At 36.2% G+C, this 65,999-nt stretch overlaps 2 protein-coding genes and 2 pseudogenes across 2 annotated transcripts; 3 read left to right on the top strand and 1 right to left on the bottom strand.

Moving 5' to 3' along the window:
* The first annotated feature begins 26,663 nt into the window (after positions 1-26,663).
* On the top strand, positions 26,664-40,420 carry LOC138331913 (uncharacterized). The gene is made up of 11 exons (XM_069279774.1): positions 26,664-26,824; positions 28,255-28,535; positions 30,516-30,720; positions 32,083-32,200; positions 33,251-34,276; positions 34,559-34,651; positions 35,242-35,334; positions 37,759-37,932; positions 38,163-38,248; positions 38,961-39,097; positions 39,520-40,420. Exons 1-11 carry the CDS (start codon positions 26,808-26,810, stop codon positions 39,570-39,572), a joined length of 2,283 nt encoding a protein of 760 aa, XP_069135875.1. The 5' UTR covers positions 26,664-26,807; the 3' UTR covers positions 39,573-40,420.
* A 10,949-nt stretch (positions 40,421-51,369) lies between these two features.
* LOC138330675 (neuropeptide receptor 15-like) lies at positions 51,370-52,575 on the bottom strand. The gene has a single exon (XM_069278218.1). The coding sequence runs from the start codon at positions 52,573-52,575 to the stop codon at positions 51,370-51,372; it is 1,206 nt and encodes a 401-aa protein (XP_069134319.1).
* A 1,004-nt stretch (positions 52,576-53,579) lies between these two features.
* LOC138330674 (uncharacterized) lies at positions 53,580-55,387 on the top strand (annotated as a pseudogene).
* A 5-nt stretch (positions 55,388-55,392) lies between these two features.
* On the top strand, positions 55,393-56,587 carry LOC138330922 (uncharacterized; annotated as a pseudogene).
* The last annotated feature ends 9,412 nt before the right edge of the window (positions 56,588-65,999 follow it).

The raw sequence follows: 65,999 nt of genomic DNA, 5'->3' as shown, positions 1-65,999 counted from the left end.
ATAAGATACTATTTTTATTTTAGATTTTACGAAATATTATTATAGAATTTGGTGTGTCTCGACCAGTGGAGAGAACCTAGAGTCTACCTCACAGGGGCGAACACTCAACCGATTACCAAAAATGAGGCGGTGTCAAGGAAAAAGAAAGTTAGTAAACAACGAGAGTAAAGATTTTGTCCTAAATAAAGTCGCCTTTTACAATCATGCAATAGCGGCAGCGGGTACAATTCTAACGCCCTACCTTCAGTGCCCGAGGATGACACACCAGAAACCGATAAATGGCATTATAAGATAGATAATAAATATAATAAAATACATTGTATTAGCAATTGGATTGGATAACAGACAAAGCCTATAATTGTACAAATCCGTTCTAAAAACGTTCCTCACAGAGGCGAACGCTCAGAATGGTGACATTTCCCGTAACGAGAAAATACATAGTAAGTATTTTCTCGTTTGATTGGACACTATCAGGCTCTTTACGTGTCTGATATAAGGCGCTGCAGTTATTGGGTCATGGACGCCCAGATCTAGAGGTGGCGATGCCAACTAAGATTCCAACCATTGGGTGCATTATATGGCAAGAAGAGCTATAGGAATCTATGACAGTTTTGCATATTTACAAAAAATTAATTATGCTGCCTTCTTGTCTTATCAAAACTGCCTGCTGTATACATAAGTCTACACCAAAATACGATAGCGGTGTAGATAAAGGAAAGTTTCAGTAGTGGCGGGATGGCTAGATGGCTAGAAGGTCGTACTAATGAGCACACCACATCATGTCAGAGTGCAAAATGGTGCCCGGCACAGGATTATCGCATCTCTAGACGAAGGCAAAGATAGTTCAGGCAAATAACTGATGTCTTACACAACTTCTAGGTGTCAATCAAAGCGTAAATCAGAACAGAAAGCGATTGTGTTGCACATATAATATATAGTTTTGCGTATCAATGTTTTTTTTTCTCATGAAAGTATGTGCATGTAAAAGAAGAAGGCCTAATCATAAGGGAAATCTAAATAAAGATTAGCCGATGTTTTATTTATTATCTACGTGCTTGCATTTAGTTAGATGATGCATTACATGCATAAACAGTCTCAGGTAAGCACCATATTGATTTTTGGAATCTTCTGCTGCCATCATGATTTTCACCGAGTGTTGAGCGTTTTGGCGAAGTGTTTATATACATGTATCTAAAATTCTTCAGCTATGTTCTAACCAACATTAATATCTTAAACATCTTCTCTAAAATCGACTTTACTATAATAAGTGATCACTATTTTTTATTTAAACACATTTTATTGCCAAATGTGCAATGGGATTGGGCACAAGTTGTACAAATTATTTAAAGGGACATGAACCTAAATAAACCATGTAAATTTGAGTAAAATACATATTTAAGACGTGTCAGATACCTTACTAAGTAATATGTATCAATTATTGTGCAAATGTGTCAAATAAAATAATTATAATGGAAATTCCATCTTTCTGTATTTTGAACAGGCCCGGTCGAATTTTGTAACGATAGTACATGTATAGCGGTGTTGAACTTTAGTGACCTCCCACAATGCACTGCATATGTAAACAAAATGGTGGGTCAAAAACGTGGGTGAAGCGAACACAAACTAATTCCGATAGTAAACAGTGTACGTCAAGAGTCAGTAACGTGCGCGATTGGGAAAGTAGGTAATATAAATGGATCACTGAAATGCATGAGACGGGAGCAAATCCCCACTTTATACTTGCGTGATATACATATGTGCAGAAAGTCAGGAACCTCCCTTCGCGGTGCCCTGTTGAATGAAAAGTCTCGTTTGATTTTTGACTTATTAATGTGGAAAACTAATATTCCTTGCCATGTCAGCAAGTCTGTTGTTCATTATAACCTCGCTTTCGGCCAGCTTTCGTTTTGTGTTCATAAAATAGAATATGATGATCTATTTTTATCATTTTTGAGGAAGGTATTCCCCACGTTTTCCTGTCGTTTTAGATAACCAATCATTGTAATAAGATATTCAATAAACATCTGAAAACCATATCTAAGCATACAGAACAAATTATTTAAGGTCCATGTCCCTTTAAAGGCCGTTCTCAAAAAATTATAACATTTAGATAACATAGACAAGATGGCATTTACAATATAAGCAATACATAATATATAAAGGTGTATTTGAGACACAGAAAGAGGGAAAGATAGAAAGGGAAGATGGAGAGAGGGATAAGTTATACGACAAATAATTTGGCCTCAACACCAGATAAGTTGAACGTTTTTCAGAAGAATATTTGCTGGATGGAAATGACAAGAGGCTGCAATGTGAGAACATCATGACGAAATAATATTTTTCCTACTGCCAAGTATATTTGGCTATGGCCAAGTATATTTGGCTATGGAATCGTTTGAGGCCTTGATATTTCATATTGATTGTAGATTTCAGACACTAAAATGGGAATCTGTTTGAAAAATTTGACGCCAGAAGTGAATGAGCTGTTGGTTAAATCATATAACTTAAAAAAACCCACCAGTCATAAGCAAACCCAATCACACTCAATATTAGGGTCTGTTTCTCAAAGAGATTTGCGAAACAAATAGAAAATGTTGTTTGGAGGGTGCTTTATTATTATTATTATTTTTTTGCTTTTTTTTACATTTAATAAGCACATGTTCAGTAACATTTTCTGTATATATATTAAAATCCACTTCCGGCATGTGTTTTTACTCCGTTTTAAGTTTGATGGATTGGTTGATTTAGCGTCCCACTAGCAACCAGAGTCATTTAAAGACGTATAGGGTTTATACGTGAAGGAAACCGGAGTATCCGGAGTAAAACCAACGACCAATGATTAGTACCTGGTGCCCACATGGAATAAGAACTCGCGACACAAATGTGTCGGGCCATCTTCACTACCACGGCCACCGCAGCCCAGAGGAGGAAGGAAATGTGTCGGGCCATCTTCACTACCCGGCCACCGCAGCCCAGAGGTGGAGAGTTTGAGGAAATGTGTCGGGCCATCTTCACTACCGGCCACCGCAGCCGAGGTGGAGTTTGAGAAATGTCGGCCTTATAACGCACCCAGAGTGGAGTTTGAGGAAATGTGTCGGGCCACTTCACTACCGCCACCGCAGCCCAGAGGTGGAGAGTTTGAGGAAATGTGTCGGCCATCTTCACTACCCCGCCACCGCACCCAGAGTGGAGAGTTTGAGGAAATGTGTCGGGCCATCTTCACTACCCGGCCACCGCAGCCCAGAGGTGGAGAGTTTGAGGAAATGTGTCGGGCCATCTAACTACCCGGCCACCGCAGCCCAGAGGTGGAGAGTTTGAGGAAATATGTCGGGACATCTTAACTACTAGGCCACCGCAGCCAGGATGGAGTTTGGAAATGTGTCGGGCCATCTTACTACCCGGCCACCGCAGCCCAGAGGTGGAGAGTTTGAGGAAATGTGTCGGGCCATCTCACTACCCGGCCACCGCAGCCCAGAGGTGGAGAGTTTGAGGAAATGTGTCGGGCCATCTTAACTACACGGCCACCGCAGCCCAGAGGTGGAGAGTTTGAGGAAATATGTCGGGACATCTTAACTACTCGGCCACCGCAGCCCAGAGGTGGAGAGTTTGAGGAAATGTGTCGGGCCATCTTCACTACCCGGCCACCGCAGCCCAGAGGTGGAGAGTTTGAGGAAATGTGTCGGGCCATCTTCACTACCCGGCCACCGCAGCCCAGAGGTGGAGAGTTTGAGGAAATGTGTCGGGCCATCTTAACTACCCGGCCACCGCAGCCCAGAGGTGGAGAGTTTGAGGAAATGTGTCGGGCCATCTTAACTACCCGGCCACCGCAGCCCAGAGGTGGAGAGTTTGAGGAAATGTGTCGGGCCATCTCACTACCCGGCCACCGCAGCCAGAGGTGGAGAGTTTGAGGAAATGTGTCGGGCCATCTTACTACCCGGCCACCGCAGCCCAGAGGTGGAGAGTTTGAGGAAATGTGTCGGGCCATCTTAACTACCCGGCCACCGCAGCCCAGAGGTGGAGAGTTTGAGGAAATGTGTCGGGCCATCTTAACTACACGGCCACCGCAGCCCAGAGGTGGAGAGTTTGAGGAAATGTGTCGGGCCATCTTAACTTCCCTGGCCACCGCAGCACAGAGGTGGAGAGTTTGAGGAAATGTGTCGGGCCATCTTCACTACCCGGCCACCGCAGCCCAGAGGTGGAGAGTTTGAGGAAATGTGTCGGGCCATCTTCACTACCCGGCCACCGCAGCTCAGAGGTGGAGAGTTTGAGGAAATGTGTCGGGCCATCTTAACTATCCGGCCACCGCGGCTCAGAGGTGGAGAGTTTGAGGAAATGTGTCGGGCCATCTTAACTACACGGCCATCGCAGCCCAGAGGTGGAGAGTTTGAGGAAATGTGTCGGGCCATCTTAACTACACGGCCACCGCAGCCCAGAGGTGGACAGTTTGAGGAAATGTGTCGGGCCATCTTAACTACACGGCCATCGCAGCCCAGAGGTGGAGAGTTTGAGGAAATGTGTCGGGCCATCTTAACTACACGGCCATCGCGGCCCAGAGGTGGAGAGTTTGAGGAAAATGTGTCGGGCCATCTTAACTACACGGCCATCGCAGCCCAGAGGTGGAGAGTTTGAGGAAATGTGTCGGGCCATCTTAACTACACGGCCATCGCAGCCCAGAGGTGGACAGTTTGAGGAAATGTGTCGGGCCATCTTAACTACACGGCCATCGCAGCCCAGAGGTGGAGATTTGAGGAAATGTGTCGGGCCATTTTAACTATCCGGCCACCGCGGCTCAGAGGTGGAGAGTTTGAGGAAATGTGTCGGGCCATCTTAACTACCCGGCCACCGCGGCTCAGAGGTGGAGAGTTTGAGGAAATGTGTCGGGCCATCTTAACTACACGGCCATCGCAGCCCAGAGGTGGACAGTTTGAGGAAATGTGTCGGGCCATCTTAACTACACGGCCATCGCAGCCCAGAGGTGGACAGTTTGAGGAAATGTGTCGGGCCATCTTAACTACACGGCCATCGCAGCCCAGAGGTGGAGAGTTTGAGGAAATGTGTCGGGCCATCTAAACTACCAGGCCACCGCAGCCCAGAGGTGGAGAGTTTGAGGAAATGTGTCGGGCTATCTGAACTACCTGGCCACCGCAGCCCAGAGGTGGAGAGTTTGAGGAAATGTGTCGGGCCATCTTAACTACACGGCCACCGCAGCCCAAGGGTGGAGAGTTTGAGGAAATGTGTCGGGACATCTTAACTACACGGCCATCGCAGCCTAGAGGTGGACAGTTTGAGGAAATGTGTCGGGCCATCTTAACTACACGGCCATCGCAGCCCAGAGGTGGAGAGTTTGAGGAAATGTGTCGGGCATCTTAACTACACGGCCACCGCAGCCCAGAGGTGGAGAGTTTGAGGAAATGTGTCGGGCCATCTTAACTACCCGGCCACCGCAGCCCAGAGGTGGAGAGTTTGAGGAAATGTGTCGGGCCATCTTAACTACCCGGCCACCGCAGCCCAGAGGTGGAGAGTTTGAGGAAATGTGTCGGGCCATCTTAACTACCCGGCCACCGCAGCCCAGAGGTGGAGAGTTTGAGGAAATGTGTCGGGCCATCTTAACTACACGGCCACCGCAGCCCAGAGGTGGAGAGTTTGAGGAAATGTGTCGGGCCATCTTCACTACCAGGCCACCGCAGCCCAGAGGTGGAGAGTTTGAGGAAATGTGTCGGGCTATCTGAACTACCTGGCCACCGCAGCCCAGAGGTGGAGAGTTTGAGGAAATGTGTCGGGCCATCTTAACTACACGGCCACCGCAGCCCAGAGGTGGAGAGTTTGAGGAAATGTGTCGGGCCATCTTCACTAACCCGGCCACCGCAGCCCAGAGGTGGAGAGTTTGAGGAAATGTGTCGGACCATCTTAACTACACGGCAACCGCGGCCCGGAGGTGGAGAGTTTGAGGAAATGTGTCGGGCCATCTTATAACTAACCGGCCACCGCAGCCCAGAGGTGGAGAATTTGAGGAAATGTTGGAAGCCATTTTATAATTTGTGAGTTTGTATTAGCGAAAGGTACGTGTAAATAGGTCTAGTACAGACTAACAGTTTTAATTATACTTTTTTACCAATAAATAAAAAGGACTTAATGCAGAAAATCAGATAGCTAAGCTCAGAAAAAAAGACAAAGAGAATATTATTTATCTCACATGTTTCTGTGTTTTTCTATGTTCCGTTTTTATTCCGCTTTTTGTATGTACTGTCATTCCGCATACCGCTTTTTAGTATGTTCCGTGTTCCGTCTATTTGCATATGCATTTTCTGATCATTATTGTTACACGATGGTGTTCCAAATAAGAAATATGAAGGTAATGTATCTTTCATGGTATACTACTATAGATAGTTGTTCCACCTATAAATGGAACAAGATTTCATTACGAAATGTCTGATTAATTTCTAAAAAATCGTTATTCAGAATACTTTTACCACGAATGTTTGTTCTACACTGAAATCTGAACAGATGCAACAGCTGTATGACAATGATTTATCAGGAAGATGAGGTCCGAATCCGGACAGATTCAAGTCCTTTTTTCGCAATTCGTTTTTGAATTACTTCAACAGACAATGCTTGTAACACACGGATCAACCGTCTGATTCAAGCGTTCTTGCTAAATGACTATCCTGCAAGATTGCGTGAATTACCTATGAAACTAACTGCTACACCTCAAGCGGCGTAGCAAAAAATTATATATAAAGGAAATTTTCAGATATTAATCGCCAATCAACTGTTTCTTTATTTTTTCACAAATGACGCTTAGCAAAACATAATTATTAAAAAGTTTTTATTTACAACATATAAACCATACCATGCAGCCATGGAATCCTATTAATGGAATTGTTGCTGGTGTCAAAAGTCAAATGACGCAACCTCAGAAAAAATGATGTACACGATACCAAATCTTGAAGGATTTCCACTTTTGCTGTACATTAAATGGTACTTATATGCATGAAACCTCATACTTAACCTTGCATGGGTCGCAGTAAGTGCCACGGGTCAATGTAATCTGTGCCTATCCCTTCATCTTCCCTAGTTAATGAGTATTTTGGTCGTTTAACATTAATTCACCACATTTTTGCGTTTATATCCCTAAGTGTGTAATTACTATTCGACTCCAGCTCAGACATGATTACCTGCCTTAATACCATTCCTCTCCGCTAATTAAGGTGCGCTGCTGATGCTGGTAAACGATGCGACTTTTGATCAGGTCCTTTGAATAACGTGCTCATCATGTAATACTCTGTTTCCCATTTCTTTATGCGGTTTGTTTTGTTTGGTTTCTCTTAACATTGCTGGTAGCTTCATCTGTGAGACACACAGGCAATATTTCTTCACGTAAATTTCACGTGAAAAAATTCACGTGTAATTCACGTGAATTAAAATATATTGCCTGTGTACCTCTCGATCCTTGTCAAGGGCTTCCCTTGACCCAGGTTTGGGGCATCGCCGGTGACCTAGGGTTGATTGCACTACACCACGTTACACTTACCACCCGTGGGACAGTTCGATCACAGAGTACCGCATCAATGAATTCACTCTAAAATAGAAATAGAAACCAATCAACAAAACAATTTTAAAATGAGAACTTTTCAGGTTTGGAGGGAGAATATTTATGGATATCAATGTTTTTATGACAGCTTCTGTGAATCGTATGCTAGATCTAATTTCATTGGCTAAAAAAAAATCGGCAGGAAAATCTTATGGTCAAGTACGCGAGAGGATGTTGGAAAGAAGGAACCATAGATTGGCCATAGTGAGGTATGCAGGAGAGACGCCCATTACCATTAACCCGAACTCAGAAGTCATGGTAGATGGAAGGACAGGGAAACATTTAGCTTACCGACCCGTTTGTGCTGTAATTCAGCCCACCGCTAATGCCCGCATCCCGAAAGATTTGGATATCACTCCATCACTAGTTCCCTACAGTTATGGAATGAGCGACAACGTGAAGGTACAAATCACCAACACATCGACTGCGACAGTCACCATTCAGCCTAGTGCTATATTTCGCGAAATGCAGCCTGTTACAGCGGAAGACTCTACACCTGAGATGACTCCCGAATCAGAGGTTGATGTACTAGATAGTATTGAAGTCTGCACTGAAGGTTTATCCCCTGATGAGGTTGCGAGAGGTAGACTTCTGTTGGAGCAGCACCGAGGTATATTTTCTACCTCAGTTACTGATCTTGGAAACGGGTCATTAGTGAAGCATAGGATTGAGTTGACGAATGACATACCATTTAAGCAAAGATGTCGACGCGTGCCCTCTTCTATGTTTGACGATATAAGGAATCATCTTCATCACTTACTAGCAGCTGGAGTGATTAACCGGTCTCACTCGTCATGGTCGTCGAACATAGTGCTCTAGTACGGAAAAAGAATGAAAAGCTCCGTCTCTGCGTAAACTACCGCCAACTCATCGACAGGACCGTGAAAGATACTTACGCATTGCCTCGTATAGATGAGACGTTGGACAACTTAGCAGGAAATAAATTCTTCTCTTCAGTCAACATGAAGTCAGGGTACCAACAAGTAGAGATCCATCCGGAGCATAAGGAGCGCACTGCCTTTACTGTCGGATCCTTGGGTTTCTATGAGTATACGCGGATGCACTTTGGCCTAGTCAATGCTCCAGCAACCTATCAGAGACTGATTGAAGAAGCGAAGAAGCTTTGATGGGCCTACATACCAAGTACTGCTATGTCTACATAGATGACGTGATTATATTCTCGAAGACGTTTGAAGAGCATCTTCACAGAGTTGACCTTGTATTCAACTGGATCATTGAGTGTGGGATGAAGCTTGCACCGGACAAATGTTCATTTTGTCGTCGAAAGGTCAAGTATGTAGGACATAGAATACCAGGGCATGTGACCAGGGCATGGAATAGAGCCAGATCCTGAGAAGGTGGAAAAGGTGACAACATGGCCACGTCATGAGAACTCAGATGATATCCGGAAGCTTCTTGGATTTGTCGGCTATTATCGCTGTTTTATAGAGAATTTCTCCAGGATAGCCCGGCCTCTCTCTATGTTAATGACGCCAACCCCAAAGAAGAAGGGTGCTAAGACCAAGAGTGGCGCTCCTATACCTTGGAAATGGGGAGAGGAACAGGAGGAAGCGTTTCATAAACTTCAAACTTGCCTGTCTGGACTTCCCATTGTGAGTTATCCCGATTTCAAGCAGCCATTTATCCTCCACACTGACGCCTCTGGATTTGGTTTAGGAGCTGTCCTCTATCAGCAACAAGAGAATCGAGAATTAAATCTGACCTTGACTTGTAGCCCGGGTAATGTCAATGAAGCGATCGCTTTCTCTCCGAAACATCTCATTGTTCCCTGTCCGGGGTCTCCGAAAAATATCAATATTTCCCTTCTGGACTGGATTTACATTACGTCAGGATGACATTGACATGTGTACAGTTAAATAATCAATACACATGTACATGTGTAGCGTAATTTGACTGTTACATGATGTTGTTTGACATTAACTATTGTAATTACATTTTTTTTATTTCACCGTTCATGACAGTTTGTATAATGCACAAGGTGTTTTGAGCTAATGGCTATAACATCGCGCTCACAATGTAGAACTGTTATGGATGAGAAGAACAAGAAAGTCATCGTTATAAAAGTTTTATACAAGTTTCATGCATCATTTTGTACATTTTGTTAAAGAAAGTGACGGGTCTGAGCTGCATTTCTCATGGAAGAACAGGCGCTAGCTAAGGATATTTAAAGAGCACAAATCTAATCCACTGCAGACTAGGTCATTGGTTCGCTTGACTGCATGTTTTATACATGTGCTCATTTCCTGTCTGGGTCACTATTACGCTTGTCTGTATCGCATTTCATTCAGGAAATGATCACCGGAAGTTCTGACAGATCTATCACCGGATGTAATCATTCTAAGTGTATCTCTGTTGCTTAAATTTCTTAAACTCGATAGCTTCAAAAAATCAGTGTTATGTTTACTTTTAATATGCATATAAAAAACATAATAGATAAAAATGTATTCAAACTCAATATCGATTTTAACAAAGACGATTTATCATTATGAACCACAACGAAAGCAATACCTACTAATTTCACTGTAAAGCTCGTCTTAATCATGTATAATGCACGTACCTAAAGCCAATCAATCGTGTATGTAACTCACCAAATTTTAAACGTGGAAAAAATGGTCGTTCACAAAAATGTTCATTTTTATAATTATAGTGTAAATATTGCTTTAACTAAACTTTGGTGAATAATTGAAACTTTTACATGATTTTGGTTAACTACTAAGAATTATCTTTATCCTAAACAAGAACATGTACTATGTATACAAGTATAGTGTAACTCGTCTATTTGTGGACGAACTAGCGATAGAATGAGAGACGTGACAATCCAATGTAAGTTCTATTATCGTATTTATGGCGGCTTTGTTACATAGTTAGGAACTCAGTTACGTGTATGACACTTGTTTTATGTATGACACTTAAATGTCCACTTCCCATGACATACTGGGTTACTGACCTAGGCAAGATGTGACTCGATAGACAATGGTTGGCCAGACGACCTGATTCTATTTGCATCACGGTCTCATGTGATTTCCGATGTTTGACGTCATACACATGTACACCCCATCTTTACTCCATTCACCTCACCCTCCGCCATGGATGGAAGGAGAGAAGGAGACAAATACAGTTTAATCCGTCCTAGCTACTGCAGTATTCGATTTGCATGTACATTTATATTGTTTTCGTCACATGAGGAGCTCGTCTGCGGAATTAGTCATTTGCCGAACTGGTCATTTGCGGTCGTGTCTTGGCAAGTTCCAATACTATAACACATATGAATAAAACATTTTCATGATACCGATTCCCATTAGTTCAGCTGTTTTGTCTGTTGTTTATACATGACTTACACATATCATCATCTACAGGCAACAATCTAAACTTATCATTGTGAACGAAAGTCTGTTGATAGAGGATCTGCAGCCTGGTATTTGATTTTCAAAGGTCTAACTTAAACATATAGATGGGCTTTAAATTTGAGATGCTTTGTTTCAAGCACAGAATGTGTTGATATATTAAAGAATTTTTTTCTCAAATGGTGAAAATAATTTATTTCTATTAAACCTTTTTTTTATTAAAACACGTCATATTGTAATATCAGAGTTACGATCTCCGTATATCAACAGTCTGCAACCCGGAAGTAGAATTACTTTTAGAACAGGAAGTAAAGTTGCTTGCAAATTAGATTTCGTGGTATAAAAATCGTTATAGCAAATTCGTTAGTATTAAATAAACATGCGACATGAAATACCATACCATGACAGCTGGTGAACGAACACGTGACATACAATGGCGCCCACCTAGATCAGTTATATAAACTACACACGATAAAAAGAAATTTCTGTTTCTTACGGTAAGCCGATTGGGCTCATTTTGTATAAGAATAAACTTGCGTAAACCACGCAAACTAATCGCGCTTATTAGAAATTTTTCTTTTTGCTTGAAACTTTTGGCGTTATTACGCAAGAATACTATATATAATTACATTTTTGAGACCTCGAAGCACATTTTGAAAGTTTGTCATCTACATGTATATACATGATGTGCCGGATGCTGAAGTTCACTTAAAATAAAAATAAATGTTGATTTTTTTTTTTAATCTGAAAACTGTTTCCATATTGTTAATTCCAATAGATTTAGATACCTCTTTATAGCTGATTTGCTTTTAATATCTTTCAGGTGTTAAGCTACAATATACTCCCGTACTCACGTGCATCCACATAATTTTTATGCTCATTTTAGAAAAGGTTCTGATTACCATTTTTATTTTTACATACAATTTATAAGAAGCACATTTTCTCTTTGCTTGTATCTATAAATCCCATGAGTATCTATACTTCCTAACAAATCCAATGATGTACAATGAGTTTTATTTAAACGTTCTCGTTACTGCTTATGACATTTTATTGTTGGAAATCCAAATATATAAGAAAAAAATTTCCACTTATCCATCCTTGGTCACGCGGATGTTGATGTATAGCATATGGACTCGGATCATTTTTTGAAACATCAGTTTGATATAAGTGTTGTCACGTCATAGTCGCATCGATATTCAACTTTTTAATTCCAATATCCAAAACATTGAGTTCATCAGGGTAGTGTCTTATGGCCATTCTTTTTCTTATCAACAAGCACCTCAAATAATCCTTTTGACATTTTAGAGGCCTTTGATTCGCTTAATGTGCATATATGTGTTATACTGCCCCGTTAAAATATAAAAAGACTTCCAATTATGTAAATTGGAGTGGTATAACATCATAAAACACAATATTAATTGTTTAAAAGTTTCTCGTAATAACGCCAAAAGTTTCGCGTAATAACGCCAAAAGTTTCGCGTAATAACGCAATGGTTTCTGGTAATAATGCGATTTTTTTTTCTACCAAAATGAGCCCAATTGGCTTTTGTAGTTTCTAAACATGATTGTTCGGCAAACCACGAGAACCCATTACCCCGCCAGCCAATATACCGTCGGTTGAACCCTTTGGTTTCAATGAATTATTAATAATCTAAAAATAAAAAAAAAGAATGACCTAGATACGATTTTCATTCCCTTCAATTCAACTTCGATTTCACATAAAAAGGTAAAGCTACTCAATCTAATTCAACTTCGATTTCAAATGAAAATGCATAGCGATTAAATTTTATTCAATATCGATTTCAAATGAAAGGATATAGCCATTCTATCCATTTCAACTTCGATTTCACATGTAAAATGTTATTGCAATTCGATCCAATTCAACATCGACCTCACATAAAAAGGTACAGCTATTCAATCTAATTCAACTTCGATCTCAAATAAAACGGTATTGCAATTCAATCAAATTCAACTTCGATCTCACTTAAAAAGGTGTTGCGATTAAATCCAATCAAACTCTTATTTCAAATGAAAGGATATAACCATTATATAGCATTCAACTTCGATTTTACATGGAAATATATAGTGATTGAATCAAATTCAACTTCGATTTCGCATCAAAAGGTAGCCATAAATGCTATCCAATTTAAGATCGATTTCTTATGAAAAGGTATAGTCATTCAATTCAATTCAACTTCGATTTCACATCAAATTGAATTAAGCGATTTAATTCAATGCAACTTCAATTTTGCATAAAAATGTATCGCCATTGGATCAAATTCAACTTCGATTTCACACAAAAAGGTATAGCCATTGAATCCAATTAAACTTCGATTTCGCTTGAAAAGGTACATTTGTGTAGCAATTGAATCCAATTCAACTTCGATTTCGCATGAAATGGAATACAATGTAGTATAGAACTGATACAAACATTAAATGTAGTATCACTGTAATACGATTTCCCGTCATGTGGTGGCGGTTTCCGAAACCAGACATACCCTACTGAAAGTGACATGATTGATATGATGTCGGAATCACAAATTAATTTCGAATTTTATCATAACTAAGATGAGGATAAAATGTAATTAACATTGATCTCGGAAGCACTACGATCAGAATAGACCGCCGACATTTCCAATTTACATACATGTATACAGTGTGACGGCCCATCGTTTGTTTTATTACAAGTCTGATGTCATCTATACATGCATACTAATTAAATGTAGCCTTAGGTCTGTGTTCAAAGGGATAAATAAGCGACAGAGTAGTTTGCGCATGGAACAGAAAACGGTACAGTATAGTCGATTTATCAATCTATTTGCTTAAATATGGAGCCTGTTCATTGCTGATTGATAGATATTCCCTGGGTATTTATATGCAAGTAATGTTTGCTATGGCGAACAAAGCTATGGGAATTTTTCAGGATTAATTAATTCTATTGGCTTACGCATTCAATGTTATAGTCCCGAAATGACGTAAAAACATAAAAACGGAAAGATATAACCATTGACTAATGTGTTGAAATCATACTTGTTATAAGTTACCGTACTCTGCTGTTACGGCTGTGTGTCAATGAAATGCCAATATTAGCAGAAAACATTTTCCAAAAGCCATATTATTTTTGGCTATTCTAATCACACGAAGGACATGCCCGGATGTTTTAAGGATCAATCAGCGTGGGTGTTCGGCGTACAAATTACTGGGTCTAAGATTGTAGAATTAACAAGATGCCAACAAACGGAGATTTACACCTCACACCTTCAGAGTGAAACGTAACTGGTATATTTCAATGTCAGGTTTGCATGTTGATGAAACGCATGTGCGATTTAATATAGAATTTAGGGATTAAATCTGCGCTTTAACCTTTGAAAGATATTGAGCGATAATGACGTATTCGGTCATCTTCGGGACCTCTCGGATTTGATGGATGTAAACATGAGCTAAATGTTCAGAAGGAGGCATAAATACTATATTATTAGTAATCTGTTTCAAGTACGTCAAATTAAATGAGGACAAAGGCCATTTCCGTACAGATTGGAAAACTCTTATCTAACATTGGTATTCATCATCGATACTCCAGGGGTTACTATCATCGACGTTATATCCACCCCTGGACTATCTCATAGTAAAACTGGAGGCAGTCCATGAGTAAAAAAAACTGACAAATCACAGGCCTGCATAGACTACGTTTGAAGAGTTGCCCAACTTCAAAGCCACACAGTCAACTACAATGCACCGTTACACAATTCCTGTTATGTGCATCAAAGGGTCAAATTCCCTGTGTCTTCCGTTACTTCCAGTTTGACTTTGAGAAGATAGTCCGGAGTGGATATAACGTCAGTGATGTTAACCCCTGTAGTATCGAGGATGAAAGTTGCAGTTCTCGAAAGGTAAACCGAGCAATGCATATCTACCATAGAGACCTAAGAAGACATTGACTTAAAAATTTGATATGTTGTTAAAACTAGCATATTGATTTATTTTATTTAGTTACCTGCATATGCAGGTAGAAAAATTAACGTTATACATAAACTATTACCAGGTGAGCGATTAGGCCCGTAATGGGAATAGCCATGGCGCAACGTCCGTCGTCATGACTATAAAAACTCATCGCAACCATTATATAGCATACGTCCTCTCTAATCTTAAACTTTGTAAAAATGTATATTGCTCATAAAGTTTCATAAATGATCACTTCATTTGAAATTAGATTTATAATGAAAGAAATGGAATGATCAATATAATTTAAAATATTTCATAGCAGTGCAAATTTACTTGTGAACAAAACTTTGTAAAATAATCTGCATCTCTTTCTGTGAGTTATATTATCACGATCGACAACTCTTAAATGTCACATGTTGATATAATCAATTATAACGGGCAAAATAGCAACTGAAGTACACGTAGTTCAAAATAACATTTTAATCATTGCGTGTGTTAATTAAAAGGTTTGAAACAAGTCTTCTTATATGTCATGTCATTTTGTTCGAATTTACTTGATCCCAGTGAATTCTAGTAGAGTCGTCCGTCAAATTCTCGTGACTAGCCAGCTCTACCAGTTACTATATATCGCGATTCTCACAAATATGGACACCTTCTTCAGATCATAGTTCGTTATGGCCAATATAGTTTGTATATTATTATCACGCAAAAGGAATTGCAATTACATACTAATTTGACATAATTTACTACATATTTGTTTAAACATGTCATTTATTGCATTTTGCGCAGTGAAATATAAGGTTTTACGGTGAACATAAAAGTGATCAACATGTACTGAACTCCAGTGAAAATTTTGATATTTTCACGCGCTTTTGACCAATTGGAATGCAGCATTGTAAGTGAAAATGTTAGTTTGATTGTTGCGTCAATAGTTTGAACGCAAAAAATGACGTCATTTTAATGTTTTGTGTAGAAATACAAAAATGTATGACATTATGTTCACAAAAATACGACGTAATAATCGCCAGTGCAAATAATTCTGTACAATACAATGCATGGCGGAATAATCTATACGGAAATACATGTAGCAGTGATGATCTTCTGAATATGGAAGTGAGAAAACAAATTTAAAATAAATTATGTAATAAAAAAAAATATTCCTTGTTTCTTGATGAATACAAGTTATATTTCATCGAGTGAGGTAAAAAAAAATCGTGAGTACAAAGCACGAGAGAAAACTATCAGTTTCCACCTCCCTCGATGAAATATACATTGTAACTTGTATTCATCAAGAAACAAGGAATATCTTCTATTTATTGATACTATGGCACTTAAATAGTCAAAAAAACCTTTAAAATGCTAATTTATCCATGCAAAGTGTGGTAAATAAATTGTGAAAAAAAAAGTGAAATATTTCGAGACATTTCCAATAACTTGACTTTTAACCCAGATTGTCATTGATAAAATGAGTTATTGCCCCTGCAACTAAAATTCTTAAAAAATGAACTGATACGATGTTAACTGATTTTGAATAGAGATGTAATTCTAAATGATAAGCTATTGTTAATTTTCTCATGTGTTATGATTGTTACGTAAATATAGAAAAACGACGAGATACTAACAGAGACAAAGATATCACATTTTCTTCATAATCAGTATAAGAAACGATGTAAACGTATAAAATATCAACGAAATACAATTATCAATTACTGACGACGGACGTTGCGCCATGGCTATTCCCATTACGGGCCTAATCGCTCACCTGGTAATAGTTAATGTATAACGTTAATTTTTCTACCTGCGATCGCAGGGGACAAATTCAAATATTTTGTTGTTCTTCCATTTAACTTCATGTATCATTTAATTCATCTAATTGCGGGACTACATACGTTTCACAGAAACGGAAAGGTCTTTATAAAGCTTTCAATGTGCGTGTATGTTTTCTCTATATATACATTTTAACCAAACGTCAAAAAAATGGATTCGGTTTCATTGCGATGTTTAGCGGGGCGAAAAGACGATAATGTCTTCATAACGATGAATTTAGGGAAGCAGTGAAATGATAACAGCCCCCATACATTATGTATTTGAGAGATTGCATATACATTGTACACCCGACTTCTATGTGTACATGATGTACATATATTCTTTTCTTAATTAAATGTTATCTTACTTGCTGTGGTACTCGTTGTGGTATTTTTTGTGGTACTTGCTGTGGTAATTTCTTTCTGTGGTACAGTGTACTCTCTGTGATGCAAGTGTACTTTCTGTGGTACTTGCTGTGGTACATGCATTTTATGTGGTACTTGCTGTGGTACTTGCTAAACGGTATTTTAATTCTTCACGGGGCGATACTAGCAGCCATTAGAAAGAGAGAAAAAGGAAAGAAAGAAAGAAAGAAAGAAAGAAAGAAAGAAAGAAAGAAAGAAAGAAAGAAAAAGAAAGAAAGAAAGAAAGAAAGAAAGAACATGTATTCTGTTCAATCATATATATATATATATATTGTCGGCTGTCTTATTCACATGTACTTGTCTGGTGTACTTATCAGTCTGTCAGATGATATATGTATAGAAAATGACAGAAAATACTTCTCTTGCCATTATAGAATTGTATCACATTCCGTTATAAGACAGTGTATGGAGTTTCGTTCCATTATCGACCAGAAACAATTGGACGATCGTGTGGGCAGTAAAGCCAAACGTAATTACCCCGTATGACGCAATGCTTGTATATAGAAAATAGATACCCAAGTCAATTTTGTAAATTGTTCCAGATATTGGAAAAAGTGGTTATTTTACAACGGGCATTCATGTTGATTGGTTGATGGGGCTTAACATCATTGTTCCGGTTGTAACCGAACGCACGGCATCAGGCTAAAGTTCAAGTTTTATTTACTTTGATTCTGATGACATACATATACATTATTACATAACATTCAACATTTATCTGATATTTTGTTGACTGTGTCTATTGTCTTTATAATTCAGTAACATTCCCACGTAACAATATTCAAATGACATCCATTACATGTCAAATTTTCATTATTTCTCACAATTCCATCATTTCTAAGGATGTAGTCGGATGGCAAACATATTGAACTACTGTGGGCGTTTTAGATTACAACCCTTCACCCCACTTTTTAGTGTATCATGCTAATTATGTCAACATATATTGTAAGTTCTCAGGTGCTTCTGAGGAAAATCGCCGTATCATAAACAGGAGCATATTTAAGATTTCAACTGAATCTTGTAATCATTAACATTCGTGTTACTGGGCATTTTAATGCATTATAAACTCAAATAAAAGCCGAGTTACATGTACACGTACCACTCTCTGTTTTACGTGTAAGATGAAATTAGAAATATATCTGTACACAATGTACATATTATAACCTAATATATAAATGAAAATTATTTTGAAACTTAATTAATGGCATTGACATGTTTCTAAATAAGCAAAGATTATTACTTGTAATGATAAAAGGCATCATTCACTTCAAGAATATTCTTTTATTTCCTTTTATACAAATAGAGAAAATCCATGGCTAAAAATAATGTTAGTGTATTCAGGGCGACAACAAAACGCCCCAAACGTCAGACAAAGAGCGATAACTCCCATAACATTAGTTGAACAGGTACTGATGATCCGAAATTAATTCATTGAATTGAATATTATCCTGCAAAATGCGTCTTATATTAATGGATTGAGACATGATTGATTTTTGTGGTCAATTCAAGTTTTGCTTTTGCTTTTCTATGGTTTGTGTATGTGTACAAATGTGTTCCGTTGCAACATGTACAATTTATGTACAGCAGAACGCTTGCTTTGTTTGAGTACCAGTCCAGCTGTCAGTCCATCAGAACCATAGAGAAATTGGAGGTTTCCTTTCAAACTTGTCGGACTTCTAGTTATGATTTATAGACATAAGCTTTAAATATTTGAGTAAAAAGTGAAATATGCATATAAGGCCTGACAAGGGGAATGTAACTGATGCAGAATCGTAAAGGTTTCATTTAATGGAACTGACTATCAGAATGGAAATATATGGTGATCATATACACTGTTAGTGCCAGACAAAGTTTCTTTGACCCCTGTCACCATGTCAATACTTGGGTAGAGGATATGACTTAAAATGGTAGACATATAAACTAAGAAAGCATGCGTTGACGGGAGTGACAAAGGGAAATAACTCCAATAAAAAAATGGCCTCCGCCAGCTGTGTCCAATTCGAATCTAAAGCTGACAATACATGCTAAAAAGATACTACGATATTGTTTTTTAAACCAACAGAAACAACTTGAACCTTACATAGTCAGTTTTAGCAGCTTACTTTGGATATTACAGACTATATATAACGACTGCCAAACTATTAAAATGGAAGGAAACAGAACACATTACTGGTCTCATTATTTCGTCACAGCTGATCAGTGATCTCGAAATTGAACTTGGTGTGATATTAATTAGTGTCAGCTACATATATACACGGGGCATCACGTGAGGAATCAATTTTGTATATTGACAAACCCTATGTGGTGTTCTTATCTTCTCTCTAATCCAGTGAGTGACGTGATGACACGTGATGTACAGTAAGCATGCAATCTCAGCTGTATTTGCATATTGCGTCTCTTTGCAAATTTCAGCCACAAACTCTTGATGCCATAATCGTAGAACGAATATTCCATATTTGCACATTACAGAGTTATCTGCCCTTGTGGGTAGGTATTGATTGTGAAGTCATGTGTTTGCGAGCGTAACGTCATACTTTTCGGAGAAAATGACGTGAATTGTGCTCACAAAATAATGACGTAACATTAGATACATATCCACAAGGGAGCTAACTCTGTGATATGCAAAGACGGAATACGTACCCGGCCTATTATACCTTTCGGCCCTTTTACCTGTCAATAGGGGTATGAACTCGAATGCATTGAATATCATGAATATGATATATATATAATTTGAGTTGAAAAGAAAGTTCCATGGGTCGATTTGATCCAATGATAAATTGTTTTTTTTTGTCTTCATCCGTAAGTATAAAGCTACCTTTTGTTAAAATACTGGAAGATATGTAACCAATTTTATATAAGATTAAAAATATATAATAGCGGTTTTGCCAAAAAAGTGGACAGAAGAAAAAGAAATGATTGGTGATTTCGTTATGGTAGCCACAATTGCATTTGGAATTTTCAATTAGATGATCATTAAATCTGTCCGAATTTAGATTACTGACTCTATGTCTTAGCCGACATAATGAAATATTTATAAATCTAGGTGAACAATAACTAAAAATTGTACTAACATCATTTTCAAAAGTGGTTAGTTTAATAAGTCTGTTTTTTGAAGATTGATATGGATTGTGAGTTAGTAGTATGTTGATCCAAATGATTCTATTAATATTTGTTCATCATATCTGGAAAGATCTATTTTGATAGCAGTTGGTGCGAGCAAAGGGTATATTAACAAAGCCATGGTACCGCAAATCATAATTATTGTTATATAAATTATTAATTAATACAGGGATCAATTATTTCATAAAAATAGTTTGGTGTCATGTGATTTATAATTATGTAGAATTGAATTAGACAGTGATTATCTCTTCTAGTTTTTATAGAATCAAATTTAGTTTTATAGTTACCATAACATTTCGTATTATTTTATCTATAACTTCTTTATAATTTTTTGAGGGTTAACATTTTGAATCAGTTTTCTAGCAAAACGTTAAATCTCTACATACATATTCTATACACATAAAAGATGTCTTCAAGTTGTACGATGTACATGTATAATAGTCAATCCAATCAGAATTATACTTTTATCATTTTAGTTTCATCTTCAGCTTAATGATTGTATTATTTTTAGTTTTACTCACACAGGAGATGTGAAATATATATACTGCTTATATATACTGTATATGAATTTATAATTATTAGCCGTTTGTTTCTGATTGTATCAGAAAAATTTGCTGAAGATTCAAATTAATTTGGAATATAGCTGAATGATGTCACTTGTTTATTGGACATCGTGACACTAATTTGATAAATGGTCATCCCAATCAACACTCCACTCCTCCGCCCTTCAGACCCCGCCCCCTACCTGTTTTTGCCAGTGGCAAACGCATCTGTTAATTATAAAATTTGAACGATATCACTCACGCGATCGCTTGTAAACCCGTGATGGCAGTACACATGACAATCAAACTAATTAAGAATAAAAAGTATATAGTGGAACGGATAACAAGTCTAATTTTAAATACATATAAAGCAGCCATTTCATACTCTACAAATGGGTTTGAATTAAGACACACGCGATCGTGTATCTGATTTTTGTGTCCTGTACATATATAACTCTCAATGTATCTATGATTAGTGATTTTGCGGTGTACTTATCTGTACATGTAGTGATTTCATTTTTCTTCTCACAAATGACAAAAAGACAAAAAAAGACTAAGGAGTCTTAACAGATTTATTTAACAAATGACAAAACAAGTTAATACCTGTATGGTACATTTTGTAGATCTAGATAGATTTAATTTTTTGTGTTTGATAAAGGAAATGTTGTAATCGAATTCCAAAGGTGTGAGGTGACACATTAAAATAGAATAGATCTGTGAACATAAGTAAGAATTCAACAAATTCAAAGTACAGATTATAAATTTCATCTATCTTTTCCTTATAAATCTAACAATTTAAATTTTTTGGTAGGAATTATGTCACTTCAACGAAATGTTTTCCATAAAATTAAGTTACAAAGTTCAAACAACTTACATGTACATACGTGCGATGTGAAATTATGATTCTTGACTAAAGAAATAAACTTTATGTTCTCATATAGTCACCGAGCATTCATTACATCAAACACATATTCATTGTAAATTACACAGTTTCAAAATATGAATTGTTTTTTCAAACATGTTTAACAACAACGCAACAATGTATGGAAGCATTAAAGTGCATAGTCGGGCAATGAAAACAAGTATAATTGCGTTCATTGGCCTTCCAAAAGTCCTTACATATCAAAATGACGATCAAATTGTGCTTACTTTGTCCAGTTTAGACCATTGAAATTATGGAGAGCCCCATATAAATTTAACACTGTTCTAAAAATAAATTCTGAAAGCGAGGCTGCATGGGAATGTCAACACGGATATAGGCAGCCGGGAGGACGTTTTAGGATTCCTTTACTATAAATTATTTTCTTCGTGTGCAGAGCGATTTTTGACAGGATATTTTATTTTTCTATTTCATAAGAAATTATACTGGATATATTAACACCATTTAAACCGACTTAAGCCTTCCTTTGCCCAACTATTCACTTTAAAAGAAATCTGTATTTAATCACATAAATCTAATTAGACTTGTGATTCCGCTCCATAACGATACGTTCCAACTTGTATTGGGGTGTATCGCAGACCATCGTTGTAGTGGAGCGGATTACAAGTCCAATTTTAATTAGATTGTCGAATTCATATAAAGCAGCCATTTTCATTCTCTACTAATAGGTTTTGAATAAGACCAACGCGCTCGTGTATTCTGATTTTTGACACGCGCTGTTTTGATAACTACGGGATGGACCGTACAGGTAATCGGAGATGTGATCATACAGGTGTCAAGAACAGTAGCCACGTCACAACGATACGCTGAGTAATTAACAAAAATCACTGAACATCACGGCCATTAATTAACGGTGACAATACCCCAATTATAGCTCAAAGGTAACTAGTCAAGTGAGGTGTGCTCAGCGTGGGGGTAATTACGGCCCCTTTCCCTGCCACTGGGCGTGGCTTGTGAGATCCTCATAAAAGAAGGGTGCGGCCCTTCAGCGGTCAGTCATTTCGACACTTCCTCAACATGAACACCCGAGCCAACCCGAACCGTTCCCGTACACGTCTTCTTGAAAGACTTTCTACAAGGCCAAGAAACCGGATCCATAGCGTCAAGAGAGAGTCTTTGTTAGGAGCCGAGCGTCACTTCCGCCGATCATGTGAACAGATTGTCCTGCTGAACAACCGTATAGAAGACCTACAGTTCCGGTACGACAAGGCTAAGAAGAACTGCAACGGTCCCTTCCGGTACAATCTGCGTCTGAAGCTGGCCGTCGTCGAGGGTCTGCGCAATGTTTACTATGACTACGCACGTGCTAAGGCCAAGATGGTGGCTGATCTTCGCCAGGAGCTTTTTGGACAGATCGTCCGTGTCGTTGAAGATAATGACGATGACTACTCGGACATGTCTATGAACGACGACTAGCGACGATATGGCATTTTGCCTCCTTTTCATCAAAAGGCCCTTTTTAGGGCCACTAAACTGCTCAAAAAGAGTCCAATGATCCTCGAAAATACGCTATAAGAATTCCACATATCTTAGCCCCATTATTTTAGTTTTACATGTTAATCGTAATTTATTTCACAAAGTCATTTAAAGATTGATTTTAAATGTCCTATGACTACTTACAGTACATATTATATATATTTATGCATTTCTATCGTCTATTATTTTTTGATAGCTATTTTGACATGAAAAACATATACTGTTTATTTTTGATATTTCGTATTTTGTGTTTTCTAGGAATAAGTTTCAATTAAAATGACGACATTTCCGTCCTATTTGTTTCGCAGTTTCTTTTTCTACAGTGTATAATGTCGTACTTTTTTCTTTCCGTCTATCAGAGTTATTCCCCTTCGTTCACTAAACTTTCATTATGCTTCTTTCACTTCACCAACCGCTTTAACAAAACAGTTACATGTATACGTATGCAAACGTACATACATATATATCATTGTACAAATAGGCGTATCCCAATAAACATGTCCCGTCTTTGACAGGTAACGACTTTTGTAATACTAAACCATGTTTGAAAATTCAAAGTGCTTTTGAGAGTATGGGTATCCTAATTGTTTGTAACTTAATTTGGTATAAATGTACTGATTACATTACAATTACGTGTGATGACGTCACAATAACAAATATGGCGTCATCTATGTTGTCTCGATTGAGTGACTTTCCTTTTAAGTTTAGATGTCACTGTGTCAATCCGCGTAGCGGATTCTCGTACGCGGATTCACACAAAAGTTTGCGAACAATTTTTTTCATAACCCGATAAAATTAAAAAAAAAATAGTGACATCAATACTTATAATTAATTTTATATTCTATTTGATAAAATGAAGTATGTTAAAATGTAACATTATAGTGGTTTTTCAAGGGATTTTTTTTCCGAATCAATACGCAACGTCAATGTCTCTATTTTGACGTCACGATAACGTCGGGGTTTCGCGCCATTCTCGGATTTTTTTCATAGTGGTATACAAAAAAATATTGGCCAATCAGAAAGCCAGATTTAGTATGAAAACAAAGCAAAATTAATTATATCAGAATGAATTGTCAGGCTGAAACTAATGCACACTACTTCAAATGTATGCGATCAAAACATCTGAATATACTGAATATTCATCTGTCCATCTCCATTAAATAAATTTAAAGAATTGCATCAAAATTTGAATATCTTTGAATTTCAGGGACAGAATTCATAAAGCTATCGAAAAGAAGGGTGAACACCTTAAACACATTCTTAAACTAAAAGTTATCAATTTTCTAAACAAATCGTTAAATCAGCAAAATGTGAGTTTCTCGTGAATTTCAATTCAAGTATTACGAAAAAAAGAAATTTTTCCAGGTTGTTATATAACGGTGTACAAAGCAGACCGTACCTTTCATATGATTTAAACGTCTAATTTGTCCGTCAATTGAAACACATTTTACAAAACGTCAAACTCGGTATATATTTTTAGGGACACCCTGTATATGAACAAAATAGACAGACAGATATAAAGGTATCTATATTTTTAGCCAGTTTCATGCCCGCGGAAGGGGTACACAGATCCAACATAAGTTCTGGGAAGATACCATGTATGTATACGACGAATGGTTATGAAACTTATTTCACATGTGGTAATTAGTTTCTGAATGTTACAACTTACATGTTTCATGAACTTTAGTTCGAGTGTGAAATAAATTCCATATCCAATAACACCGAACTTCATGTCTCTTCACGCATCAATACATACACGATCAATTGCGTACATGTATGTGTTTAAAAGTATTTTTAATTGTGCCGGTGAGCTCAATTTGAGAACTTTCTGTCAATTATTGAGTAGTTTGTTATTGTCGACGTTAAAAAAAACAACAACAAAAAAACAAACCAAAAACAAAAAAACCACTACAAGCGCTATACAAACACAGTCTGCTTAATTTACTGACGGAGTGTAAACAAAAGGAAGTAATTTTAACTATGATATATGTAGAATGGGTGACACACTGTCACCGGTCATCAACGCAAGTGGAAGGCAATTAACACAAATCGTAAAATAAAAAGTTCAAATAATTAAGCACATCTTTCAAAACAGATGTTTTTCTTGAAAAAAAAGATCAGTATGCATTACTGGAATTTTTAAACAATAACGAAACATCTGTGAAATAGGAATTCGCATACATGGGTGAATCGTATACATACAATAATAATGTAGTTTCGAAAAATAAACAATTGGTTATTTAATGCACAACAATATCCGTCAGTGGTTTCCCTTAGCTTTTCTCCGTCAGCTTGTGCTTACACATGACACGTTGACGTTATTCACTTTCTGCTGAAAATAAAATTCTTTTCTGCTCTGAAGATTATTTTGCTATTTATCTATCTGGGCAGTGACTGTTTGCGTTCAACTTTATATCGAAATAATATTTTAAATAATTTAATGTTTACACTACATAATTCACCTAACAATTCAAGATCTTGTTCACATTCTAGTCTACCAGAGTTACTTCCCTTCCTAAGTACATGTACAATCGCGACATGTCGGAGTAATTTCCGGCAATCGGTAATTATTTCCGAAAATTACCGGAAATTTCTCCGGGGTGATCCGATTGTCCTATATAGCTACATTTGTAATTACTGACAGATCATGGGTGAATGGAAGTAACTTAGATAGATCGGAACACCATTTCTTTCCTGTTATTCACTGCCATAAAGGGTGTCTGTGCTCATCTACAAATATAATATACAACATGTACATAAAAACACTTGATTGTGCTCATTATATAGCAAATAATTTCATTTTTTCTTTGTATCTTGGTTGTGCCTGTATATGTTGCCTGAAGTAGAGCCAGCAATGTATATATTTCAGTGAAATGGTTGTGTAAATATGTTATGATATAAACTGTGTGTATTAATTTGACGATTTAAACCAAAGTTTTACCATGGTTACGGTAATCGTTACGTACATTGTCTATTTGACCTTATGGATGTAAAATTAGAATTTATATAACGTTTATTTATATGGAATAGCAAAACTGACAGCATACAATAATTAAATGAATACATAAATAAATAAATGTGACATACATTGATAAATTGTCTATTTGAAACGGGTTGAGAATCAACATAATTTCAATCGTCAATTTGCAAATGCAAGGTGAAAACATGCATGGATGCCCCTGATTCGTCTATATTCAGTATAACAGTGTTTTTTTCATTGAAGTCTCAATACAAATGGAGATTTTTCTGATATGTAGATCGTGGGGACGAGGGCGGAGAGGTGACCATATCAAATAATGAAGGTATTGTTACCTGAGCGTTCAGGTGTGGCCTGAATCTATTTCACCTGTAATCAGTACCCGTACCATGTACAGGTAGCGATAAAGGTACGGAGGTACACAGGTATCCATTGTAATGCACAAGTCAGGTGAACCGTTATATATATACGTACAAGGGTAGAAACGTAAACAACATAAAGGACTAGTCTTTTGTTTACGTCGTGTATTTCACTTATATGTGTCGTTCAATTAGCAGTTAAAACAATCTAATCCAAATCAAATATGGCAGTGCTTTCTCCTTTTTATACGTGAGGACTCGCTAAAGATGGCGCCCACCCCGAGGTATGTACATAGATACATAATCACTAGTTTTGAAACAATTCACTTAATTTCAAACCCCTTCCTAATTATATATGACTAATTACTAATATCTTTCCGTCATGGCGGTGACACTTAGCTTATAGGCAGATATCTAGAATACCAATATCCGAGTAAAGGTCATTGTCGGTAATACTTGCTTGATAACGGAACTAAGATAAACTGAACTTATGTTTTGTTTTTCCTATTTGTTATTGATTTTTGGGGAAAAAAGTCAAGATAAGTTATGAAATATTTGTGAGCGAGACGTCCAATACCGTTGATTTCCAACTTCTAGGCGACAGCTCCATTTGATGCCGTAATTTACAAGTTATTTCCTTGTAAATGTCTAAATTCAATTTTCATGAATTTTTCGATTATATTTAATACAATATGTTTTGATGATTAATGTTACAATCTGTATGTCATAATGTGTAATTTTCCACCCGTGTACAACAATTACATATGCCGCCATTTTGTTTTAAATATGCCCTAAATAAAGTCACGTGGTGATGAAAGTCTCATGACTAAAATGATCATGACTTCAAATGCTCTATTTTGATTGATCAAAATGCGGAAAATCCAGGGAATCCCCTGTTGTTATTTATAGTGGGGTTACCGGATTTGCGATGTCAACTTGTGAACAGGTATTCATCATTTTCAGGATGATTTTATACAAATATTGACTTTTTGTATGCGGAAGGTGATATTTCCTGAAGCCCAAGTAGGAGGAAAATTTCCCCTTTCAAAGGTTTAACAATTCCTCGTATTTAAATACAAAAAAGGGGGGAAATTGTTATATGAAAGAATACAAACTTTGTTATTTGAAACAATTTTGAGGCACGGACAGCGCAATGCTTTAGTAAACAAAAACAATCTATGAAATCTTTATCCACATCCTCATTAAGTATTGTTACTACTTCTTCTTCACAATATGATCTTGGTTCATACAGCTACATTTAACATATCTCTAAAATATCTTTCCTTATCTTACCGGAGATTTAGATAGTAAATTAGTTATCTAAATATCTTATCTTACCATACTGTTGTCAGCAACGTCTGATTTGACTTTTGCCCGATGATCGGCAATGCTCTATTTTGATTGGTCAAAAAGTGGAAGAGACAGGGAAGTTAGGGAACTCACTGTATCTATTCATAGTCAGGTTACCGGATGTGCAATGTCAACCTCTAAACAGGTGTTCATTGGTCTCAGGTTGACATTGCATTTTGTCAAGACCTGTCCGAGCGGTCTAGACCAATCAGAAAAGTCATATAACAATTTATTTTGTCAACATCTGTCTTCTGTAGTGGTATAGACGAATGGGAAAAATGTAGTTGTATAGCAATTCTAATTGCCTACTGATTGTTTCTTTGTATATAATGAAGGATTACACTTTCTATTATTGACATTTCAGTAACAGCAGACCACATCCAAACAAGAACAGAAAAGTTCCCCTACGAGAGAAATTTGCATACGGTGCTGGCCATGTGCTCAATGATATGGTGACGTCGTTCTTGTTGAGCTTCATAGCGATTTACGTCACAGTTGGTTTGCGGATCAGTGTAACGTTTGCTGGATATATACTTTTCGTAATCTTGGTCACGGATGCGCTTTCCAGACCCGTTATAATTGTGTTGTCAAGGAAACTATTTATCTGTTGTTACGTCGGACGTCGTAAATCATGGCACATTCTAGGTACGTCAAAGACATTCGTCACAGCTAGCTGTAAAGTTCTATCATTTAAAGATGCAATACAAACTGACTTATATGGGCATAACTTTCCTATATTAACTTTTTATCCGTTATATTTTGTTTTTAAGAGCTATCTGTCTTGAAGGTACATTTGCACGTAGATAATAGATCTAGATATTGCGTAATGTTTGTGAGAGAAAATAACGTCTTTATCTCTGTGAACTATGACCTTTTACTCCCACACACCTCGCGTTCCTACCGGAAAGTCAATCGTAACGTCTCGGAGATTTCCAACAATCTTCGGAAGGTTTTGTCGGGGACATTTCCGAGATGTTGCGATTAACTGTAAAGTAATAAGAAAGACATACTTTTAGAAATAGTTAGAATTTAGATGCATTGGCATGCAAATGGATTTCACTGATTTAAGAGATTTGATTTGTATAATTTGTTCCCATTATGTCATTCAACTCTGTATATAGAGGTTACACAACGAGTGGTTGTTGGATATGAAATCTATTCCACACAAATGTGTTATCTTTTAAAAGTTACAAAAGACACGAGCGTTAGCGAGTGTCTTTTGTGACTTTTGAAAAATAACTTACGAGTATGGAATAAATTCCATATCCAACAATCATGAGTTGTGTGACCTGTTTCTATCATAATTATATCCGCTTTTAGCCGATAGAAATCCGCCGAAGTTAAGGTAACGCGTGTTTACCGAGATATGCAATTAAAATGTAGCGATTATTTGTGTTTGCATATTACAGAGTTATTTTCCCTTGCGGGCATGTATTGATTGAGACTTCATGTGTTTGCGAGTGTAACTTCATACTTTTTGCAGAAAACGACGTGAATACCTTTTGCAGAAAACGACGTGAATTGCGCTCACAAAATAATGACGTAACAATCGATACCTACCCGCAAGGGAGCTAACTCTGTAATGTGCAAAGACGGAATTTTCATCAGCAAAACGTAATATTCAAATGCATATTTTGATAAAGAATCCATTCGTATAAAATTCTTCTAATTGGAAGTAACTTAAGGATGAAATACTTTTCATTTGAAGTATCATGAAAGTAAATTTTTCGAAGTTACTTCAATAATATAACACTTAGTATCGGACTATACAAAAGCACGCACACAGTAGAACCGTGACGTTTACTTCCCGACAAATAATCACCAAGCCATTGTACATCTAATCAAGTTCAAGTCGTTTCAGAATCGGTTTTTTTAATCTACAGTGTACCATAATCACCAGTTAGATACTTTTCGACCAAAACGAGTTACAGATTTTTACACCACACATAAACACACAACTTTCTTGACACAACGACCACCAATCTCTCCTAGGGTTCAATGCGGTCCCCACATTCATGAAATTGTGGGGACCGCAATGCACCCTGGGAGAGATTGAACGACTAGGCTACGTCACATACTGTACGCTTTCCAATAACAGTCTTGATGTCAATCGCAACATAGCATGACGTCACTCGATTATTGATGGCATTTATAAATGATGACAAAATATATTGACACTTAGAAATAAGTAGTTCGGTCAAAGTTCACCGTGTCAGCTAATCAAAACGCGTACAGATTTTTGTTAATTGTTAATCAACAGCTACATCGTTTATTTGATACCATGAGAGTTGAATTACAGCGCCTATTGTGGTAGAAAGTAGGCAAAAGACTTACCAAATGATTACGATTAACTCCAAAACTCAACCTTGCTTTAAGGTACAACCAGGGTTTTCAGTACTAAGCACTCGATAACCGAACGATTGTGAAAATATTCTTTCTGGAGGCGTTTTCTTTCTGGAGGCGTTTTCTTCATGTCTGTCGTACTGATCCATGACATTTACGACATTTTTTCTTTATAGATTTGTGTCTTGAAACATTTGTCAATCAGGACGTTATATGAAAAAAATAAGTAAATTAATCTTTATTTGCAATATTTCATAATTAATGTATTGTACGCATTTGCAGGTTCTATTGTTGTAAGTGGGTGCATCATAATGATATTCGGCTTCCGGATTGTACCGGAAGTAGATGACTGGCCGCGGTTTCTGGTGTACGCCCCGATATTTATCTTATTGGCTTTCTTCTTTACGTGTGTACAAGTGTCCCATAAAGCTATTCTGCGTGAGATGACCGGTCTGACGTCAGAGAAAAACCTACTTAGCGCGTGGAGGTAAATATGCATACATACAGTATTCATAAGATGCTTATCCAACAAAACATTTGTTCTAGGTCAGATAACTTTTGAATAAGATATTTTCCTTTGGATTTGTTTCATTTCTTCAGGCAATTGCGTTTTGTAATGAGAGTAGTAAGGTAAGGGAGATTGCACATATGTCTTCCTATATACATAATGTAAAATGTATAGACAAAAGAAAGTAATTTTCTAAAGAAGAAATAGACTCTTGAAATATTTTTTTTATTCTATTAGAAATACAATTTTTAAACATTATCTATGTAGTTCTCAAATTAATGCATAAAACATAAACTGTAACATGAATTTTGAATTTATGAAAAGGCCAGGAAATGAAAGCTGTTAATTTTCATTTGTATCTTTTGACTCTGTGTGTAGCGTCTACGCCGACATTTAGTAGTAATGTATCAAGTTAGGTTACACTCTCCTAATTAAACATCATAGATTTATCATTTAAAATTATATATGTTTATCACTTAAAGATACTCCACCGCTGACAAATGGTATTTTTACTCTATCATAAACAGAAGCAGACGATTAAGTATTTTTCTTCAGTTACAAAAGTTACTAACTTTGCACCATTACTACCATTGAAAAGTTTGAGCTTCTAATTTCTCTTCAAGATAAAAATAATAAAAATAATTAATTACATCCCGAAAAAAATCCGTGGCGCTATGTTCTACATGGAATGAAGTTCTGATATATATACACGATTAAACACCAATTATTGTTCAAATGATAAGTATTATTTATGCTCTGTCGGCGGTGGAGCATCTTTAAATAAAACTTATTGCACCTAGTTCTGATTTATTGAAACAAAAATCAATGACTTTAGTCAACGTTTTCTACTTATGTAACTTGTGTCACCTACAAGTACGCTAGTTACAACATAGAAACGAAAATACTACAAACTATTACACACAGTACAATAGTACATACACTCATGCAAATTTTATATACTTTCTTAATAAAACACCAATTACTGACGTGACTGTAGGTAAAGCATACTACAGTATATGACCCCATTCCATCATCACGAAAAATACGAAATAAGCTTTTCCTTTCACTTTAAATAAATTATGAATACAAATTTAATCTTATGTCCCCTCACACTACTCACATCTATCATTTTGTGGAATGTTCGCCCCTGTGCGGAACTGTCTATTCCTTTGTTGAGGTGGGGATATTTGTAATATCTGCTCCAGCTAACGTTTATTATAGTGTGTGGGTCGATCTTTTTTCTCATTATGGTTTTGTCATATGTGACCGTAATGGCTGTATGTGCGAAGACATTTTGTGTATTTCTATGACATTGATCGTTAAGTTAGCTTTATCCTACAGGAGTATCAGTTCCTTAGCTGCCAACATTTCCGTTTTCGTGGTCGCCGCCATTGTTCTGGGTACTTCCGGTGACAGCACTACTTCCGACTTCACGACAGAGGACGCTGCCTCGTTCTCGGTAAGTAAAATGTCTGCCATTGTTTGTTCTAGCAACAGAAGATGGAATTAATACCGCTCTAATGACTTCACAATTCAATCTTAATCAACAAAGCCATTCACCTGTTAGAGAAAATCTTCCATTATTTACAGAAAAATATCTAAAGCAACAATTTTTCACATTTATTTCCAAAATAACACACCATGTCAATGATATTTCCCTAAATCCCATAGAAGATCTTCATTTGTATACAATACTGTTATAAGATATATGAGGGAGTAATAAGCGATACGCTACATTGATAATACCTTCCCTATTTTGTGACATTTATTACAAGGTTATGACCATTCCATTAGGTAAGCTATCAGAATTCACACTCCATTTAACAAAACTAACCAAGCATTCACCAGGGTAAGATACAATGTATATAATTGTATTCACTTTGGTTGGCTAAGTTTAAAATTAATTAGTAACTGTCATAGTTAAAACACACATATGTTTCAAAATATGTAAACAATAGATAATGTTTTTTTGGTGTGCTTTTGTAATACAAGTGTTTGGTGTGTTTTTTAAGCTTTCATATAGGGACTTATCTAGTCCGCTAAACCTGCCTATATTATTAGCCTTTATTTTATTGTTTTTGCCTATATATAAGGCAAGTTTAGGCAGGTTTAGCCTATATATAAGGCAAGTTTAGGCAGGTTTAGCGGACTAGGACTAACATTTTAATATTGCACTGACATTTTGTAAATGATTTATTTGTACAAAAAAAAAAAAAAAAAAAAAAAATGAATACTCTTCTTTTGAATTCTGGATGTCAATCGATACAACTCCGTAAATCTGTGATATATCGCTTTCTTAACTCCATAAATCCATGTTAACTCTATAACTTCTTTACTGGTTTGGTGTATTTTTATTTAAATGTTTAAACTTTAATTCTCGTATTCGAGGTATTCAGGGTTATCTCGTTGAATAAGAGATTTTTATAACATTTCAATGCTAAAGATTGTTCAATACAATAAACGATATTTTGAACATTTTCACTGTCCATTTATTTCACTTTACTTTCAGTTTATCTCCTACTTTATCCTGGTAACTGGTGGGTCTTGTTGTATTGCGTTCTATTTACTGGTACCCGAAAAAACACAATCGTGTGATGAAGCGAGGGACCAGTTCAACGGGTGCTGTTACAGGTCAAAGGCAGTTCTCCCATATGGCAGCACGAAAGCAAGTAACCTCCGAAGAGGCTCCAATGTGACAAATCTGGCCGTGAATAGCGGTAATTTATCAGAGAGGCGACTTTCTGGCAGTTCTGGATCCGGTCAGCCAACACCAGGCAAAACAACGAAAATCTCACCTGCTCTTCCTGCAATAAAATCTGAAGACAGTAGAGCAAAGTCCCCGAATAGTTTATCGAAAACGGGACACCTTATCATAAATGTTAAGAAACTGACCGACGGTAATAAAATAGAAGCAGCTATAAAAGGTCAAAGGTCAGATAATGTTCAAGAAAAGGCTAAAGGTCAGGGGAATTCTCAAATGTCAAAAGTTTCCGAAAAAGACGAAAAACCAAAGATTGATAATTCTTCAGGAAGAAATAATGTGCAAATTACAATTTCCAAGGATACGGAGAAATCACCAAAACAGGCGAGGAAAACGGATCTACAGACAACGGTTAAGCTTGCTGTCAATACATCAAGAGTAAAGTCTAATTTCAAAGCCAAACAATTTCTTAATCCCGGAGATATAAAATCTGGCAGCAGATCACCTTCACCCGGTGAGAGTGGACGGAAATCCAGTGAGGTCGGTACATCACAAAATGTATCACTTTGGTGTTGTATTTGTCCGAGGAAAATTGTCAAGGTCACAGAAAGGTCAAAGTCAAATGGAAAAGCTTCAGTCAAAATAAAAAGGAAAAAATCCACGGGTATGACTAAAAATGGCACTGGAAATCCAGAAAAATCAAAATTATTCTGTTGGTGCTGCAGACGACAGAAGGACAACCAGAAATCGCGCGGAAAAGATCAAAAGTCTGACAAAAATCGGATGTGCTGCCCGTGGTTCAAAGGAATGTGTAGAAAACCAAAGTTCTTTAAGGTAAGTAGTCATTCTAATACGGATTAATAGGAAAAGTTCGAAGGATAGTTTATCAACATGAGCATGGAATTGTTTTTAGGAAATCAAAACTTAAATTTACTTATTTGTCTGGTATGATCAAATTAATCACTTCGCCCAGTTTAACAGACATAAATATATGCATGATGAATGATGAGTTGGCCTACTCCTTCATACATATCAATGTGATTTAGAAGACAGAAATAAAAACACAACAACAAATACAAATGTTTACAGTATATTTCTGACGGTCTTCTGTTGCAGAGCGTAATCATTCATGCATGTTCCAAATTGGCATTCCTGATAGCCCAGGTTTACATGCCGCTCTACCTCACAGAGTCCTTGGATATGCATAAGGTAAAACAAACAAATCTAAAGTTACAGTTGTGTTTTACATCTTACAAATCTTATCTCGGGTTAAGATCCCTTTGTCTTACCCTCGAGGGGTGAATGATCACTTTTTCTACATATATTTGACTGTAGAACAATACAATCTATTACTGGTTGAAAATGTTACTAATTGAGTTGTGAAATAGAATGCCATGTACTGTACATGTAGGGCAGTTGCCAGGTACTGACCGGTGGTCGACGGTGTTTCTCTGGGTACTTCGGCTTTCCTCCACCAACAATCCCGTTATGTCCGTAAATGACCATGGCAAATATAAAGACTGGAGAATAAGTCATATGTCCTTAAATGACCATGGCTGTTAATAGGACGTTATACTTAAAAAACCACATATACCGATTGATTGAATAATTGTAAGAAGAAAAAAACCAAACATCACAAACACGAACTTAAACTTACATAAAATGTATTTATTTGACAATAGACACTCGGTCTTAAACAACTTATTTGTGTACACAGCAAACAATCGTAATCAATAAATATTAATTAGAAAATGTTTACATCATGTTTATTACCTTTGATGTTTATACTTATGTTATAGATATCTACGGCTTTAGTTCCTCTCGTCGTGTACCTGGCAGGGTTTGTCGCTACACTAGTTACCAGGAAAATAAACGCCAAATACGGAAGAAAAGTAAGTAGAATTTCTGTACAGCACGCTAATATAATCAGTTGATGACGTGCGGATTTTTACACTATGTGGCATCCCGAAAGTGTCAGTGTCTGACATGCTTCATTGACTACACATATATAGGGATAGGCATTGCCGTTACATACGGTGTATGTATTTATCCGACATATGACTTCATTAAGGATGCTATGCTACATTAAACGCAAGTGCATTCGTACTTTGTGATCTCTTTAAGTTAAATTTTTTAGAAAACCTAATCATTCAATCGTGTGAATGACAACATCATTTCCAAGCTGCTATTAATTAGTTAGTTCCTCTGATTAGTTTTGTTACACAACCAGTAAATGTTTTTGCGTGACGTTTCGGTGACTAGTGCGATGAGTACATTGACATCTTCTTCGTGTGTCTGATGAAGTTGACAGAGTACACATCGTATTCTTCATCGAAAGGTTACAAATATTTTTTAACGGTTGTGTAGCAATATCATTATATATTTACAGTTTGCACTGACATGGACTCAATAACCATGCTTTCTAGTATTATCATTATCAATGTATAATGTTAGCACAACACGCGCGGCGATTCTATTATTACGTGAACAGTCGACGGCGTAGCAACGTGGGGTCATGACCCCACTTTTGGCGGGAACATATAAATGACTCGATTCCAATCAGCTGTTCAATCGAATTCGTTGACGATGACGGGAGAGAAAAAAAATATGGATATTTTAATAAAAAATATGCAACTGCCGCGGGAAAAATGATATTCATTTACTTGAAAACTGTAAATATAAGGAATAGATGTTTATTTTGTTGAGGTTATGAGGGTATAATGAAGTTAACGTTTAGGAAATATCAACTGGGTCACAGTGATCTATATCGTCTAGTTTCTCCTTCTTGTTGTTGTTGTATATTTAGATTTACATGATAAAACATCCTATGCTGATATTTCACAACATAACTTCAGCCAAATAACGAATTTATTTCAACTTAAATCGAAAGAGAATGATATGCATTGGTCAGGAGAATAGATGTAGCCAATGCCAGCAATTTCCTATTTTTAGAAGACAATCGCTATCGAGCACGTCTGTGTATTAGGGATATTAGATCCAATTTATTAGTGTTATGCAATGATTACCGCAATAACATCATAAATAATATTACATAATACATTAATATTCTTCTTCTAAATCTCCATACCCCCATATAGACTGTTGAAGATGGATCTGAAAAGCTGTTTTCTTCCAAACATGAACAGATAATTTACATGAAATAGTGTTCCCTCCTATAACCAAACTTTATTCGGATTTCTAGCAGACGTTTGCTATAGAAACAAATAACCAGCAAAAGTAGTACATAATTATCAATTTTATATAAGTTTTTTTTATCTATTCTTATCATTTTGTTATCTTTAATTTTCTATCATTGTATTATATATTGCTGTCACTACTTATTTTCCCATCGATGGGTTATCGTATTATTGTATCTATTTTCTTATCATTGTATTATATTGCTGTCACTATTATTTCATCGTGGTATGTATTATTGTATTTTTTCTTATCTTGTATTATATATTGCTGTCACTGTACTTATTTTCTCGATGGTTATTTTTTGATATATTTCTTCATGTATATATGCTGTCACTGTACTTATTTTCCCATCGATGTATTATCTTATCATTATATTATCTTTTCTTATCATTCTATTATATATTGCTGTCATTGCATTATATTTTCTCATCGTTGGATTATCGTATTATTGTATTATCTTTCCCTAACCTAGTATTAAAGTTTCCTATCATCGTGATATCTTTTCTTATCAATGCATCATCATTGTATAATATTTTATTATCATTGTATTATATTTTATCATTATTCTATTATATTTTATTATTATTGTATTACATTTTAATTTTTTTCTTTCTATTTATCCCATTTGATTTGTTGTTCGCTATAAGATAATCTTTTGTTCATCACTTTCAAAATGATGTCATATGTTGCCTCCCAAAACTCAACCTCGTGATGTAATTAATTTTTCAATATAACAATGTTTTCATTTTGCTGTCAATTGTCTATTGTTCCGAAAGGTTGTCATTAATCTTTGCTCGTCACAATCAGTATTAATCCCGGAATCGCGGTTTAATTGTCATCATCCATACTTCATATATACGTTTGTACCCCCTTTCCTGAGGTTTACATTGTGACGTCACTATTTTGTGAGCATAATTCGTCGTCTCTTTTTCTCAAACACAAACACATGACGTCACATTCAAAACCTACCCTGAAGGGCAGCTAACCGTGTAATATGCATATTCAGAAAAAATGTTTGTGTCATTGAAAGAACGTTCACTATAGGTCATGTTGTTTATTATTAGAAAATCTAGTCATTATCGTTATATGAACATTGTATGTGATTATTTTGTCTTTAGCGGACATTCGCTATTGGGGAAGGCTGTGTATTAGGAGCCTCTGTCTGGCTGTTTTTCATCCCCGTCGAGAGTAGTGGTCAGGTGTATGCCACAGCCTGTCTACTGGGAGTGGGACTGTCCACTCTACAGGTGCGGTCAGTTTCCATGATGACCGACTTGACCGGATCTCCCGTTGTAGGTGATATTTATGCAAATAATTCGTTTATAGACTCTCAGAAGAAGAAAAATATTTTTAGCAAACAATTCGTCAGGAATATATTTGATCGACTTGCCTATTCTATTGACCAGAAAGTAAATCAAGGTACTTACATGTATAATTTTTGTCATATGTTTATTTTTTTCTGTAAATGTTCACATAACACGATGAAAACAGAATTGAAAATAAATCCTAATTGAATTTGTAGGATTCCGGAGCAGCATTGTTTGGTGTTAACGAGAAGGTTATTCAGGCTGTTGCCATCCTACTGGTCCAGTTACTTAGTCCCTGCAGGTAGGGTGTTTATTAAGTATGCGTCATGCGATTTTACAATTCAGGAAGGATACATGTTACGACGATGTTGAACATTTTTCTATGCTTCTGTAAACACTGTTATAAGAATGTAGTTATGTCTCAAATGATATTACATTAACATAGGTCATATTGAAAGAGAAATGCATTATTTTATCCTATATTCCTACCGAAATTCTTCTGAATGCATTGCAGATGATATTACGCAGCTTGAGAGATACATCATTTAATGCGATACATTTCGGACAGCAATACCCAAATGATTCAAAATAACTATTGGATCCTTTTAATGTAAAAGTAGAGCTTTTCATGCCATGAGCAGTTTAGCTTATTGTACTTTCTTAAAGGGGAGCTACAAAACTCACTGGTAACATTTAATTGCTCAAAAGGTGTCAATTTTATTAGCAATACGTCTCGTACAATGACCATAAGTTTATAAGTTTCATGTACAAACAAAGAAACCGCAAACACACTTACTATTTCTTCAATGCAGTTTGGGAAACAAAGGTGTGATTTTGTATATTTATCTAGCTTTAACGACGGTTTTATTTTACCGCTCATTTAATTTGAATATTTCTCAATGTCCCGTCGAGTTAGAGTTAATAGAATTCTACTGCATATGGGAACTGAGCAAAAAACTCCTCGCGTAAAACAATTGCAGTATCAACATAGATAGTCCGATTGTGTGTTTCAGACTTGATGCAGAGTCCGATGACTGTAAACTTTTCTACAGAAGTGTGATGCTATCCATGCCCGGTGGTACGACCTTCATCAGTTTTCTAGTACTATCTCTCGCCAAAATAGTCGGCATTGATGAGGAACAACAAAGTCGTAAGCATTGTCTTAGAGCTCACATCCTGTTTCTAATGTAAAGTACTGTAGTCTGGCTGTTCAATTGATTATAAAGCATTGTAGTCTGGCTGTTCCATCGATTGTAAAGCATTGTAGTCTGGCTGTTCCATCAATTGTAAAACATTTCCGATCATTGAAAAAAAAAAGAATTTCTGACCTGAGACAAAATAAAGAACAATTCTTCTGGTACTTTGCATTTGTATTGATAAGTTGTAAATCACATACACATATACACACTGCGTTATATCGAATTCCGTAATTTCTGTTTTGCTTATCTTATCCAAAAATCAGTTTTACCAATAATTTACCACTGCCTTGTCTTTATCTTTCCACAAAACGACAAAACAATTTATTTAACTTCATCCTATTTTATCATTCTTTTTCTTTTTCTTTTCTTTCAGTGGAAGTTTCAGACGGTAACGCCATTGAAATAAGCTCCAGTATCACCGTATAAAACAGAATTAATTTACCGTGACGCTCAAAAGAGGTCATAGATATTTGCCCTCATTAGTGGTGATTGATTGTGTTATTCATACCAGTTGGCACACATACTGTATTATTCACTTTTTGCGTGCGATTGTTTTTGTAGATTTAAAGTAATATTTCTTAGGCATCGAAAAGCCAGTTATTTCGTAAGTATATTTTCGCGATTCCGCGGGCTATTGCTATTGATCCATGCAAAATTGAGAACCGTTACTCTTAAAGCAACATAGTAAAAAGCCGCATATATTTCTCGGAGAAATTGTGGCAGCGTGATTGATTGAGTATGGCAATTACCACCCTCGATATTTCAGGGGTTACTATCAGTGATGTTATTATTCACCCATGCTTTATTTTGTTACATATGCACATATGTTATGAATGAAATAAATAAAAAAAACTTGAAATCTTGAAACATTTTAAAACTAGAGGCAACAAAGTCAACACAGGTAATTTGATCTTTTGATGTGCACTAAAATAATCGGTACACTGTATTTGACTGTATTGATTTAAAGTTGGGCGTCGCTCTCTCTGTATTTTTCTCTGTTCAAAGAAAGTCTCTGCAGGCCTGTGATTGGTCAGTTTGTTTCTCCTGAACTGCCTCCAGTGTTAATATGACAGGGGATGGTATTACGTCTATGATAGTAACACATGGAGTATCGAGGATGACCAATTACCAACAATTTGATGAATGAAAGTTGAGTTCCTAATGATAATGTGGTATAGGCGTGTCTGCCTAACATGGCTGTAACACTGTTTAAATAAATATATATATGTATACTAACATCGTATGTTCCTTAAGACCAAACCAGAGGAGTGACATCCACCAAAAAGTAATTCAATCAAAGATAATAGATACCTGGTACAGGTTTTCAGAAATCCCTTGATGATTAACACAAAATGAGTGTTTCGCGGTACCATAATTATTGATGCAATCCAGCTGATTGAACATTGCAGTAAGCTTTCTAGTGTGAGGAAAGGAAAAGAGGCTACGTCATATAGGCATTGTCATAGCTGTTGGAGAAGACAACAAAAGGTCCAGGTATGGATGCATATGTTTAAGCATTATACCTAATTCTGGTTAGTGTTATGATCCTATAACACAAAAGAGGACTGCAGACAAATCGAATAATGCACTTTGATTAACATATCTATGTTTATTCTTTCGGTCGTAAGATGTCTGTCCCTCAATTATAGATTCGCGGCGAATGTCCTTATCACCATGACATATAAATGACAATATTACAATGGCCCTTACCGATGAAGCAATGTTACAATGATATTTAAGTTAATTGCATTTGAGTGTTAAAAAGAAGTCAGTGTCCTTTATTTAAAAAGAAACTCAACGTTTTTTTATTTACCATCTATTTAGCAATTGCACACGTTTTGAAAAGGCACGTGTCTGCTGGACCTTGTATTTATTACATCCACACTAAATCAATTTACCTAATCACGAGAAATTTCTTTTAAAGAAATTTCTACAAATTAATTCTAGTTTATAAAAATCGATATATACTCGTACTCAGATTCCAATGTTAAGTTATCATACTGCATATTTGCAGAATTATGACGACCGAAGGGTATCTTGCGAGTCTAGACCATTAATTAACTCACGAATAAAAACGTATCCCCGTTTCTCATTAACTGTTTTATCTCTTTTATTTGTTCACCTGTTACTTGTTATAGCGTTCATCTTACATAAGATCGTTCAAGTGTCAATCTCATTGCAAGAGAAGCATTCTTTTGTAAGCTTTTCTCATTAGCGCCGATCTCATTGCCATGAAAGTGATAGCTTGAAATGATGTGATCATTAATCTTGAAGTTGTAAAAAACTTTTAATTACGTAATTAATACGTTTACCGGTTCGTGAGCAACGATAAATGGTTTCGCACTCTTAATGCATTTATATATATGTATTAAGCTTGCTTACATCAAGGTGCAGAGCTTATTATCTATAAAATATATTATTAAACGTTAACATTGTGACTGAAAGATATCTATTACATGTTTTTTACATACAGGAGGTAGTATGGTATCGGTTGAAAGTTGGAATTAATGAAACGTAAGTTAAAAATGAATTTCGATATTAAAGGACCTTATTTTAGGTTTTTATCAGATAATCCTCGTGATATCTAGTGATTTCGTCCGTGTAATGTTTTTGCATATGTCATTAGTGTAGTATAATCTAGAGCTTTTTTCATAGAATAGAAATTTAATGTGACGCTAGACTGAAATAATAAAATATCGTCAAAAATGACGTGACGTCAGGATTATGAAGACGGCGGGACAAAATGGCGGCTTCCGCTGAATTTTCGGAATACATTTTGACGTGAGATTCTTTGAAATGTAGGTTTTTGTAGTTATGTAATAAAAGTATCCTAAATTTGTGTTAATTTAATATGTGATTTTATGAAATTCGTCTCGAAGTCTTAATTTGTGTTCGATAAGGCTCGCAAAACTAAAAACTTCTTAGACTCGTTTCATAAAATCTCATATGATATGCACACTAATTTAAGATCATATATGAATCTATTGGTATTCTGTGATTCATTAGTGTAATACTACTTAAACGTTTCTCTAGCTGTACTGTTTTGTTTGATGTACAGAGACCACAGTCAGAGAGTGTTACAGAAATGTAAATGTGCACTTCACATGTTGAAAACAAGAGCCAAGAAATTAGAGGAGGAATGTCTGAATGGCCATCCTCTCGTTTCATAAAATATCATAAAACAATTATCACTCATGTAAGATCCTATATATATCTGAAATTTTAAAAAATGGATTTAATAATTATGTGAACGATTCGCTGTCAACTGTTTTTAATACAATCAAGGATATTAATGAAAAACTAATGCTTTCCTATGACTTGATATCTAATCACGTATCAGGGTCTGGGAAAACTTATGCTTCACTGTTACTGGATATCTAATCACGTATCAGGGTCTGGGAAAACTAGCGCTACACTGTGACTGGATATCTAATCAGGTATCAGGGACTGGGAAAATTAATGCTTCACTGTTACTGGATATCTAATCACGTATCAGGGTCTGGGAAAACTAGTGCTACACTGTGACTGGATATCTAATCACGTATCAGGGTCTGGGAAAACTAGTGCTTCACTGTGACTGGATATCTAATCACGTATCAGGGTCTGGGAAAACTAGTGCTTCACTGTGACTGGATATCTAATCACGTATCAGGGTCTGGGAAAACTAGTGCTTCATTGTGCTGGATATCTAATCACGTATCAGGGTCTGGAAAAACTAGTGCTTCATTGTGACTGGATATCTAATCACGTATCAGGGTCTGGGAAAACTAGTGCTTCACTATGGCTGGATATCTAATCACGTATCAGGGTCTGGGAAAACTAGTGCTTCACTGTGGCTGGATATCTAATCACGTATCAGGGTCTGGGAAAACTAGTGCTTCATGTGACTGGATATCTAATCACGTATCAGGGTCTGGGAAAACTAGTGCTTCACTTTGCTGGATATCTAATCACGTATCAGGGTCTGGGAAAACTAGTGCTTCACTATGGGGATATCTAATCACGTATCAGGGTCTGGGAAAACTAGTGCTTCACTGTGCTGGATATCTAATCACGTATCAGGGTCTGGGAAAAACTAGTGCTTCACTATGGCTGATATCTAATCACGTATCAGGGTCTGGGAAAACTAGTGCTTCACTTGCTGGATATCTAATCACGTATCAGGGTCTGGGAAAAACTAGTGCTTCACTTGTGACTGGATATCTAATCACGTATCAGGGTCTGGGAAAACTAGTGCTTCACTGTGACTTGGATATCTAATCACGTATCAGGGTCTGGGAAAAACTAGTGCTTCACTATGGCTGGATATCTAATCACGTATCAGGGTCTGGGAAAACTAGTGCTTCACTATGGCTGGATATCTAATCACGTATCAGGGTCTGGAAAAACTAGTGTTTCACTGTGACTGGATATCTAATCACGTATCAGGGTCTGGGAAAACTAGTGCTTCACTATGGCTGGATATCTAATCACGTATCAGGGTCTGGGAAAACTAGTGCTTCACTATGACTGAATATCTAATCACGTATCAGGGTCTGGGGAAAACTACTAGTGCTTCACTATGGCTGGATATCTAATCACGTATCAGGGTCTGGGAAAACTAGTGCTTCACTATGACTGGATATCTAATCACGTATCAGGGTCTGGGAAAACTAGTGCTTCACTATGGCTGGATATCTAATCACGTATCAGGGTCTGGGAAAACTAGTGCTTCACTGTGACTGGATATCTAATCACGTATCAGGGTCTGGGAAAACTAGTGCTTCACTGTGGCTGGATATCTAATCACGTATCAGGGTCTGGGAAAACTAGTGCTTCACTATGGCTGGATATCTAATCACGTATCAGGGTCTGGGAAAACTAGTGCTTCACTATGGCTGGATATCTAATCACGTATCAGGGTCTGGGAAAACTAGTGCTTCACTGTGACTGGATATCTAATCACGTATCAGGGTCTGGGAAAACTAGTGCTTCACTATGGCTGGATATCTAATCACGTATCAGGGTCTGGGAAAACTAGTGCTTCACTGTGACTGGATATCTAATCACGTATCAGGGTCTGGGAAAACTAGTGCTTCACTATGACTGGATATCTAATCACGTATCAGGGTCTGGGAAAACTAGTGCTTCACTATCTGTGACTGGATATCTAATCACGTATCAGGGTCTGGGAAAACTAGTGCTTCACTGTGACTGGATATCTAATCACGTATCAGGGTCTGGAAAAACTAGTGCTTCACTATGGCTGGATATCTAATCACGTATCAGGGTCTGGGAAAACTAGTGCTTCACTGTGACTGGATATCTAATCACGTATCAGGGTCTGGGAAAACTAGTGCTTCACTGTGACTGGATATCTAATCACGTATCAGGGTCTTGGAAAACTAGTGCAACTACTGTGACTGGATATCTAATCACATATCAGGGTCTGGGAAAACTAGTGCTACACTGTGACTGGATATCTAATCACGTATCAGGGTCTGGGAAAACTAGTGCTTCACTATGGCTGGATATCTAATCACGTATCAGGGTTCTGGAAAAACTATTGTTCATTATTACTGGATATCTAATCACGTATCAGGGTTTGGGAAAACTAGTGCTTCATTGTGACTGGATATCTAATCACGTATCAGGGTCTGGGAAAACTAGTTCTTCACCGTTACTGGATATCTAATCACGTATCAGGGTCAGGGAAAACTAGTGCTACACTTTGACTAGATATCTAATCACATATCAGGGTCTGGGAAAACTAGTGCTTCACTGTGACTGGATATCTAATCACGTATCAGGGTCTGGGAAAACTAGTGCTTCACTGTGACTGAATATCTAATCACGTATCAGGGTCTGGGAAAGCTAGTGCTTCACTGTGACTTGATATCTAATCATGTATCAGGGTCTAGGAAAACTAATGCTTCACTGTGACTCGATATCTAATTACGTATCATGGTCTGGGAAAACTAGTGCTTCACTATGGCTGGATATCTAATCACGTATCAGGGTCTTGGAAAACTAGTGCTACACTGTGGCTGGATATCTAATCACGTATCAGGGTCTGGGAAAACTAGTGCTTCCCTATGACTTGATATCTAATCACGTATCAGGGTCTGGGAAAACTAATGCTTCACTGTTACTGGATATCTAATCACGTATCAGTGTCTGGGAAAACTAGCGCTACACTGTGACTGGATATCTAATCACGTATCAGGATCTGGAAAAACTAGTGCTTCACTAGGCTGGATATCCAATCAGGTATCGGGGTCTGGGAAAACTAGTGCTCACAATTGTTGTAGGTTGACTTTGACAATCTCAAGATTATCATGAGAGAACATATTTTACCTTTGTTACTTATTTCTGCTTTTTCTGTGCTAGCTTGAAGTCTGTAATTATGATGATACCATAACACTACATCAACAATCTGGATAGGATTCGAAAGTCACCTTTGTTTTTTAGCCATTTTGTCATGTATTGTACATATGCAAATTCGTCAGAAACCCTAATTATTGATCATCGATTTATCATGTTCACCTTACGTCCAACATCCTCGATACTCCAGGGGTTCCGATCACTTACGATCTCTACACCCCTGGACTATCTCATCGTAAAACTGGAGGCAACAGAACAGAACAGGTAATTTAGTCCTTTGATGTACATCAAAAGAACCGTATAACGGTACACTGTGGTTGACTATGTGACTTTGAAGTTGGGCGTCGCTCTCTCTGTAGTCTTCAAAGGAAATCTTTGCTGGTCTGTGATTGGTCAAATATTTTCAGCTGAGCTGCCTTCAATTTCACCATGAGATAGTCCAGGGGTGTAGAGATCGTAAGTGATCGGAACCCCTGGAGTATCGAGGATGTACGTCCAACATATTTTCAGTAATTACTTTGTATTTATCAGCATATATCAGTTTGTGTGGCCACGATCCGAAAGAGTGATGACGCAAACAGAACCCTGTTATCCTCCATGGAAAATAAAGAAGTTATTGATCCTTCCTTTAAATCTGTAATGTAATTATCTATTCTGCGAACAAATTTGATATATTACTTTATATCAATGAGATCTCGGATGAGTTCAACAATCCGTCAATATTTGCAAGAGTTACGAGACTTTAAAATAGCCAAAACAAATAATTCCATAAATACATGGTTTCCGCTCGATAACTATTATATTTATTGTCCGATTTCAACCAAATTTGGTGTATTGCTTTATATCAATGAGATCTTAAATGGGTTCGATAAAGGTCAAATCCATCAAATTAATTTTTTTTAAATCAAGAGTTACGGGGCTTGATAACTTCACATAATTATTAACAGAATTTTCAACTGTAAATAACTATTTTTCGTGATGCTGTGCAGGCGACACATCCACTTCCGTGGAATTCTTGTCCTAGGTAAAAGAAGGTTCATACTATAAAAAACCGCGCCAATTCATATGACGCTATACCGGAACCTGCAGAGGTTGTTATGAATTCCAGAATGGTTTCCGATACGCTACGACATTCCACTTGGATATTTTTTTTCAATAGGTGAAAATTGTCTACATATAATATTCAATGTTTAAAATCATTAAATAAATTAAATGAAAATTGTCGTAAATGGGAATGGGTTTTCAAACACCGGAAGTAACGTTCGTCGCAATAAATAATAAGAAGGGACCCGTCCGGACCAAAATTTCGGAATTCAAAAAAAATCGCATATGGATTTTCTTAGAACACAAAATTTAGGGAAAATCATAAAAAACAAACAGATATAAAACAGATATAATATCACAAAAACATTGTAAAAAAATAGTCAAATATGATCCATTTTAGCATTGGATGAAATGGGGAAAGGGTTGCGAGTTACAAACTTCAAGCTTACAAAATTTTGAAAATTTGATCGAGGAACCCGTGTTTTTATACGGTATTTGAAAAAATACATTACCTTTGGTACATCATATACAAATATTGTGAAATTGGCATGGGTTTTCCTTTTCATTTTGGCCTATTCATTGATTTTTAAGGGGCGAAAATATAGCAAAACATGATAATTACATATAGAAACGGTTCTGGGAAATAACGAAAATTCATTAGCATTTGTAAAAATACGAGAGTTTTGTATATTGTTCTTTCGTTAGAAATCTAGGAAAAAACTCAACAGGGTAAGACTATATTTACTCTAATATTACAGAAAACATAATTTTATGAATTTTTCTATTTTCGGTCATCAAATTTGCAAGGATGGCATATTTCAAGCTCAAATCTCTCAAAAAGTAGTTCGAGAACACCCATTTTTCTTTACAGATTTGACATTTGCATGAAGAATGCAAAACAATAAGACCTATGGAGCTACCTTAACATGAGTTTAAAATCAGGGCCCAGTCTCACAAATATTCTTTAAACGTTAAGGAAATCTTTCATATGAACGCATTACAGAATTTCGAGTTTTCTTTGTAACTGATATAATGGTTTTTTTCTATGAATGAGTTAAGGATGGAAATTCCCTATAGTTACAGGATATTGGTAGGCCTTGGTGTCCATATATCATTGCGCCATCATCATACCATATAAATTATCTTTCAAAACGAACGTCAAGGAACGTATAGCAAAATTTTATTTACAAAAAGTTTAACCGTTTTATATTTCTTTGGAAACAATATGATTCTCCCTATTCTTATGAAAATGCATAAAATGTATTTTTCATAATCTTATGAATTTAACGAAAACCTACCAACTATGTTTATAATTTCTTAAGAACATAAACAATTCAACAAGTAAGAACACTGCATTCTGCCTAACGGAATGTTGTTTTTAAAAGAAATAATACAGATAGGTATAAATATTTTTTTTTTTAATTTTTCATTAAGTCGTACAGATTGAATTTTAAAATTTTAGACATATAATTATTTAGAGCACTAGATAGTTGTATTGCTGCTGTATTAAAATATAAAAAATGGCAAATTCAGAGTAATGTAATATATTGATGCGTTTTTGGTATGAAGTGTTTGTGTAGATTCAACCTCAGGGACGTTATATCATGACTTAAAAATATCAGTAATATCGATGTAAAGTGGATAATCAACCACTTGGCCTCTATTTGGAGCTCTATTTATATACTACAAGTGTATTGTATAGAATTCGAACTTGAAAGACTAAAATATTAAAAAGATTATAATTACAGCTAAAGAGTCAATATTGAAACTTGAACATGAGTATCACATGCATTTCACGTGAAGCAATATTGACTCTTTAGCTATGTATGTTTCATTTCGTGATCATGCAAAACATATTGAAATACTGACAATTTGTTTTAAAACCAAGATGGGCTATTTCAGAAAGTCGCAAATACTGTCATGTGAATTTCACGTAAAGAATTATTATATATGAGATGCTTATAATTTTAAATCAGTCATTATTATTATTTCTTTATTTGCCATCATATTGAAGATTATATAATAACAAAGCGTAATACATTAAGATAGCAAAATACAGGTACAAATTACATAACATTTACTGAGGATGTAATAAATCCATCCTCAGTTAATCAGATACTACTACTACTAATTAATAATTAATAAATCAAATTATACAATTAATAGTAAAGGATACCCAAACACAAACTCAAAGAAATATAATACATCTAATATGATAATTTGGAAAAGAGCAGTTTCATGTAACTATGCTAATGTATATGATTATATTACATTTACTAAGTTTCTATACTATCGTTCGTAATATAGTAATATCTTATTTATATAATATAAAGAACACTCACTTTACATCATTCTATCAGAAGAATCCAACTGGAAGTGTAGGATTCCTCCAAGAAGTATATGAATAATGTTATAATCTGATAAAGATTGGAGGAAAATGCTTAATTCTGGATAAAAATCCGTACAAATAATGTAATATAATTCATTTCTAAGACTTTCAGTTTTAGAGCAGTGTAGAGCTATATGTGTTATAAGGTCGTTGTGAAAATACAACAAAAATGATGCAACTCATAGATATCTGTTTTTCTTAAGTTAACACATAGCTTAACCATATTAGTTATCATTCTAAGATGTTCAGGAAAGACCAATCGACTATAATTACGTTATGAATGAGCATAAATCGAGTAAAATCTGTATCGCTTTCTTTTAAACATGGTAATTTCTTCTTAGTTATAGAGAGCGGTATAAACAATGGACTTCCATTGTGAACGATTTGGAAAAACGGCATCAGAAATCAATTGCAATAGATAGTTAAACAAATCATATTTAGAAAGTATTCTTTATCAGATATGAACCCATGCTGACAAGAATTATTCAAAAGGTACATAAATAACCGTTTCAGAAATATATTATGAGATAGGTACTTACTATTCATTCTACACAGACGACCAAGAAATAAAAGCTTTTTAATATCAATGTATTCTTCTATGGATGTTAATCCAATTAGGGAGTTGGCCATATTAGTTCTAGTTCTCATATTATGACCCTGAACAGATTTTGCAATAATCCTTTCTAATTTAATTAATTCTGTTCTAGTTGCCATAATTCACACCCATATAGAGCTGATGGAAATACTTTACATTTAATAGCCTTAGCAACAGTAAGAGGAGTAAGGGTCTTTGGATGAAGTTCAGACTTAATAAGTGCAATCGTTCCACTCTTAAGTTTTTTTTATATGCAATATAATTTCTTTCTAAAGAACAAAATTTAAGATGAAAGACCACGCCAGCATGCGTTATACTGAAAGAGTAGAAAGAGTTTACTATAAAGACAAATGTCTTTTCCTAGAAACTGTTTTCTGTTGTAATTATGAAACATAAATTGAATTTATTAGCGCGGATATGAATAAACGCAATTCGTTGGTTAAATACCAGAAATATCCATTCACAAAATAAAGCGCTGTATATAAATTAGCGCGAAAAGTGTAAAATTAAAGATACCACTAAAATAAGTACATTTACAGTAATTTTATAATGTTCCGAATAACTCACAAACCTACGTTATTTCTTCACATATCACTATTAAAAGTAATGTCAATAAAAAATGAGATCACATGGAGTTGATTTCAATGTGTTATTTATACAGTAGTTATTTGTCCTTGTGCAATTATTATTTTCTTACTTAGAAATCACATATTGAATTGTTAAAAACCCGCAACAATTTTTTATCATTTTTATTATTATTATATATATATTAAATATTTCATTATAATAAGCTATTCCTGAGCGAAAGTGCTACTAGCCGTAATTGTGTTTATGAGGATAGCTACGTAAAAAAAAAGCAGGTAAACTGTTAAGTATTATGCAACCTTAATATTTGTGCAGAACTAAAATACTTCTCAGAATATCACTTAATTGGAAATATGAATATAACACGATATTTAGTATAAAGAAAGGACGTCAATGTTGTGTGGTGACTACAGGCGACAGCGGGGAAGAGGGATGTTGAAATCGGCAGCGGGGAAGAGGGAGGGTAAAACCGAAAGCGGGGAAGAGAGAGGGTAAAATCTACAGCGGGGAAAAGGGAGGGTAAAATCGACAGCGGGGAAGAGGGAGGTGAAATCGGCAGCGGGAAAGAGAGAGGGTCAAATCGGCAGCGGGGAAGAGGGAGGGTGAAATCGGCAGCGGGAAAGAGGGAGGGTGAAATCGGCAGCGGGAAAGAGGGAGGGTGAAATCGGCAGCGGGAAAGAGGGAGGGTGAAATCGGCAGCGGGAAAGAGGGAGGGTGAAATCGGCAGCGGGAAAGAAGGGTGGGTGAAATCGGCAGCGGGAAAGAGGGAGGGTGAAATCGGCAGCGGGAAAGAGGGAGGGTGAAACCGGCAGCGGGAAAGAGGGAGGGTAAAATCGACAACGGAAAGAAGGGTGGGTAAAATCGACAGCGGGGAGAAATGAGTGTAAAATCGACACCTTATATAAGTATATGAACGTAAACGTTATGCATTATACTATTTAATCATTGAAGTGACAATCCAAGCAATCGATGTGAACATTCATAGTCAAATTAGAGGAATAAATATCATAAATAACAGCGTTTACACTATTTTTCATAAAACAATGTTTAAAAAGAACAAACACAATAAATCATATATATATATATACATACTTACAGATTTGACTGTGTAATTTGTTGATCCTACATATTAATCTTGGATACGAATTAAGTACATAAACTTATACGAGTTTTGATAACAAATTATTGATGTCAATTTTAGACTGTCGAACTAGATCTTCAGAAACAAAATCAGTATTTCAGTAATGTTACATATGCACCTCGTGTTTGATTTCCGTCGCCGTCAGATTGGTCATAGAGGACGTAGAGCCGGGTCTTTTATAGAGGGAAGTTGTAGAGGTGGCCGTGGAATTGTTAACACCGTATCTCTTCTTCTCAAGCTTTCTTCCGCAGATCAAATACAGTTGTCGGCGGTATGCACGATTCATGGTGATGTAGATCACAAAATTGGAACAAGAGTTGATCGTTTCCGACATCAACCCAATCAAACTTATCAGACTGTAAATATTAGAGCTGTATTTATAGTAGGAGCTTTTAGGGTCGAAAAGAACCATCAGGCGCGAAATCGTGGATGGCATGAGGCAGACGATGAAGACACATGTAATAGTCAGAAGCGTCTTTGTAATCTGTGTCTCATCTTTAGACGGTTGTTTTACCGTACTAAAGCTCTTGTTTCTCCATTTAGCTCGCATGCATGCCACGGTGATGATAATTGCATTACAGACGATAATCAGACCCATCGGCACAAACCTTAACAGGGTCTCAGAGATGAGGTAGTAAACCTCAAACAGTTGCTTCTGTCTTCCGATAAAACCCAGAGCAATGGTCTTGGTTATATTGCCGTCTGGGAGTGTCTCCTCCTTCACTTCATACAGCCAAAGTTTTGGGCTGGTAAGGGTAGCTACAGCTACAGGTATCACTATCACCAAGGTCAGCATTAGTTTCTTGGTGCAGATTTGCTTCACTTTCAGTGGAAGTGTTACAGCAACCAAGCGTTCTAGGGAAACGAGCGGAACCAACCAGTTAGAAATCCTCCCCGGCAGTGAACTGAGATACACAGAGAAGGGGATGATTAACGTCATCGAGACTTCCTGTGCTTTTTCTGGTTGGAACATTCTGATACTCAGACTCACAACGTTGATGATAGTTGATGCAATGAAAGCAAGATCCGCGATTGCAATGGCAATGAGCACAATGGTTGTAGATCGGATCGGTTTGTGACGAATCAAAATCATCAGGGCCAGGATATTGCCGACGATCCCTAAAACACACAACGGCGGAGTTATCCCACATACTATCGTTTTTCTGAAGATGTCCATCAATGTTTTGTCAATGACGAAATAACTACTTCTGCTGGATCCGCTTTCCATACTGATGGATGTTGTAGTGTCATAAATTTCTAAACCTGATGTGTTTTCCGTACAATTGCTGGGTTCAGGAAAAACTGACGTCATCATTACTGTGGACACATTGAGATGTTAGGATGAATTTTTGCAGAATATTTGTGAACAGTTCGTACGGTTTTCGCTTTATATACGTCTGAAAGTCACGTGATATTGTTTACAAGAAACCGTCTAATCATAGCTTTGAAGAAATATTGATTACGCGCTGTGGCTGCTACAGTTGGTATGTACCGTATTTGTAGATTAGTGCAGATTAATCTAATTTATTAGAAATCCATTACAGGTAAGTAGCAACATAGATATAAGCATCTGTTACAATGAAGAGAAAATTAATACCGTGATGACTGTGTGTACCGTAAATTGGGATATTTTGGATGTGGTCATATTTTTGCTTATTTGGCGATCACGTTACATAAAAATACACTTAAGGTACACAGGTAAAAGTGCATACACGTTTTACGTACGTTATAAAACGCATGTAAAACGTATGTTGAGGACCAGCATGTAAAACTTACGTACAAAAAATATGTAAAACGTAAACGTATGTAAAACGGATGTAAAACTTACGTACAAAAAATATGTAAAACGTAAACGTATGTAAAACGGATGTTTCAAAACATGTGTTATACATACGTTTCATCCTATTACAAAATCCACCTTTTTTGTTTTTATGTACATTTACATGGTCTTTGAAGTTGCACTTTATATCTTCATTTTCCAAATAAAGTTTAATTCCATTCTATTTGTATTTTCGGTTCCTGCCAATGACTGATATTTTTTCATACATAGTTTGTTGAATTTACAAACAAGTGACTACAAATTGATAAATTTCATAATCTTGGGATGATTTTATGTTTCGTACATCAATTTGTCCTTAACGTCACTTCATCACTTACATTTTTAATAAAGGCTAAAATCTTTCCCAAAGTCGTGCCCATTGAATGTTCAATTGTTTTCAAATTCTGGCTCAGTGAGTCCAGAAATCAATTTAGGTTGTGTTTGCAGAAACTTCGGGTGTTTACACAGAATCTCAGAATAACATTTGAACGTATTCTATGGGTAAATCCAGTAAGGGCTATTATCCGCCCTACGGTTTTGTGTTTATTTATTAACAATAGTCAGAAAAGCAAATATATAATGTAGAAAGTTGGAGTTCCATATGATTTGATGATATAGTTTTTTTGTAGTCATATCGTTTTTATCTACGATCTTATGCTGTTTGAAGTTGGAAGAAAATGCCGATTTGGGTGATTTTTTACCTAATTCCGATCTCAAAACGATATTTTCGTATTGGCCGCATGCTTGGAGCATCTTCCCACTTTGAGTACAGAAGGAAATTTATGTAAATAGAGTCGGTAAACAAAATATCCTGTTGCTCCAAGCATGCGGCCAATGTTAAATATTAAAATATATGCATAATTTTGTTACCTCTCCGCTGGTTCCACTTATATAAACGTTAGAAGCGGAGCTCGTGTTCAAGATCCGGTTTTGTCCGTAAACGGGAGAAATACGGAATTTCACACTATTTTACACTATTTTCATCAAAGTCTGTGAAATACGGAATTTCACACTATTTTACACTATTTTCATCAAAGTCTGTTCATCACCAATCCATCTCAAATCTTAATGCATCTATTTTATTTAATTCAAAGCATATCATCCGGGAAATGAAACCCATACTACCGGTACCGTATAATATTATCTCCTTGAAAAACGTAAACAACATCGAACACACATCGATAGTAGTATAAAACCATTGTCAACGGAATGTTCCAAACTTCGAAGACATCAAGCGTGATATAGTCTAGGCTTAAATGTTTGTTAAACATCAGGTTAGTGCATTATATTTATTTATATTTCTTAGGTGTGCTAACATCAGAATGTCAGTAAGTTACATTACAGTAGTCCTACTCGGCTACCGTAACAACGTAACGTTAAGTCTGTAGAAACATAACGTAAAGATACGGTACTGTATGTATCAGGGAATGATCGCGATTATGATGTATACACAGTATTATATTATTCAAATGATAATTGTACTCCGAAGAATATAACTTTGCCAATATCATCATCTGGAAATAGCCACTCCTCTTGCAGCGTGTGTAAACGAAGAGACCAAAAAGTTATTGTTATAACAGCTGAAGTTAGATACAGACTTTTTATCGAAAAGGGTCATTTGTTAAAAAGTGGTTCCAGGTGTTGTCTACATCATTTGTACGACAAATATTTTACACAGGAGTGTCTTGACACTATACCAGATGGTTTGATAAAATCAGAACTCTCTCATTTTAATAGAACTGACATAGTCGAATTGATTTATAACATTCGCGATATAGCTATTCGACACCAAAAAACTAGAATTTACTTCGATAATGTGAATGCACTCCATGATAGTGATTATATCAATCTTACTGGCCTGTCAAAGAATGAATTTGAATATTTGTGTGATAACGTAACCACTATACGGACAACAAACAATAGAAGTAGAGAATGTCTAGCATTACTTTTAGTGAAGCTCAGATCCGGTATGTCAAACAAACTTCTGTCGACTTTATTTAACATAGGGAAATAAGGAATACGACGAGCCATCTCATCTGCAAGAACAGCATTGAATTTGTATTTCACGCCTAAGTATGTTGGGTTTTCTCATGTTTCAAGAGATACCATTATTAAGGAACACACTAGACCATTGGCTCAGGAACTGTTTGGCAGTTTTGTGCAGTCTCCTGCAATACTCGTACTCGACGAAACATACACATACATACAAAAATCAAACAATTTCAAGTTCCAGAGGAGAAGTTACAACACAATTTCAAGTTCCAGAGGAGAAGTTACAGCATCCACAAAGGCCGTCCCCTTGTGAAACCGATGATGTTTGTTTCAACAACAGGATATATTGTATCAGTAATGGGGCCCTACCTAGCAGACTCCAAGAACAATGACGCCAATATATAGAAACATGCTATTACATCAAATAGTGGAGACATCAACAACTGGCTATCCGAGGAGGACGTACTTGATGTCGATAGAGGTTTCCGTGACTCTATGCTAGAGGATTTAGGGATCAAAGCAGAGATGCCGGCCTTTCTACCAAAGGGACAGAAACAACACTCTACAGAAGAAGCAAATAGTTCCAGACTCGTAACAAAAGTTAGATGGGTTGTCGAGTCCGTTAACGGCAGAGTCAAACAATGGAAATATTTGTCAAATATCGTTCCGAACTCACAAATACCCTTAGTCGGGGATTATGTGCGCCATGTGGCTTCCATTTGTAACGGATACAAAACGCCATTGAACACGGGGGATCTCAAAGAAGATCAGATTATGGCTGCAAAAATGAAAGTTTTGGCAAAAGAGAAAAATCAACTTCAAAATCGTGTTGAATCTGAACATCTGGACAAAAGGAGGGGCTCATGGAAAAAATGGACGCAGATGATGCTGCAACAACGTTTCCATCAATGTCTGAAGAGGATCTTAGAAATATTACTCTTGGTATTTACCAGATGAAGTTGGCCTGTAGTTATACACAGGAACATGTAGATGACAAAGGTGATTACGTAATCATGATTGATGACAGTGTATTAAACATTGTGCGCGTTCAAATTCAAAGTCGTCATACGTCTGCAAAGTGATACTTGTCGTGGATCGAGTACGACAAGATCAGTGTAAAGTCTTGGTACTGTCAATGTCGTGCTGGAGCACATGTGGTAGGAGCATGTGCACACGCACGTGTCCTCAATACTGTGGTATTTAGGTTGTGGCCGGCATGCAAACGAGGTTCATGGTGTAAGAAACTGGGCGACCTCTTTGGAAGACGCATCTTGCGTGCCTATCGTTGTAGATGCATCGGACACAGATAGTGATCCAGAAGAGTAGAATTATAGCGGAAATTTTTTGACACACATGAGTGGAATGATGAGTATTTTCGTTTTCGAAATCTAAATCTGAGACAAAGGGATTAATAACTTGTGTCGATATATGTTGTTGCTTTTAAGCTAAATTGTGTAATATTTTTCTTATTGATACAGGGTAAAGAAAACTAAATTATGTATTTACCCTTGTTAATGTGTTAGCTGTTCTTTTTATCACACGCAAATTGCAAGTTAAATATTGTACTTTTTATCATGATCACGTTGTAAACCTTATCTAGATTATTGACACCATGTATTTTAGACATTCGATTCTTACTTAAAAAGATTTGTTGACTATGGTAACCCTCTATAACCGTTGTTGATTTAATGATTTAAAGCTATTGATATTGTGTTAATTTAGACTAGATGCATTTTACATTTGCTAATTATTTACTATCAACCATAAAAAGAAGGAAATAGTAGGAAATGTTTTCAAAAGCGTTGCAGGGATTGCAGAATCCGCAGTATAGATATTTGTCTGCTAAATATTTTGTTTTATCTACAACTCCTGATATATTTCCAATTATGATTAATTATATGAAACACATATCCTATGTTGGGAAGTCATTTAAATTGTTTTTGAAAATTGACAATCTGAAATAAGTCAATATTTAAAAATGTACCTTGTTTCAATTAACTCATGTAGAAACAATCCATAAATATGCTGTTGCTATGCGATTGATTTGGTTGCTATGGCCGTTACTTGTTGTTATGGCATTTCATACTATTGATAGTAAACCATTTGCAGTGATACTTTATGTTTGTGACTTGTTTTTGCATTAAATATGATATTAATTGTTGATAATATAATCATACAACATGATCAGTCTCATTTTTCGGATGATAATCAACTAATTTTGGTGTGTTGGTATCTAAGGCCGTTGCTAGGCAACGAGATGCCAAAATTCATTGACAGTTTTCGTTTTAAACCCTTTAGATGACCATCTATTTATAATGAGGAAAAACGGTATAAAGCTAGTATATTAATAATCCGAAATAAAAGGCCAAAATAAATAAATTCAAAGTAAAATCAAAATCATTTCTATGGAATATATATTCAGCCACTATAGGGCCTTCTTCAGTCCGAAATAACACTAACACAACGTGTTCGTCTACATGTTTGTTTACATCTATTGACCATCTATTTAGATCACCTCATTATAAATATATTTGAAGATGGGCCAAAATTGGCCCTTACTGGACCTTGTCCTTAAAATGATTGATCTATGAATACATCGGTTTGTTTAAGAAAGTGATATTTCCATACTTTTAAAATCGTGAAATTAATCTCATGACGTAACTTACATTTGACAAGACCTTGGCCCTTTGCATTGGCTATGGTTGTATCATTGCAGCTTTGGAGTTAATAATCGATATCAACAACATTGTAAAATGTTCTGTATAGTTAAGATATATTTTAAATGTCGTCTCGAACAAAACTAACCCTGTAAATACCGCTATGCAGTCCATACTTGGAACGCCTCGGATGTAACTCTCGCACACTTACATCCGATAATGTTGTGTACGTGTTGAACAATTTTTTACATAGTTACCTTTATTTATGTTCATCCAATTTAAAATACAAATAAAATCAACAAGAATACAATATGAACTCCTCGGATGTAACTGCCGTTATGTTTTACATCCGTGGAGTTCAGACTGATAAGAACATATATATACAATAAATAGAGATTTCCGGAATATAAGTTTGTCCGGCCATTATAATCTGTCATGTAATAGCACAGGCGTCTGCTTGTAGTTTTGAAAAAATACAATAACCTACCCATACTATACACAGTAGTAGGAAAGGCTATTATTTTTGTTAAACCAGAAGCAGACGCCTATCGTAATAGCGATGTCATCAATATAGCCTTGCACAAGTCCCCAAATGTCTCAAATGACTTGAACATTTCAAGAAGAATTCTAATGAAGATCTGAAGTAAAAGTCAGTAATCTATTTTCTGGTTTACAAACTAAATACAACTAAATACATTTTTCCTTTACAATAATGTAGCTACACGTATAATCCTTAGCTACATGTATAATGACAATTTTAGGACATATATTCATGATCTCGTAGATCAAACAGCATCCTCGATACTCCAGGGGTTCCGATCACTTACGATCTCTACACGTGTAGAGATCGTAAGTGATCGGAACCCCTGCAGTATCGAGGATGATCAAACAGCAGTTGTAGACCTACTACATTGTACATCATGAAGCGCTGGTCAGCTGATATTGATCATATGTATTCAGAACATTAGTATTCAAAACTGTTAAAATTAAAATTAAAAAAGACAGAATCCACATTAGCATTAGCGGTTTTGCTTCTGTTCACAATCAGTAGATGTACATATAATTGTACCATCATACGATATTGAAGCTGCATTATTTATCATGAGGCTAGTATGAGGTTCACTATAACTTGGTAGAAGACATGCATAGATAACATGACATGTATTTGCATATGGGAGTATCATTTTTGAAAAAAACCCACTGCAGCTCTTCAATAACATTGATGAAAATAATGTTTCACATGTAATTAGTAGGGTTATTTAAACCGACGTCTGTTTTACATGTGGTGGAAAACGAACGTACGTAAAACACATGGTAAACATACGCTTAACGCATGTTTTGTTCAAACTTACGTTTTACGCATGTTGACCAAAACGTACATAAAACGCATGTTTTAAACATACGTTTAACGCATGTTTTTTTCAAACGTATGTAAAACATGCGTTGCACTTTTTGCTGTGTAGCATTTGAGAAAATTGAGCTTGGGATTGAAATTGGTCAAAAGGTCAACAACAAAGGTCACTGCTATTAAAAATAGATTGTTTCACAAATTATTAGTTTCCAGACGATTACTTAAGAAAACATGAACGGATTTTGATTAAACTTCACACAATGATAGCATATGAAAAAATACAGTTTGTGATTCAATGTTGGGTCAAAAGGTCAACTAATAAGGTCACCGCTACTAAAAATAGATTGTTTTAAAAATATTAGTTTCCAGACGATAACTTTAGAAAACATCAACGGAATTTGTTCAAACTTCATACAGTGATAGCATATGAGAAAATACAGCTTTGGATTGAATGTGGGGTCAGAAGGGCAACTACAAAGGTCATGGTTACTAAAAATATATTGTTTCAAAAATTTTAGTTTCCCGTCGTTAACTTGAGAACACACGAATAGAATGTGTCCAAACTTTATACAATGGTAACATAGGATATAACACTGCTTGGGATTTAATTTGAGGTCAAAAGGTCAACTACAAAGGTCACTGTTACTACACATATTGTTTCACAAATCGGACGATAACTTGAGAACACGTCAATATAATTTGTTCAAACTTTTGCAATGGTAGCATAACTAAGCAATCATAATAACTTGCTATAGATGAGAACATGTAATTTCGGCAGTGGACGTGTGTTCCTTGCAACACTTTCTGTAAGTTTGTCTTTTTATGCATTGTATCTTTAACTAGACACATTGGTAACCGACTGTTCATTCTTGTCTGGTATGACTACAGCTGTATTTTGCTTTCGAACTCAATCATCTCTCTCACTAAATTGACAGAACATACATTTTGGCTCACTTGGCACTGCCGTTAATTATTTGCATTGCGTCGATTTCGAGTTGCATATAATAAACGTCGAGGTAAACTATGATTTTAAGTCGTATAGTCCCATTTCGGTAATTGTGATTTTTGCGACGTCACGATCAGCGCGGATTAATCGACGGCAATCGTACTTCACCGACTAAAGGCTATGTATGGTTTTGGCCCTTTCCTGCTCCCAAATCCATCGATTATTTTAATTAAACGTTCTGAAATTAAGTTGTTGTATTTGAAATATTTAGTACATCCCTGATTGTATTGGAAGTTTTCTAATCTTGTAGCTTTAGTTGCCAATTTAACCATCCTAGATATGCATACATAAGATGATATGTAATTTTGTCACTTTTGGGGTATTTTTGAGTTATTGTCTAAAAATAATTGAGCACAACCTTGAACAAACTTTCTTTTTATCTTTAGGAGAAACATAGAGCTTGTTCAAGGGTGCACTTTTTGATTTCTAAATGAAAAAACAAGTAAAAATGCCGACATTTCTACATGTTTATAATCCATGTATGTCACGGATGGGTAGAATAGCAACTGTAGCTTCAATGGTACGCAACTAGCATATCAACTGTATCAGGGATATACTTGATATTTGAAATTCAACAATTTAATCATTGAATACCAGGTTTGGAAATATTACGGATTTAGAGTACAAAATGGGCACACATCATACATTGAACATCGTTTTAAAAATATTTCAATTTTATTTTGGTCAAATGTTGGTGCAGTAATCAATATTAGATGATAGTCATAATATAGGGATAGGTAAATACACCTTACTAACATCTATATGGAATGATTTGATTCTTTTTAACCTGCTTACACAATGTATTTACGTTCGATTAAAATTATATGTACCGTAATTTTCATGCTGACGAATAAAGAGGAGCTGTTAATATCTTATTCACCACTAAAAATACCACAATTTTGAGAATTACAATACTTACAATGCATGGGGTTTAATTTTACTGCCAAAGATCATTATATTAGTGCAGTAAAATGAGTGAATACGGTCAAACTATGAAGCCAGATCCTGGTTTACTATTTCATTTTATATTTGTACAGTCTTAGTAGTAATTGTAAAGTGATTGTAAACTTTATGTTTCCTTCTAAACATACATGAGGCATACAACAGGAATTTTACAATGCATAAATTCTGTGTTGTAGATAATGTTTATAGGACATCATACATGTTTGTCTGTCCATTAGAATGATTTTCGCAGCTAATTCATCAAACCTGATGGTTTTCAATAGGTGACTGAAGAAAACGTAACAAATTAAAATGTTCGCCCGGTTATGGCACATGTAACTTTACATTTTACGACCAAGAAAATAAAACGTCGCAAAAAGGTTTCAACTTCAAGCAGAGCTTATAACTGAATGTATATGTACATCGATCGAAGATAGGGTAAAGTTGGCTGAATTAGTGACTCAATACAGCGTCTCTATATTTGTTGGCAATGTCCATTATCCACTGACAAACAGTGAAAGACATGAAATAAGCGTAACCTTGTAAGAAAACAAATCGAATTTTGTTCCAACTATGTGTTAACGAGAACTTTTTAGGATAACTATTAGGCCATGGGCTAGGAGGGTCCCACATGCACCCCCCCCCCCCCCAAACCTCCGAACCAATATTTTTCTGAACCCTTATGACCCACTGATCACAAATCAAAATGTTAACATTGCATAAATTGGGATGAACTTCCGGTTATGACGTCATCAAGATGGCCGCCATCTCGAATTTCACTAAAAATTGAAAAATAGTCATAACATTAACATTTTTTATATTTTGTCTGACGCAGCAAAAATATTTCCAAACAACAATTTATTATTTCTAATAAGTTTTTTGACTCTTTGTCAATCAGTTTAAGCAACAAAAACAACCAAAACCAATGTTAACATCGTATAAGTTCCGGTTATGAGGTCATCAAGATGGCCACCATCTCGAATTTCACTGAAAAATGAAAAATAGTCATAACATTGATATTTTTCAACTAAAGTAGACAAATGAGGTATCAAAATGACCACAATAGAACAACAAATACATGTCAGGACCAAATAATCCAATTATTTCCCAACAACAAATTATTATTCACAATCAGTTATTTGACCTCTTATCAATCTGTTAAAACAACAACAACAAAAATATATAGAAATGCAAAAGAGAATTGTTATACCATCATTTGGTTTACAAAACATCACCGGATGCGGCATATGATTGTTATTTGGAATTTCCTGAATATAACATTGGCTATTGACGATTTATATCTTAACAAATTTGAATTTAAAGTTGGCTGAATATCTAAGTGGGACTTCAAAATAATCCATTTTCATGTTCGAAATTGTGTAGACTAGTAGCCTCTCAAACTGAATTATTACAGCAAAACGCTAACTAATAGCTATAGGGTATCAAATTAAAGTTCCGTAAATACCATGACACTTTTCGAAACATATTGTGTCTTTTAGAATGAGCACATCCATTGTTTATTTCCTGTGTATAACGCAAGGAAATATAAGATGGTTACTACAGTGTCACATATTTCTTTCACTAGTTCTTAATGCTAATCATTTTCGTTGTGCGTGCTTTCTCGCCAGAGTGTCGTCTTCGACCTCGGTGACCTGATGTGACATTACATTACCGGGTTACCATCGTGGTTCTAACTTGTCAACTGTCCATGGTCAGAGTTAAGATCAGAAACATCGGCTTCAGGGATGTGGGAGCTCTTCCTGTTTCCAACCTAGTTTCACCTAGATTCACATATATCGTATATGATGTTCCAGACTTCCCCGGCATGATGGAAAAGACACCAGATCAACATTCTGCGGAGGGTTGAGTTGGTTCTCCTTAATTCGTATGAAGCACAATTCCTCATTCTTGTGAACCTCAGTGACCATAGGTGGCACAGGTGGATTAGTGAAGTTTCACTCTTTGCCATGTCTGGAAAGCACTTTAGAGAACTTTTTACTGGAGAGTCTTTAATGGTCGCTTTGCGCATACACCAGATGTGACACAACCAGCACCTTCAAGGGAGTGGGAAAAGTCAGACCAATGAAAAACATTTAACATTTATGCCCTCATTAATGACCTCGATGATATCACCTGTGCCATTTATGGTTGCACGAGGGTCCACAAGATTGATGAATAGTACTTCATACGAATTATGGAGTTATGTGCTAAGGAGAACCAATTCCACCATTGGAAGAATGTGCATCTGGTGTAATTTCCATTATGCCGGAGAAGTCTGAAACAGCATATACGTACGATATGTTAGAATCTGAAAGAGATCCCACATCCCTGAACCTGTTGTTCCTGATATGAACTCTGGCCATGGATGGGTCAAAAAGGCTAGAACAACACTGGTAATGCAGTGTCACATGAGCTCATCGACATCGAAGACGTCGATCTGGCTTACGATGAATTGGATACTGATATCTCGAGTACTCTGATTCGGACTGCATGTACAAGCTACCAGATATGCTGAGTTTCTTCAGTGGATAGATCAGTGAGGCGAGAAAGCACGCACAATGATAATGGTTATCATTGAGAACCAGTGAAAGACAGTTTAGTGACATTGTAGTAACCATCTGACATTTTGCTTATGCTATGCATAGGAAATAGACAATGAATGTGCTCATTTTCAAAGACACAAACGCTTTGGGAACTGTTAACGATATTAACTGAAACACAGGCTTAGCTTAGGTTACATTTGTAACGCTATCAGTAGGTGAAGTGTTGTTTTTGAGACGCTGCTAATCTACAAAATTGAGGGTATAACAATAATTCTTTTTTTGCATTTCTATATATTTTTGTTGTTGCTTTTGTTTTTACTGATTGATAGAAGATTAAATAACTGATTAGGAGTAATAATTTGTTGTTGGGAAACATTTCTGCTGCGTCAAGCCAAGTATGAAAAATTTGCTGAAAAATCACCATTTTTGAGCTTAAAAGCTTATTTTTATATTTCTTCCGTACAAATCACTACACATATTGGATTATTTGGTCCTGATATGTATTTGTGGTCATTTTGATACCACATTTGTCTACTTTAGTTGAAAAATATCAGTGTAATGACTATTCTTCATTTTTAGTGAAATTCGAGATGGTGGCCATCTTGATGACGTCATAACCGGAACCTATACAATGTTAACATTGGTTTTTGTTGTTGTTGTTGTTTAAACTGATTGATAAGTGGTCAAAAAACTTATTAGAAATAATAGATTGTTGTTGGGAAACATTTTTGCTGCGTCAAACAAAATATGAAAAGTTTGCTGAAAAATCACCATTTTTGAGCTTTAAATCCGATTTTGTTTTCATTTTCCTGCGTAGAAATCACTACATATATTAGATTTTTTGGTCCTGATATGAATCTGTTGTTTTATTGTTGTCATTCTGATACCTCATTTGTCTACTTCGGTTGAAAAATGTTAATGTTATGACTATTTTTCAATTTCTAGTGAAATTCGAGATGGCGGCCATCTTGATGACGTCATAACCAAAAGTTTATCCCAACTTTTGTAATGTTAACATTTGGATTTGTGATCAGTGGGTCATAAGGGTTCCGAAAAATATTGGTTCGGAGGTTTGGGGGGTTGCATGTGGGACCCTCCTAGCCCACGGCCTATATGTGAAGGTGTTTATTAAACATAAACAAAATCGTTCACAATAAAAATGCGATGATCGGATATCGGGTGCAACCTTCTGAAAATAGCAGCTTTTGATTTAATTTACTTTTGTTATGGTAACCACTTTTCCTATCTATGGCTGTTTACTTCGTGGGTAGCATGCTGGAACCTCTCAATTACTGAAGGATTCCAGACAACGTAAATGGAATGTATTCGTCATCGTTAATAGTCATTGCAGCATTCAAGTGAGCGGTACAGGCTCATACTGGCTCTTGTTTCGAACGGACTATCCTGTGTTATATGTATTTCTAACCCGTTGTTTCGTCTTTATATAATTGAGAGGAACAAAGCTTGATTTTCCTGTGTGTATTGTGCTAACTACGCAAAAGTGCATCACAGCACATACATCTGTTCAGGATGAACTCCGAGGCAAACATGTCATGGCTACAAAACATCATCACGACAACATAAACATCACCAACGACAACATAAACATCATGAACGACAACATAAACATCATGAACGACAACATAAACATCACCAACGACAACATAAACGACAACATAAACATCATGAACGACAACATAAACATCATAAACGACAATATAAACATCACCAACAACAACATAAACATCACCAACGACAATATAAACATCACCAATGACAACATGAACATCATAAACGACAATATAAACATCACCAACGACAACATAAACATCACCAACGACAATATAAACATCACCAACGACAACATAAACATCACCAACGACAACATAAACATCTCCAACGACAACATAAACATCACAAACGACAACTAAACATCACCAACGACAACATAAACATCACCAACGACAACATATACATCATAAACGACAACATAAACATCACCACTGACAACATAAGCACCATAAACCACAACATAAACGACAAAACAAACATCATAACAACGACAAACACAAACATCATAAACATCGACAACATAAACATCACCACACTGACAACATAAACATCAATAAAGACACCATATGACAACATAAACATCACGAACGACAATATAAACATCACCAATGATAACATAAACATCATAAACCACAACATATACATCATAAACGACATCATAAACATCACAAACGACAACATATACATCACTAACGACAAAATAAACATCACAAACGACAACTAAACATCACCAACAACAACATTAACATCACCAACGACAACATAAACATCATAAACGACAACATAAACATCGCCACTGACAACATAAGCACCATAAACCACATCATAAACGACAACACAAACATCACCAATGA

The sequence above is a fragment of the Argopecten irradians genome, chromosome 9 (assembly GCF_041381155.1).
Source record: "Argopecten irradians isolate NY chromosome 9, Ai_NY, whole genome shotgun sequence".
NCBI lineage: Eukaryota > Metazoa > Mollusca > Bivalvia > Pectinida > Pectinidae > Argopecten > Argopecten irradians.
This window is presented reverse-complemented; position numbering and strand designations above follow the sequence as displayed.

Excerpts from the sequence above, each read along its gene's own strand:
- LOC138331913 (XM_069279774.1), top strand. Across the intron at positions 35,335-37,758 it reads ACGCCAAATACGGAAGAAAA|CGGACATTCGCTATTGGGGA; the intron begins GTAAGTAGAATT and ends TTTTGTCTTTAG. Across the intron at positions 37,933-38,162 it reads ACTTGACCGGATCTCCCGTT|GATTCCGGAGCAGCATTGTT; the intron begins GTAGGTGATATT and ends TTGAATTTGTAG.
- LOC138330675 (XM_069278218.1), bottom strand. The coding sequence starts at position 52,575 with ATGACGTCAGTTTTTCCTGAACCCAGCAATTGTACGGAAAACACATCA.